Below are 72,089 nucleotides of genomic sequence, written 5' to 3'. Positions count from 1 at the left end.
GATGTCCATGCAGCTTCTATGATGATTTTCACAGCACTTATGTATTTTTTAGTATACAGATTTTATCTGTCATTCAGTCTAAAATGGGGTTTACTTGTTTTTATCCCCTGTATGTCTTGTAGTTTTTGCAAGACATCTTTGAGAAAAATTGCAAGACACATCAGGTGGCCAATCAATGTGAGCTCTCATGCCAATGTTTATCTCTCTCTCCCTCTCACCCTTCTTCTCTCTCTAAATACATATGTGTGTGTGTGTGTGTGTGTGTGTGTGTGTGTGTGTGTGTATTTTTAGAGAGAGCAGAAGGGAGAGAGAAAGGAAGAGAGAAACACCAATGCAAGAGAGACACATTGGGCGGCTGCCACCCACACAACCCCAACCGGGGCCGGGGACAAAGTGCAACCAATGTTCACGCCTTTAGCAGGAACTGAACCCGGGATTCTCTGGTCCGCAGGTCGACGCTCCAACCACTGAACCAAACCAGCCAGGGCAATAAAAATATTTTTTATTTTTTTTAATTTTATTTATTTTTTATTTTGGTACGTGCCCCTAGCAGGAACTGACCTAGGACTCTCTAGTCTGCAGGGTGATGCTCCAACCGCTGAGCCAAACTGACCAGGGTTAATAAAAATATTTTTTAAAAAAAGAAGAGAAGCCCTGGCCGGTTTGGCTCAGCAGTTAGAGTGTCAGCCTGCGGGCTAGAGAGACCCGGGTTGGGTTCCCGCTAAGGGCACATATCTCGGTTGCAGTTTGTCCCCAGCCCTGCTTGGGTTGTGCAGGTGGCAGCCACTCGATGTGTCCCTTTCACATCGATGTTTCTCTTTCTCTCCTTCCCTCCCACTATATCTGAACAAAAAATGGAAAAATGTCCTCAGGTGAGGATAAAAAAAAAAAGAAGAGGAAAAATTGCTTTTAGTAATTCCTTCTTACCATAAGCCTTGACTTTCTATTAACCTACATATTATATGTTTTCATTCTTATTATTTTATAAAATGTTTGTTCACATTTACTTACATGCTTACAATTGTTTTTTAGCCCACTGTTCTTTCTTGCATCTCAGACCCTCTTACTGGGATCATTTTTCCTCTACCTGAATTATACCCTTTAGAAATTCCTTCAGAGAAGGCTAGTTGTTTTTTGTTTATCTGAAAATATCTTTAATTCATAATTTTCCTTGAAAGATAATTTTCTGGCATATAATCTTAGGCTGATAGCTATTTCCTCTCTCACTTTGGGCATTATTCCAATAGTCTAGAATATGTTGTTGCTATTGAGAAGTCTGCCATTACAGTGATACCTCGGTTCTCGAACGCCTCGGTTTTCGACCAAATCGGTATTCGACCAGGAGATTCGAGAAACTTTTGTCTCGGAATCCGAACAAATATTTGGAACTCGAACTTCCGAGATGAGCCGAGTTGAGCCGAATGACGTTCATTCGGCCCAGCGCGCCTTGTTTGCGTCATCAGTGTGAGTGCAGAGAGAGAGTCACGCTTTGTGGAGTCACGCTTTCCTATTGGTTTCATTGCTTCGGTTCTCGAACAATTCGGTTCTCGACCGTCCTCCTGGAACGAATTATGTTCGAGAACCGAGGTATCACTGTAGTTAGTTTGTTGTTCCTATGTATGTGATCTGCCTTTTTTTTTTTTTAGCTGCTTTTAAAGCCTTCTCTTTGTCTTTGATGTTCTAAGCTGCACTATATTGTGTTTAGATGTGGTTCTTTTTAAATTTGCCTTGCTTGCTGGCTGGTGTGGCTTAGTGGATTGAGCATCATTCCATGGACTGAGAGGTCACACTTTGATTCTTGGTCAAAACACATGCCTGGGTTGCAGGCTCAATCCCCAGTAGTGGGCATGCAGGAGACAGCCAATCGATGTTTCTCTCTCTCTTTGATGTTTCTTATTTCTCTTTCCCTCTCCCTTCCTCTCTCTCTAAAAAAAAATCAATTAAAAAAAAATTGCCTGGCCAGTGTGGCTCAGCAATTAGAGTGTTGGCCTGTGGTCCAGAGAGACCCGGGATCGGTTCCTGCCAAGAGCACGTACCTTGGTTGCGGTTTGTCCCCGGCCCTGGTTGAGTCGTGAAGGAGGCAGCCACTCGATGTGTCCCTTTCACGTCGATGTTTCTCTCTCTCTCTCTCTCTCTCTTTCTCTCTCTCTCTTCCTCTCTTTCCCTCCCACTCTATCTGAACAAAATATGGAAAAATGTCCTCGGGTGAGGATAAAAAAAAAAATATTGCCTGCCCGGTGTGGCTCAGTGGTTGAGCATCAACCCATGCACCAAGAGGTTGCTGGATATAAGAAATGCCCAGTTGATGGATTCCAAAATGGTGGCGGAGTGAATGGAAGCTAAACAGACCATCTTCCAGGACCAAACTGGAATTACAACTAAAATAAAAACAAATCGTCAGGAAAAAGCAACAGAAAAGCAGCTTGCAAGGACCATATAACCAGGGACACTGACTTGTCCTGGTAGGATTGCAGAGGCGCGAGAGAGGGGCTGGGAGCCCACGGACAGCAGTGGTCTTAGCTGTGAGCAGCTCCCTCGGGGTTAAAGTCCCAAGTGGCTCCACAGCCCGGAGCCTGGACAGACACTAAAATAGCCACAGCCACTCACCTTGGGCTCCAGCAGTGGGAGGGCCGACTGGATTGGAACAGTGTGGAAACACTTGGGATTTGGAGGGTGCTCAGAGCTTTTGCTGAGTTGCAGCCACACAGGACTCTGAGGAGAGGCTGCAACCCCTCCCTCAGAGATTCAACCCCACCCGGTGGGCCATTTAAATGCAAATTGAGGCTCTTTAACAACCAGCATCTGCCCCACCCTCGGGAAATCCATTTATGATGAGCACCTGAGGGAGTTTTTCATTTAACTGAGCACCCAAAGCTCTTCAAGTAACCTCCACTAAGAGACCCCAGGCAAAAAGCTAGAGGATAACTGAACCATTCCTGGGCTTGCAACTCTGCCCAGGAAAGTAAGACTTGAGAGTGGTGTTTAACGTGGGTCCTCCCATGCTCATCCAGACCCAGGAGAGGGAGCCACAAATAGCACAGGGATAATTTGGCTGGCACCAAAGCCCACAGTGATAGCCAAAATGGTGAAACAAAGAAAGAAATGCCAAATGAAAGAATAAGAGACCTCAATTGAAGATGAGATAAATGAGGAGCAGTTAAGCAAGTTAACAGAGCTAGAATTCTGAGCCATGACCTTGAGGAAGCTCAACATCAGGAATAAGGACATCAGCACCGTGAGTAAGGACATAGAAATGTTGAAAATCAACCAATTGGAAATTAAAAATCACCAAGAAAAAATGAAGAAGAATGACATGTTAGAAATAAAGAACACATTGGAAGGTCTAAGCAGCAGAGTAACCTCATGGTGACCCAGGTAGAAGAGGCAGCGTGGGGAAGAGGTGGCAGTGCTGAGGAGGTGATTGAGGCCGGACAGGGCGAATGGTGATGCAGCCAGCGGCAGAAGTTGTCCCTTGGTACCGAGGGGGCTTCATTCCAGGACCTGTAGATACCAAATCCTGCGGATGCTCAAGTTCCCTATATAAAATGGCGAAGATCAATGCATACAGTCAGTCGGCCCTCTGCATCCACAGACTCCCAACCCGGGAGGGAAAACAGTACAGGTAAGAACTGCGAAGCCTCACTGTTTCCGGCACTGTACTAGACACTTAAAAAGTGCTTGCAACCCGGCCGGTGTGGCTCAGTGGTTGAGCGTTGACCCATGCACCAAGAGGTTGCCGATTCGATTCCCAGTCAGGGCACATGCCCAGGTTGTGGGCCCAATCCTCAGTGGGGGACATGCTGGAAGCGGTCAATCGATATTCTCTCTCTTTGATTTTTCAATCTCTCTCTCCTTCTCCCTTCCTCCTCTCAAAATCGATAAAGAAAAATTTATTTTTAAATTTATAAATAAATAAACAGCAGAGTAGAGGAAGCTGAGGACCGGATCAGTGAATTAGAAGACAGGGTAGAAAAAAATCAACCAATCAGAAAAACAAAAGAAAAAAAAAACCACACAATTAAAAAACAGGAAGACAGCTTAAGAGGACTGTGGGACAACGGAAATGTAATAATATTCGCATCATAGGAGTTCCTGAAGAAGAAGAAAATGAGCAAGGGATAGAGGATATATTTAAAGAAATAGTGACAGAAAACTTCCCTAATTTGGTGAAGGAAGAAGGCATTCAAGTTCAAGAAGCACAGAGAGCCCCAAGTAAGAAGAACCCAAACAGGCCCACACCAAGACACATAGTAATCAAAATGCCAAAAATTAAAGACAAAGAATCCTAAAAGCAGCAAGAAATAAGCAACAGGTTACCTACAAAGGAACCCCCATAAGGCTCTCAGCTGACTTCTCACAAGAAACACTACAGGCCAGAAGGGAGAGGCATGAAGTAATCAAGATCATGAAAAACAAGGATCTGAATCCAAGACTACTCTACCCAGCAAGGCTATCATTCAAAATAGAAGGTCAAATAGATTTCCAGACCAAAAAAAAAAAAAAAAGGCTAAGGAAATATATTAACACTAAACCAGCACTGCAAGATATGCTAGAAGGACTGCTGTAATTAGTAGAAGAAATAAGAAGAAAAATAGAATCACACTAAACAAAAATTGCAATAAAAAAAGTACATATCAATAATCACCTTAAATGTAAGTGGATTGAAAGCTCCACAAAAAGGCACAGAGTAGCTGATTGGGTAAGAAAGCATGACTCATCTATATGTTGTGAGACCCATCTCACAACAAAAGACTCACATAGGTTGAAAGTGAAGAGATGGAAAAAAATCTTCCAAGCAGAAGGGAAGGAAAAAAATCTGGGGTAGCAATACTCATATCTGATAAAATAGATTTCATAATGAAGGCCATAACTAGAGACAAAAAAAGCCACTACATAATACTGAAAGGATCTATCCAACAGGAAGATATAACCTTGATAAACATATATGCACACAATATAGGAGCACCAAAATATATTAAAAATCTTCTGGAGAACTTCAAAGGAGAAATCGACAGCAATACAATCATAGCAGGGGACTTCCACACCCCGTTGACATCACTGGATAGATCCTCTAGACAAAAAATTAGCAAGGAAACAGAGACTCTAAATGAAACACTAGATCAAATGGATTTAATAGATATCTACAGACAATTACACCGCAAAACTACAAAATTCACATTCTTTTCAAGTGCACATGGGACATTCTCAAAGATAGACCACATGTTAGGACACAAATTAATCTCTACAAGTTCAAGAACATTGAAATCATATCAAGCATCTTCTCAGATCACAATAACATGAAACTAGTAATCAATTGCAACAAGAACATGCAAAGACATTTCAACACATGGAGGCTAAATAACATGTTATTAATCAATAAATTGGTTACCGAGGAGATCAAGGAAGAAATTAAAAACTTCCTGGAAACCAATGAAAATGAACACATAACAACACAAAATATATGGAATGAAGTGAAAACAGTTCTGAGAGGAAAGTTCATAGCACTATAGGCCTACCTCAAGAAACAAGAAAAATTTCTAATTGACTGTCTAACCTCACAACTTAAAGAACTAGAACGCAAACAAAAAGAAAACCCCAGAGCAAGTAGGAGAAATGAAATAGTAAAGATCAGAGCAGAAATAAATGACATAGAGACCAAAAAAAAAAAAAAAAAAACAATTCAAAGGATCAATGAAACAAAGAGCTGGTTTTTCGAAAAGATAAGCAAGATTGATGAACCCTTAGCTAGACTCACCAAGAAACAAAGAGAGAGAACCCAAATACACAAAATCGGAAACAAAAGAGGAGAAGTGAAAACTGACACCACAGAAATACAAAAGATCGTTAACAGCTACTATGGCAACAAATTTGAGAATCTAAGCAAAATGGACAAATTTCTAGAAACACAAAGTTTCCTGAAAATGGACCGGGAAGAGAGAGAAAACTTGAACAGACCAATAACAACTAAGGAAATTGAAGAGGTAAGACTCTCCCAGGAAACAAAAGCCCAGGTTTAGATGGCTTCACGGGGTAGATTTACCGAACATTCAAAAAAGAACTAACATCCATTCTCCTCAAACTATTTCAAAAAATTCAAGAAGAAGGAAGACTTGCCCTGGCTGGTTTTGCTCAGCGGTTAGAGCATCAGCCTGTAGTCCAGAGAGACCTGGGTTCGGTTCCCGCTATGGGCACATACCTTGGTTGCAGTTTGTTCCCGGCCCTGGTTGGGTCGTGTGGGTGGCAACCAGTCGATGTGTCCCTTTCACATCGATGTTTCTCTCTCTCTCTCTCTCTCTCTCTCTCTCTCTCTCTTTCTCTCTCTCTCCCTCTCCCACTCTATCTCAACAAAATAAAAAATAAAAAAATGTCCTCGGGTGAGGATAAAAAAAAAAGGAGGAAGAATTCCAAACTCGTTTTATGAGGCCAGCATAATTCTAATTTCAAAACCAGATAATGACACTACAAAGAAAGAAAACTACAGGCCAATATCCTTGATGAACATAGACGCCAAAATCCTGAACAAAATACGTGCAAATCAGATCCAGCAATACATCAAAAAAATTATTCACCATGACCAAGTGGGATTCATTCCAGGGATGCAAGGCTGGTATAATATTCACAAGTCAATAAATGTGATACACCACATAAGCAAAATGAAGAATAAAAACCACATGAGCATATCAATAGATGCTGAAAAAGCATTTGACAAAATCCAGCATTCATTTCTGATAAAAACGCTCAGCAATGTGGGAATAGAGGGATCATATCTCGACATAATAAAGGCCATATATGAAAGACCTACAGCCAACATCATACTCAGTGGGCAGAAACTAAAAGCATTTCCCTTAAGAACAGGAACAAGACAAGGATGCCCACTTTCGTCACTCTTATTTAACATAGTACTGGAAGTCTTAGCCACAGCAATCAAACATGAAGAAAAAATGAAAGGGATCCAAATTGAAAAGGAGGAAGTGAAACTGTCATTATTTGCAGATGATATGATATTATATGTAGAAAACCCTAAAGACTCCATCAAAAATCTACTAGACTTAATAAATGAATTTGGCAAAGTAGCAGGATACAAAATTAATATCAAGAAATTGACGGCATTCTTATATACCAATGATGAACTCACAGAAAAAGAAACTGAAAAAACAATCCCATTTACCATCACGGCAAAAAAATTAAGATATCTAGGAATAAACTTAACCAAAGGAGTAAAGGACCTATTTGCAGAAAACTACAGGTCATTGAAAAAGAAAATTGAGGAAGATATAAAAAAGTGGAAGCACATACCTTGTTTATGGATTGGAAGAATTATCATCATTAAAATGTCCATATTACCCAAAGCAATCTAGATTCACTGCAATCCCAATCAAAATACTAACGACATAGTTCACAGAACTAGAACAAATACTTCAAAAGTTCATATGGAACCAAAAAAGACCCCAAATAGCCACAGCAATCTTGAAAAAGAAGGACAAAGTAGGTGGGATCACAACACCAGATATCAGGTTATACTACAAAGCGACTGTAATCAAAACAGCCTGGTACTGGCACAAGAACAGGCATATAGACCAGTGGAACAGAACAGAGAACCCAGAAATGGACCCAAGACATTATGCTCAATTAATATTTGACAAAGGTGGCAAGAGCATACAGTGGAGTAAAGACAGCCTTTTTAATAAATGGTGTTGGGAAAATTGGACAGCTACATGCAAAAAAATGAAACTAGACCATCCTTACACCGTACACAAGAATGAACTCAAAATGGATTAAAGACTTAAATGTGACCTGTGAATCCATAAAAATCCTAGAAGAAAATGTAGGCAACAAAATTTTAGATATCAGCCCTGGCCGGTTTGGCTCAGCGGTTAGAGCGTCGGCCTGCGGTCCGGAGAGACCCGGGTTCGGTTCCCGCTAAGGGCATGTACTTCGGTTGCAGTTTGTCCCCGGCCCTGGTTGGTCGTGCGGGTGGCAGCCACTCGATATGTCCCTTCATGTCGATGTTTCTGTCTCTCTTTCCCTTCCTCTCTCTCCCTCCCACTCTATCTGTACAAAAAAATGGAAAAATATCCTCGGGTGAGGATAAAAAAATAAAATCAAATCAAATCAATAAAGGGAAAAAGAATTTTTAAAAAAACTTTGGACATCATATGCAGCAGAATTTTCATTGATACATCACCTAAGGCTACAGAAACAGAGGAAAAAATGAACACATGGGACTACATCAAACTAAAAAGCTTCTGCACAGCAAAAGAAACAACCATCAAAATGGAAAGACAACCCACTGTATGGGAGATACATCAGATAAGGGATTAATTTCCAAAATATATAGAGTACTCATACAACCCAACAAAAGGAAGACAAAGAACCCAATTAAAAAATGGACAGAGGAGCTGAATAGACACCTCTCCAAACAGGACATACAAATGGCTAAGAGACATATGAAGAAATGCTTAACATCACTAATCATCAGAGAGATGCAAATTAAAACAACAATGATGTATCACCTCTCACCTGTCAGAATGGCCGCCATCAACAAATCATCAAACAAGTGTTGGCGAGGGTGTGGAGAAAAGGGGACTCTAGTACACTGCTGGTGGGAATGCAGACTGGTGCAGCCACAATGGAAAACAATATGGTGTTACTTCAAAAAATTAAGAATTGAATTGCCATTTGACCCAGTGATCCCACTTCTGGGAATATACCCTAAGAAGCCTGAAACACCAATCAGAAAGAATATAGGTACCCCCATGTTCATAGCAGCACTATTTGCAATAGCTAAGATCTGGAAATAGCCCAAGTGTCCATCAGTAGACGAATGGATAAAAAAGCAGTGGTACATATACACAATGGAATACTATGCAGCTGTAAGAAAGAAAGATCTCTTATCCTTTGAGATGACATGGAGGGACCTGGAAAGTATTATCGCAAGTGAAACAAGCCAAGCAGAAAAAGACAAATACCACATGATATCACTTATTTGTGGAATATAATAAACATAACAGTCTGAGGTATAGGGTAGACCCAGAGACGTGGAAGTAGGGTGCAGACTGACACCCCTCAGAAGAGGGGATGGTGGGGGGAGGAAAGAGATCAACCACATAACTTATATGCATGTACGCATAACCGATGGACATGAACAACGAAGCCGGGGATGTGGTGGTGGGGGGATAAGGAGGAGGGTATCAATGGGATAAAAAAGGAGAAACATCTGTAACAAAAATAAAATAAAAGAGGTTGCTGGTTCAATTCCCAGTCAAGGTATATGCCCAAGTTGTGTGCCAAATTCCCAGTGGGGTGCATGCAGGAGGTGGCCAATGTATGTTCTCTCTCACTGATGTTTCTCTCTCTCTCCCCCTCTTCCTTCCTCTCTCTCTAAAATCAATAAAGAAAGAAACATTTTTTTAAACATTTTAAAAAAGAATAAATTTGTCTTGCTTTGTATACATTCTGTCTCCTGGATCTGAGGATTCATGTCTTTCATCTGGTCTAGAAAATTCTTGGTAATTGCTTTTTCAAACATTGCTTCTATCCAGTCTCTTTACTCCCTTCTTTTATGACTGATTAGATCACATTAGACCTTTGCATTCTATCCCCCTTAATCTCTCTTTCAGAGTTTTTCAACTTCTTATTTCTCTGTGCTCCTTTTCGAGTCTCTGTTCACTCATAGTGTCATTACATTTTTATTTTTTAAAGCATTTCATACATTAAAAAATATTCTATGCCAAGTGAAAAATGACAGACACAAGGGATACATAATGCACAAGTCCATATATATGACATTCTGTAAAAGGCAAAAGTATAGGGTCAAAATTCAGACCAATGGCTGCTAAGGACTGGGAATTAAGGAGAAAATTGACTTCAAAGGGATATCAGGGAATTTTGGAGGCACAGGAAGTATTTGATACCTTGATTATAGAAGTGGTTATATAGCTGTATGCTATACACCTAGAAAGGTTACATTTTACTATACTAAAGTATACCTCAATAAACCTGATATTTTAAAAACTGTATGGTTAACAACTATTCACATGCCAAGTATAGTAGTGGAAGAGGGAAAGAGGAAGAAAAAAATTCATTAGAATGTATAAATATATACACAATAAAAATATGTGGGTAGAGGTGAGAGTCTTTATTCTCTAATTGCTTGTGATGATGTAGCTGGTATATATGACTTTCCCCTCTGTGATCTGTGGCATGTTCCCCTTGTCTTTGCACAGATACTCAGTGAGTTGGGGTTTCTTACCAAACTTACCATCACAGGAATATGGGCCTTTGATAATACTGTCCTGATAGGAGTATGGAAGTCTTCCATTAACATTTTCCATTGGATGTGGTTGTATAAGACCTGCTCCAGAACAACAGCTCTGTGAAGATTCCCCATGCCTACTTTGAAGCTGCAACATTTTCCCCCTTGATAGTCAAGACTACTAGGATTAGTCACCCCAGTTAACAACATGACCCCCTTTTTGCCTAATCATTTGTGGTATAAGAACCCAAAATTACCAGCTTTGGAAACATTGTTTTTCCCCCTTTTGGAAGCCATTATCTCTAATTTCCCCAAATCCCAAGTCAGCAGAAAGGCATAATCATGAAAGGCAGTACCCACTTTCACCTCATAGTTCCCATGTCTACATATTCTAATTAGAGGAGAAGCAACACATACAGATACTTTGTTTCATGATTCCAAACATGTAATACAGCCTGTAGGCCAGCATCCCAACCTCATGAGGTATTTGTCCCAGTTGGAGGATCAACTGGATCTTCAATAGGTCACTCTGCTGCTGGTCTAGGTATAGAGGGAGTATGAATAACACACTTATACAACTTATTATATCTTTAGAAATGTTTGGAAGCTAATCCTGTATGTTATACCTCTTCCAGCTAGTGATAAAGTGTTGCTTGGAATGCCCTACTTCATAGTTGGGTGGCTTAGATAACTCATAGAGGGCAGCTTCAATATGTACACTGGCATTTGGGCTCCCCAAGGATCCAGGAGCAAGGCTAGAGCAGTTTCTCTAAATGAAAGTAATCACTTGCCTGAGAGGCCACAATTTGTTTGATAACTCTAGAAGGCTTCTGCTCAGATTCCTACTGAGGCCTGCCACAGACTACACATGGCATTCTCATCTGCCATCCATTCATGGAACACCGCTGGATCCACTGGGTCATAAAGGCAAAGTGAAAGAATTCCCTGCTTCTTCACCAATTATAAACATCAACTAGGTCTTCAGTAGATTGCTCTCCTTCCATCCCAGGGACTTATCAGGATGCTTTTGACTACAAGAAAAACCCTAACTCAAATGATCTTAAATGATAAGAAAAACTACCATCGTGCATAAATTGGAAGTCTTGGGGTAGGGTGAGTTTGGTTCATTAAGGGTTGTAATTCAGAAGGGCTCATTATGATCAGCACTGTCATTACAGAGGTTCTTTCTGTTGCTCTACTTTCTATCCCTCTGGGTGGTGGCCTTGCTCAGGCTGGCTTCCCTCAGAATCACAAAGTAGCTACAGTAATTCTGTGTGTCACATCCAGACATAAAGTCCAAAGGCAGAAGGAAGGTTCCGTGCCTGCCCCTTCCTGTGTGGGTGTGGGTGTCTTGTTTTAGAATTGATGAGACATTTTCTAGAAGCCTTCAGGAGTGTTTCCTTCATATCTCTTTGGTCAGAATTGAAGACATGTCTAGTCCTAAACCAATGACTGGCAAAGAGACTAAGAATACCACAATTGACTTAGAGTCTAATCATTTGGGATGGAGAGGATGTTTTCCAACACTGATAGACTCAAACCAAACTAAGCTCTCTACTGCCTATTGTGGTAACCACACCCACTCTGCTTCTGGTGCCACTGTATGAGCTAGCTCTGCCACCCTGGCTCGACCCCATCAAACTTAGGCATTTCATCTCGTTTCCATGTTCCAGCAGCGTCAGTGGCTTCCAAAGAAGAAGCATTAAAGTGTTTTTTTAAATGCTGGCACCCCTTTACTAATGATGTCTCAAGCCTTTGGTGAAGGGAATATCTTCTGGGCTCACCAAAGGCCCATAACGGGTGGTGGTGGTGGTGGTGGTGTTTACACCTGTCTTCCTAAGTCTTGAAGTTTCTTTTTCCATATTATTTCAAAAAATTTCTGTCACCTCAAGTGGTTGTGGTCCATTGATAAGTGAAGACCAGAGGGGATCTGGGTTTAGTTAACCAAATAAGCAAACTGTTAGAACGACTTTCAGCTGTCAGCACCCTGAGTCCAAAATCTTGAGCAAGGACACCCACATCAATCAATTTAATTCCAATGTAAAATTACACGCCTCCTAACTTGGTGGGTAGATACAGAATCCAGTCCTGCTATAAACTGGCAAGATCCCTATAATTATTTTTGTGTGTAAGTCTTCTACTCCAAGATTTGGCTTGAACTTTTCCCTCCCAGAACATGCCCAGATCTGACTCTAGTTATAGAGCATTTCTCTTTCAAGGGAAGAGGTAGGTGTATTTTCAAGCAAGGGAGAAACAGCTTTATCAGTTAAGGGAGGGGAGATTATTTTAATGGGCAATAAAAGTAGAAGTACATACTGAAGTTAAAAACAGGAGGGTGATTGTCAACCCCTTCCACCGAAGTCCTAGCACAGAACACAGAATAATGACCTGAAGAGAAGGAACAGAGTCCAGCAGGATCTAGGACAGCTAAGTCTGGGCACCCCAAGTAAGGCCCTCCCATTCTGGAATTTGACAACTTCACTGTGAAGCAGGATCCCTGCACCTTACCCAAAGCAATACAAGCCTCCTGCGCACATGGCCCTGGCTGAGATGTCCTCTTTTCTGTTTCCATAATATGAACAGAAAAATCAAAGATCACTGACATTGAGAAAGGACTATTGCATGAAAGTGGAAAACTGAGATTAAAAAAGTAGAAAAATATCTTACAACAGAGACAATAGACATAATAGAATAGAAATAAAAACAACAAATAATACACTCAAATATATAGCTTTTTTTTTTTTTTTTTACAAAAAAGCAAGTCATAATACTATGAAGAAAGGAACAAAGAACAGGAATCTTGAACATTATAAATATGATTGATGATTTGAGGAATATAATGATTGAATAGTTTTTAAAATTAAAGCTTTATTGTGGTATAATTGAAATAAAATAAAGCACACATGTGTAAAGTATAAATCTATACATTTTTAAAATATTTTTTTTCTTTATTGATTTTAGAGAGAGAGGAAGGGAGAGAGATAGAAACATTGATGAGAGAGAACATCAAATGGCTGCCTCCTGCATACCCCACACTGGGGATTTGGCCCACAACCTGGGAATTTGCCCTGACCAGGAATCAAACTTGCGTCCTCCTGGTTCATGGGTCGATGTTCAACCACTGAGCCACACCAGCCGGGCTAAATCTATAAGTTTTGACCTATGTATATATCCATGAAACCATCCATCACCTACAATCAAGATAACAAACACATCCATCACCTCCAAAAGTTAGGTCAGGCCTCTTTGTAATTCCTTTCTCTTATTCTCCTGCCTCTCCTCCCAGGCAACTGTGATATATAAATGGAATAATATAGTCTATACATCTATTTGTCTGGCTTTTTTCATTTAGCATAATTATTTTGAGATTTATCCATGTTATGGCATGTATCAATAATTCATTCCTTTTGATGACTAAGTAGTATGGTTATACCACAGTTTACCATTCACTTGTGGATGAATATTTAGATTATTTTCATTTTTTTTACCATTACAAATAAAGCTGCTATGAACATTCATGAACACGTTTCTGTGGGCCTATAGTTCCTTTCTCCCAGGTAAGTTCCTAGGAGTAGGATGGCTGGATCATATGGCAGGTTTATGTTTAATTTGTTAAGAAACTGTCAAATTGTTTTCCAAAGTGGCTATACCACTTTACATTCTCGCCGGCAGTGTATTAGAGTTCCAGTGATTCCACATCTTCACCAATAGTTGCTATAGTCAATCTTTAAACATTTTAAAACAGCTTTATTGAGATATAAATTACATACTATAAAATTTGCCCATTTAAAGTACACAATTCAATGACTTTTAGGATATTCACAGAATTGTGAAACCATCACCTCTATCTAATATTAGAATATTTTCATTACCCCGCCCCCCCCCAAGAGCCTCATATCCATTGTCTGTCACTTCCTGGAATTTGAGGACTTCACTATAAAGCAAGATCCCTGTACCACTCCTCTCCATTCTAGGCAATTACTAATCCACTTTCTGTCTCTAGGTCCAGCTATTCTAGACATTTTGTTCAAATTGAATCATACAATATGTGGTGTTTTGTGACTGGCTTCTTTTTACTCACTTTGTTTTTAAAGTTTATCCATGTTGTAGCATATATCAATACTTCATTTCTCTTTAAAATTTTTTTCAATTCTGAAATAATTATAGAGTTAGAGAAAGCTGTATAGGCAGTATAGAGAGAAAGATGCTGTGTACTCTTCACCCAGTTTCTCCCAATGGTTACATCTTACCTAACTATAGTACAATATCAAAAGTGAGAATTTGACATTGGTACACCATGTATACATCACTTTATTACATATGTAGATTCATATGACTGCCACTACACTCAATATACAGAACTATTCCATCACCACGAAGGTCTCTCTAGTCCCTCCTTCCATCATTCCTAACCAATGGCAACCACTCCATTTCCATCTCTATAATTTTGTCATTTCAAGAATGTTATATAAATGGAATCACAAAACAAATAAAAATTAAAAATAAACGGAATCACACATTATGTGACTGCTTGAGAGTATCATAATGAATTTACCCTAATGTTTAAAAATAAAAAGTATAACTAGATATATAGTGAAAACCAAAATCTCATGGATGATACTTATAACAAAACTAGGTGACAAACCAAAATAACAGGAAGTAGAAATAAAACAGCAGCCCCACACCTGCGCAGTATCAGCGTATGTGTGAGAGGAAGCAGAGAAAAGAATGATGTCTGGAGGAACTGAGAAAAGGAGAACCCCAAAATTATTGCTGGAAAGTCAAGTAGGGAATTCTGAGAACAGCAGCGGAGACCAGGAGGGACTTTGCTCACTCTAGTAGGCAGTCAGTGCAAGGCCATCCCCAGGAAGGTCAAGCACTATTCATTCATGAGATTGATATGCTGGGACCTCCACACTGAGAAGAAACTGGGGAGTGGAATCAAAATTGGGCAAAGCAGGGACAATATAAGTAGCAAAGAAACATAAAGGCAAAATAAAATTGGGAGGTGGGTGTCCGAGAGCCTGGGAACTGGCACCAGGCAAACTGCTCAGCCGTTACCTCGCTTACCCAACCTAAACTCCCACCCTGTTTCAGGAACTGTTTGCCCCGAACTCATAGATCAACTCCTGTCCCATTCTCCTGTCCTAGTCCAGGAACTGTTTGCCCCGGGACAATAGACTCACATTCCAGGGGCCCCCATGCGTAGCCCCTCAGGACCTAACCCTAACAACAAGTTCCCGCTGCCACAGGCGCAGATATAAAAATCACAAACCCCAGCATCGGGCGCGGCTTCTCGGACTCGACCCCCCGAGTCTGTGAACCCGCCCGGAGTGTACCCAATAAAGCCCAATTTCTGCTTATTCGGCTGTTTGGCTCTTCGGTTTCTTCCCACCTCCCACCGGCGGCACCTGGCTACCTTACAGTGGGAGACAGAGTAAAAAAAAAAAATCCCAGAAAGCAAAATGGCAATTACACAAAAACAGAAAAGAGAACTCCATGAAGTTAGAAAAGCTCTTCTGGCCACACTTCCTCTAAAGGTTCAGGGAAACTAGTTTCGTGTAAAAAAATTAGCAACAGAAGGAACAAAGCAAGGATGTGCACTCTCAATACTTTTATTCAACACAGTATTAAAAGTCCTAGCCAAAGCAATTAAGCAAGAAAAGGAAATAAAAGGTATCCAAATAGGAAAGGAAGAAAAGCACTTCTGTTTATAGATGTGATCTAATATGTAGAAAGTCCTAAAGATTCCACAAAAAAAACCTGCTAGAACTAATAAACAAATTCAGCAAACTAATGAGATACAAAGTCAACACACAAAAATCAGTTGCTTTTCTATATATTAACAATAAAAAATCTGAAAAGCAAATTATAAAAACAATTCCATGGGAGCATTTGATATCTCACTCCTTGGTATATGTCATCAATTTGGCTCAAATAAATTCTTTTTTTTTTTTTCTTTATTGATTTTAGAGAGAGAGGAAGAGAGAGGGACACAGAGATAGAAACATTGATGAGAAAGAACATTGAATAGCCGATTTCTGCATGTCCCCCAATGTGAATTAAGCCCACAACCTGGGCATGTTCCCTCACCAGGAATCAAACCAGTGACCTCTTGGTGCATGGGTTGACACTCAATCACTGAGCCATACTGGCCGGGCTCAAATAAATTTAATGCTTGGGGTAGGGGGAGAGTGGAAGGAGGAGGGTGTCTGGGATGGAAAAGGAGAAACATCTGTAACAAAAATAATTAATTAAAAATGTTTTAAAAATAATTTCATTTAAAATAGCATCAAAAAGAATAAAATGCTTAGGAATTAACCAAAGAAGGTGAAAGACAATTAAAACTACAATATATTGCTGAAAGAAATTTAAGAAGACATAAGTAAATAGAAATATATCTTTTTTTTTTAAATCCTCACCCAAGGATATTTTTCCATCTATCTTCAGATAGAGTGGGAAGTGGGGGGAGAGAGAGAGAGAGAGAGAGAGAGAGAGAGAGAGAGAGAGATCCATGTGAGAGAGACATCAATTGGTATCCTCCCGCATGCCCCCAACCACGGCCAGGACCGAACTGCAACCTAGGTATGTGCCCTTGACTGAAATCAAACCCATGATTCTTTGGTCTGCATACCGAGGCTCTAACCGCTGAGCCAAACCAGCCAGGGTGAAATATATCTTACGTTCAAGGATTGGAAAACTTAATAGTGTTAAAATGTTAGTATTACCCAAACTAATCTAGATTCATTACATCCCTATCAAAATCCCGAGATTCCAAAATGGCGGCGGACTGAACGGAAGCTACACAGACGGTCTCCCAGAACCAAACTGGAATTACAACTATAACACAGACAAATCGATGGGAAAAACCAACAGAAAAGCAGCTTGCGAGGACCATATAGCCAGGGACACTGACTCGATCCTGGTAGGCTTGCGAAGGCGCGAGACGGGGGCTGGGAGCCCACGGTCAGCAGCTCGGCAGCAGCCTCAGCTGTGAGCAGCGCCCTCAGGTTAAAGTCCCAAGCGGCTCCACAGCGCAGAGCCGGGACAGAGGCTAAAACAGCCACAGCCACTCACCTTGGGCTCCGGTAGAGGGAGGGCAGACTGGACTGTAACTGTGTTGGGACACTTGGGGTTTGGAGGGCGCTCAGAGCTTTTGCTGAGTGGCAGCCACGCAGGACGGTGGCTATATTGCTCCTTCCCAGGGCTCTGGGGAGAGGCAGCGGCCCCTCCCTCGGAGATCCAACCCCACCCTGTGGGCCATTGAAATGCTAATTGAAGCTCATTAACAACCAGCATCTGCCCCACCCTCGTGAAATCCCCTTATGCTGATCACCTGAGGGAGTTTTTCAATAAACTGACAACCCAAAACTCATCAAGTAACCTCGACTGCTAGCTTCCAGGCAAAAAGCTAGAGGATAACAGTACCTTTCCTGGGCTAGCAACTTTAACCAGGAAAGTAAGACTTGACAGTGGTGTTTAATGTGGGTCCTCCCTCGCTCATCTAAAGCCAGGAGAGGGAGCCACAAACAGCAGAACACCAACACCCACAGGGAAAACTTGACAGGCTCCAAAACCCACGGTGATAGCCAAAATGGTGAAACACAGAAACAGAAGCCAAATGAAAGAGGAAGAGAGCTCCACCGAGGATGAGATTAATGTGGAGCAATTAGGCATGTTAACAGAGCTAGAATTCAGAGCCATGATCTTGAGAAAGCTCAACAGCATGAGCAAGGACATAGAGATGCTGAAAATAAGCCAATTGGAAATTAAAAACCATCAAGGAGAGATAAAAAATGACATATCAGAAATGAGAAACACATTGGAAGGTTTAAAAAGCAGAGTAGAGGAAGCTGAGGACCGGATCAATGAATTAGAAGACAGGGTAGAAAAAAATCAACCAATCAGAAAAACAAAAGGAAAAAACTATTAAAAAACAGGAAGACAGCTTAAGAGAACTGTGGGACAACTGGAAACGTAATAATATACGCATCATTGGAGTCCCCGAAGAAGAAGAAAATGAGCAAGGGATAGAGGATATATTCAAAAAAATAGTGACAGAAAACTTCCCTAATTTGGTGAAGGAAGAAGGCATTCAAGTTCAAGAAGCACAGAGAACCCAAACAGGCCCACACCAAGACACATAGTAATCAAAATGCCAAAAATTAAAGACAAAGAGAGAATCCTAAAAGCAGCAAGAGATAACCAACAGGTTACCTACAAAGGAACCCCCATAAGGCTCTCAGCTGACTTCTCACAAGAAACACTACAGGCCAGAAGGGAATGGCATGAAGTAATCAAGGTCATGAAAAACAAGAATCTGAATCCATGACTACTCTACCCAGCAAGGCTATCATTCAAGATAGAAGGTCAAATAAAGAGCTTCCCAGACGAAAAAAGGCTAAGGGAATACATTAGCACCAAACCAGCACTGCAAGAAAGGTTAAAAGAACTGCTGTAATTAGCAGTAGAAATGGGAAGAAAAATAGAACCACACTAAACAAACATGGCAATAAATAATTACACATCAATAATCACCTTAAATGTAAATGGATTGAATGCTCCCATAAAAAGACACATAGTAGCTGATTGGATAAGAAAGCATGACTCATCTATATGTTGTTTACAAGAGACCCACCTCACAACAAAAGACTTAGACAGGTTGAAAGTGAAGGGATTGAAAAAAATTTTCCAAGTAAATGGAAAGCCAAAAAAAGCTGGGGTAGCAATACTCATATCTGATAAAATAGATTTCCAAATGAAGGCTATAACTAGAGACAAAGACGGCCACTACATAATATTGAAAGGATCTATCCAACAGGAAGATATAACCTTGATAAACATATATGCACCCAATATAGGAGCACCAAAATATATTAAAAATCGTCTGGAGAACTTCAAAGGAGAAATCGACAGCAATACAATCATAGCAGGGGACTTCAACACCCCATTGACAGCACTGGATAGATCCTCTAGACAAAAAATTAGCAAGGAAACAGAGACTCTAAATGAAGCACTAGACCAAATGGATTTAATAGATATCTACAGACAATTACACCCCAAAACTACAGAATTCACATTCTTCTCAAGTGCACATGGGACATTCTCAAAGATAGACCACATGATAGGACACAAACTAAATCTCTACAAGTTCAAGAAGATTGAAATCATATCAAGCATCTTCTCAGATCACAATGGCATGAAACTAGAAATCAATTGCAACAAGAACATGCAAAGACATTTCAACACATGGAGGCTAAATAACATGTTATTAAACAATGAATGGGCTACTGAGGAGATCAAGGAAGAAATTAAAAACTTCCTGGAAACCAATGAAAATGAACACAAAACAACACAAAATCTGTGGGATGCAGTGAAAGCAGTTCTGAGAGGGAAGTTCATAGCACTACAGGCCTACCTCAAGAAACAAGAAAAATTTCTAATTGGATGTCTAACCTCACAATTTAAAGAATTAGAAAGCAAACAAAAAGAAAACCCCAGAGCAAGTAGGAGGAAGGAAATAGTAAAGATCAGAGCAGAAATAAATGACATAGAGACCAAAAAAAACAATTCAAAGGATCAATGAAACAAAGAGCTCATTTTTCGAAAAGATAAACAAGATCGATAGACCCTTAGCTAGACTCACCAAGAAACAAAGAGAGAGAACCCAAATACACAAAATCAGAAATGAAAGAGGAGAAGTAACAACCAACACCACAGAAATACAAAAGATCGTTAACAGCTACTATGAACAACTATATGGCAACAAATTCGACAATCTAAGCGAAATGGACAAATTTCTAGAAACATGAAGTCTCCCAAAATTGGACAGGGAATAGATAGAAAACTTGAACAGACCAATAACAACTAAGGAAATTGAAGAGGTAATCAAGACTCTCCAGCCCTGGCTGGTTTGGCTCAGTGCGAGCGTCGGCCTGCGGTCCAGAGAAACCCGGGTTCGGTTCCCGCTAAGGGCGCGTACCTTGGTTGCAGTTTGTCCCCGGCCCTGGTTGGTCGTGCGGGTGGCAGCCCTTCGATGTGTCCCTTTCACGTCGATGTTTCTCTCTCTCTCTCTCTCTCTCTCTCTCTCTCTCTTCCTCTCCCTCCCTCCCTCCCACTCTATCTGAACAAAAAATGGAAAAATGTCCTCTGGTGAGGATTAAAAAAAATAAAAGACTCTCCAAGCAAACAAAAGCCAAGGCCCAGATGGCTTCACGGGGGATTTTTACCGAACATTCAAAAAAGAATTAACACCCATTCTCCTCAAACTATTTCAAAAAATTCAAGAAGAAGGAAGACTTCCAAAAACATTCTATGAGGCCAGCATAATTCTAATTCCAAAACCAGAAAGAGACACTACAAAGAAAGAAAACTACGGGCCAATATCCCTGATGAACATAGACGCCAAAATCCTGAACAAAATATTAGCAAATTGAATCCAGAAATACATCAAAAAAATTATTCACCATGACCAAGTGGGATTCATTCCAGGGATGCAAGGCTGGTACAATATTCACAAATCAATAAATGTGGTACACCACATAAACAAAATGAAGAATAAAAACCACATGATCATATCAATAGATGCTGAAAAGCCTTTGACAAAATCCAGCATCCATTTCTGATAAAAACGCTCAGCAATGTGGGAATAGAGGGATCATATCTCGACATAATAAAGGCCATATATGAAAGACCTACAGCCATCATCATACCCAATGGACAGAAACTAAAAACATTACCATTAAGAACAGGAACAAGACAGGGATGTCCACTTTTGCCACTCTTATTTAACATAGTATTGGAAGTCTTAGCCACAGCAATCAGACATGAGGAAAAAATAAAAGGGATCCAAATTGAAAAGGAGGAAGTGAAACTGTCGTTATTTGCAGACATGATATTATACATAGAAAACCCTAAAGACTCCATTAAAAATCTACTAGACTTAATAAATTAATTTGGCAAAGTAGCAGGATACAAAATTAATGTCAAGAAATTGACGGCATTCTTGTACACCAATGATGAACTCACAGAAAGAGAAACTAAAAAACAATCCCATTTACCATCGTGCCAAAATAATTAAGATACCTAGGAATAAACTTAACCAAAGAAGTAAAGGACCTATTTGCAAAAAACTACAGGACATTGAAAAAAGAAATAGAGGAAGATATAAAAAAGTGGAAGCACATAGCCTGTTCATGGATTGGAAGAATTAACATCATTAAAATGTCCATACTACCCAAAGCAATCTATAGATTCAATGCAATCCCCATCAAAATACCAACGACATATTTCACCGAACTAGAACAAATACTTCAAAAGTTCATATGGGACCCAAAAAGTCCCCGAATAGCCACAGCAATTTTGAAAAAAAAAGGACAAAGTAGGTGGGATCACAATACCAGATATCAGGTTATACTACAAAGCGACTGTAATCAAAACAGCCTGGTACTGGCACAAGAACAGGCATATAGACCAGTGGAACAGAACTGAAAACCCAGAAATGGATCCAAGGCAATATGCTCAATTAATATTTGACAAAGGTGGCAAGAGCATACAGTGGAGTAAAGACAGCCTCTTTAATAAATGGTGTTGGGAAAATTGGACAGCTACATGCCAAAAAAATGAAACTAGACCATCAACTTACACCATACAGAAAAATAAACTCAAAATGGATTAAAGACTTAAATGTGACCCGTGAATCCATAAAAATTCTAGAAGAAAATATAGGCAACAAAATTTCAGACATCATACGGAGCAGAATTTTCACTGATACATCACCTAAGGCAACAGAAACAAAGGAAAAAATGAACACATGGGACTACATCAAACCCAAAAGCTTCTGCACAGCAAAAGAAACAATCATCAAAACGGAAAGGAAACCCACTGTATGGGAGAACATCATTGCCAATGATATATCAGATAAGGGGTTAATTTCCAATATATATAGAGTGCTCATACAACTCAACAAAAGCAAGACAAAGAACCCAATTTAAAAATGGGCAGAGGAGCTGAATAGACACCTCTCCAAACAGGACAAACAAATGGCCAAGAGATATATGAAGAAATGCTCAACATCACTAATCATCAGAGAGATGCAAATTAAAACAACACTGTGGTATCACCTCACCCCTGTCAGAATGGCCGCCATCAACAAATCATCAAACAACAAGTGTTGGCGAGGTGTGGAGAAAAGGGGACTCTAATACACTGCTGGTGGGAATGCAGACTGGTGCAGCCACTATGGAAAACACTATGGTGTTACCTCAAAAAATTAAAAATTGAACTTCCATTTGACCCAGTGATCCCGCTTCTAGGAATATACCCTAAGAAGCCTGAAACACCAATCAGAAAGAATATATGTACCCTCATGTTCATAGCAGCACTATTTACAATAGCTAAGATCTGGAAATAGCCCAAGTGTCCATCAGTAGACAAATGGATAAAAAAGCAGTGGTACATATACACAATGGAGTACTATGCAGCTGTAAGAAAGAAAGATCTCTTATCCTTTGAGACGACATGGAGAGACCTGGAAAGTATTATCCTAAGTGAAATAAGCCAAGCAGAAAAAGACAAATACTACATGATCTCACTTATATACGGAATATAATGAACATAACAGTCTGAGGTATAGGGTAGACCCAGAAACATGGAAGTAGGGCACAGACTGACATCCCTCAGAAGAGGGTGTGAGGGTGGGTGGGAAGAGAGAAACCACAGAACTTATATGCATGTATGCATGACCAATGGACATGGACAACTAAGCCGTGGATGGGGCGGGGTGGGATGGGGAGGGGGTGCCAATGGGGTAAAAAAGGAGAAACATCTGTAACAAAAAAATAAATAAATAAATCTAGGAAAAAAAGAATCAGACAAACCTGGTTACAAATGCTAAAAAAAAAAAAAAAAAAAAATCCCAATGACATTTTCTGCAGAAATAGAAAATTTTTCCTAAAATGCAAATGGAATATCAAAGGACCCCACTTAGCCAAAACAACTTAAAAAAATAACAAAACTAGAGAACTCACATTTCGAAACTTACTACAAACCTGCAGTAATCAAAACAGTGTAGTACAGGCCTAAAGGTAGACATATAGACCAATAGAATAGAATGGAGAGTCCAGAAATAAACCCTCACAAATATGGTCAAGTGGTTTTTGACAAGGGTGTTTTCAGTGGGGGATAGGACAGTTTTTTCAACAAACAGTGCTTGGGAAAACTAGACGTCCACATGCAAAAGAATAAAGTTTGACCCTTACCATTACAAAGTTAATTCAGTATGGGTAAAGGTTCTAAACAATAAAATTCTTAGAAAAAAAATATAGAACAGTCCAGCCAGTGTGGGTCAGTGGTTGAGCGTCGATCCATGCACTAAGAGGTTGCCGATTTGATTACCGGTCGGGACACATGCCCAGGTTGTGGGCCCGATCCCCAGTGGGGGGCATGCAGGAGGGGCCAGTCAATGTTCTCTCTCATGGATGTTTCTTTCTCTCTCTCCCTCTCACTTCCTTTCTCTATAAAATCAATAAAGGAGCCCTGGCCGGTTTGGCTCAGCGGTTGGAGCGTCGACCTGCGGTACAGAGAGACCCGGGTTCGGTTCCCGCTAAGGGCATGTACCTCGGTTGCAGTTTGTCCCCAGCCCTGGTTGGTCGTGCGGGTGGCAGCCACTCGATGTGTCCCTTCACATTGATGTTTCTCTCTCTCTCTCTTCCTCTCTCTCCCTCCCGCTCTATCTGAACAAAAAATGGAAAAATGTCCTCGGGCGAGGATAAAAAAAAAATCAATAAAGGAAAAAACTTAAAAAAAAATATATAGAACATAAGCTTCACAACTTTAGATTTGGCAATAATTTCTTGGATTTGACACTGAAGTCACAGGTAATAAAAGAAAAATAGACAAATTGGACTTCATAAAAATGAAAAACTTGTGCATTGAAAGACACAATCAACAGAGTAAAATGGCAATCCACAGAATGGGAGAAAATTATTTGCAAATTATATATCTGATAGGAGATTAATATCCAGAATGTAGAGGGAACTCCTTACACTCAACAACAAAAACACCCCAATTAAAAGAATAGACAAAGGACTTGAATAAACATTTCTCCAAAGAAGATATACAAATGGCTAATACATACATGAAAAGATGCTCAACATCATTAACCATTAGGGAAATGCAAATAAAAAAAACAATAAAATACCACTTCACACTCATGAAGTTAACTACTATCAAAAAAGAAAGAAAGAAAACAAGTGTTGGTGAGGACGTGGAGAAGTTTGAATTCTTGTGCACTGTTGGTAGGAATGTAAAATGGTACAGCCATTGTGGAAATATTATGATGGTTTCCAAAACAATTAATAAGAGAACTAGCATATGATTCAGCAGTTCCATTCCTGGTTATCTACCCAAATCATTTGAAAGCAGAGTCTCAATGGATTGTTTGTGCGCCCATGTTTACAGCAGCACTATTCACAATAGCTAAAACATGGAAGCAACTCAAGTATCTTTCAATAGATGAATGGATAAGAAAAACGTAGTATATATGTATTATTCAGTCTTAAACTGTAAGAAAATTCTGCAATATGCTAAAACACAGATGAGCCTTGAGGACATTATGCTGAGTGAAATAAGCCAGTCACCAAAAGACACATGTGATTCTACTTTCATGAGACTCTTAGAGTAGTCAAAACCATAGAGGCAGAACGTTTCTAGGGGCTGGGCAGGGAGGAATGGGGAATTACTGGTTAATGAGTACAGAGTTTGCTTTACAAGATGAAAAGAATTCTGGAGATAAGACGACAGTTATAGTTGCACAACATTATGAATGTATTTAATACCACTGAACTACTCATCTAAAAATCATTAAGATGGTAAGAATTATTTGTATTTTACCACAATTTTAGAAAAGAGCAACAGAAAAATATCAATTGTAATCCCATACAAAATCATTATAACAAAAAAGAATAATATGCAGAATAACATCCTTGTGGCTATTGAACTCATGCCAGGACAAGCTCAAATAGTAGGTCAAAGCTGCAACCTATTATTTTGAAACAAGCTAAAAGACATTAAAATAAAATAATATATGGCATGTCCGTGGCTGGTTAGCTAAGTGGTTAGAGCATTGGCCTGTAGACCAAAGGGTCTCGGGTTCAATTTCCCATCAAGGCACATACCTGGGTTGCAGGTTCTATCCTTAGCCCCCATCGGGGTTGTGTGGGAGGCAGCCAATCAATGTGTCTTTCTCACGTCGATGTTTCTCTCTCTCTCCCCCTCACTCCCTTCCACACTATCTAAGAACTAATGAAAAAATATCTTCAGGCCTTGGCCGATTTGGCTCAGTGGTTAGAGCGTTGGCCTGCGGTCCAGAGACACCCGGGTTCGGTTCCCGCTAGGGGCACGTACTTCGGTTGCAGTTTGTCCCCGGCCCTGGTTGGGTCGTGCGGGTGGCAGCCACTCGATGTGTCCCTTTCACATCGATGTTTCTCTCTCTCTCTCTCTCCCTCTCACTCTATCTGAACAAAATATGGGAGAATGTCCTCAGGTGAGGATTAAAAAATAATAATAATAATAATAATAAATATCTTCAGGTGAGGGTTAACAACAATGGTAATAAAAATATATGTATATGTGTGTGTGTGTGTGTGTGTGTGTGTATAAATGAACTCTAAATTAGAAATAGAAAAAAAACAGAATGAAGTGATAGAATTCAGAAATTAGAAATAAAAGCTCATTACACAAATGGGGACTAATTAAAAGAAACACTGAAAAAACACAATAGATGATGTCTTAAGAGATATATAAGGTAAAAAGAAAGAAAATTTTATGACAATTTGTTAATTATAATTTTTATTATTTTTTAAGCCAAGTTCTGGCCAGTTTTAATAAAGAAAAATTTTGCATGATTTACTTTTCACCAGTCTGTTCTGGCTTCTAATGATATCACAATCGCCTGGACCAGTGAGAGCCAGTGAGCCTCCTCTCAGTATTTCCACACACTGTGCCCAATTCAATATCATTGCCACTGTAGTGATGGGCACCAGTCTTGGCCAACAAGGCATGGAACTCTATTTCAGACTTCCTCTGGCGAGGATGACGGGTTTTGCTTGGACTTGTCTGATGATCTTCACAGTCTGCTGTACCCTAGCACATATTTTCCACTTTGCATAATAAGTTGGAGCCTAGAGCTGATCAACTGTCGATTTTTTCATCTTCTTTGCAGCCACCATCATCCTGCCTTCGGTGCAAGATGACCTCCAACCAAGAGAAGCACAAGACGAATTTAAAAAAAAAAAAAAAAAAAGGATTTGAGAGAAAACAGCAAGTAAGCAAGTATTGAGGATAGGCAAAGAACATCATACATGTAATAGGAGTCCCAGGACTTTTTCCCCTTAATTATGAAGTAGAACAAATACTGAAAACTTTAATTCAACAAAGCTTCCCTAATAGTTAAAAAAAATATATTTTAAAAGGCTCCGGCCAGGTAGCTCAGTTGGTTAGAGCTTCATCCCTATATCCCAAGGTTGTGGGTTTGATCCCTGGTTGGGGTCATGTGGGAGGCAACCGACTGATGGACATACAAGAATCACTAATGGCTTGGCTGGTGTGGCTCAGTGGTTGAGCGTCAACCCATGCACCAAGAGGTCGCAGGTTCGATTCCTGGTCAGGGCACATGCCCAGGTCGTGGGCCTGATCCCCAGTGGCGGGGCATGCAGGAAGTGGCCAATCGATGTTCTTTTTCATCCATGTTTCTCTCTCTCTCTCCCTCTCTCTTCCTCTCCAAAAATCAATAAAGAAAAAAACTTTTTAAAAAAAATTCTCCCCACTTAAAAAAAAATCAACTAATGACTATATTAATAAGTGGAACAACATATTGATGTTTCTCTATCTCTCTCTCATCAATCAATAAAAATAAATTAAAAATAAACAGATTTAAAACTACATATTGAAAGAGCCAACGTCTCCGCCCTCCCCTTGCACCTCTCCTAACCCGTACGCTGCGTTGCAGCTCACTGAAGGTTCTGCGTTCCCAGAACACGCTCTGTGCCATCGCTCCGGCCAGTCCTATACCTAAACGTCCTTCCTTGTTCCGTCACGTGGCACACTACAGCGTGCCCTCCACGACTCCATTCCAGTGTCACTTTCTCCCTAACGTATTACCTGAATCTCCTTTTCCTTCCCAGGCCCTGTCCTCCGTTTCTTGCCCTCTGTTGTGCTTTTACAACACCCTGTAAATATGTGTCCAGAGCTATGTCTGCCATATTTTCACACACACACAGAGCCTCTAATCACGTGTCCGTTCCCTGCTCTCTGACTGTAATTATTCCAGGACACAACCTGTCATTTTTTTTTTTTTTTTATCCTCACCTGAGGACAGTTTTTCCATTTTTTGTTCAGATAGAGTGGGAGGGAGAGAGAGAGAGAGAGAGAGAAACATCGACGTGAAAGGGACACATTGACTGGTTGCCACACACATGACCAACCAGGGCCGGGGACAAACTGCAACCGAGGTACGTGCCCTTAGCAGGAACCGAACCCGGGTCTCTCTGAACCGCAGGCCGACGCTCTAACCACTGAGCCAAACCGGCCAGGGCGCAACATGTCATTTTTTTTAGATTCTTTTTACCTGGCACAGTACTTGGCAGTCTGTCACTTAAATGAACAACAGAGAATGCATTTTGTATGTTATCATTTAGAGAGATGAAAAAGCCCAACTATCCCATTTGTTAGTTTAATGAGGTGTGAGAGAAGAAAAAAGTACCATCCTATTATATTTACATGGTCAGTATCATTATACCAGAAACATTTTGCTCTAATCTAGCAAACAGTAATATTATGACAAAATTTTGTCAGAAAAAAAGTCTTAAATAAAAAGACAAAATTGTGTTACCCTGACTGGTTTGGCTCAGCGGTTAGAGTGTCAGCCCACAGACCAAAGAGTTGAGGGTTCGATTCTGGTCAAGGGCATGAACCTCGGTGGCAGTTCATCCCTGGCCCTGGTCAGGGTCATGCAAGAGGCAGCCGGTCGATGCGTCTCTCTCGAGTTAATGTTTTTTTCTCTCTCTCTCTCTCTCTTTCACCTACTCTATCTGAAAACAAATGGGGAAAAAAAGGTATCCTTGGGTGAGGATTAAAAAAAAAAAAGAAAACAAAATTGTATAATACATATGATATTCCAATGATAGTGAAGGGGAAAGTATGCATAAGCCAAAAAACAGACATTTAAAAAACTATTTGGCATTGATGTTTCATCAAAGGCCTCCACCCTCTGCACTGGGCCTCTACCTTCTGACGTTTACAAAGAGGCTGGCCAGGTAAGCCAGAGAGATCATGGATCACCCTCTTCCTCTTAGTCTGTGACAGTCCGTGTTTTAAATGGCTGAAAGACTCTCATGTCTCATGTCCTTTTATCTTGAGTGCCTTTGTCATATTCCCTTTGACAAAGAGGGAGCTGGTTATTGACATTTGTAGTCATGTAAGTTGTAACTAGGTGACAGCAGACAAATCCATTGTCTGTGGAGTTCCCGTAAGGAACGCCGCATTGAAGCACACAAGAGTCTCGGGAGCCTAGAGAGACTTATTTATAATGCAGACTGATGCACTTACATTTATTCGGTAAGAATTTGTGTTTATTGCCTCTGTAAAAAAACAAACAAACAAACAAACAAACAAAAAACAATGACTGATGCTCAGCAAGGTTGAAATCAGTTAAAAGAAAGTTATATTTCTTCGTACAGCTGAGTCATGACTATGACTATAAATTTCAATTGTGCTACAATAGGATGATGTTTACTTTTGTCCGGTACGCTTCCTGGTCGTGCACAATAATTCACATCTCACTGAGTGCTTTCTTAAGAGAAAAATCATTATGACTGAGAGCTGTTTCCCCATTATTAGCAATACCTTAGAGTTCATAATCCTCACATTTTATTTCCCATTATATTTGCTCATGTTGTAGTTCATTTGCTAATGGTCTGACCAATGATATGGCTTCATGACACCTTCCTGTACTTGGTCCTGTCCTACTTGGCATTTCATCTAACGTTCTCTCTAAACTCACTTAACTTTGCATTCATTTTCCAAGATTAACAAAAAAGAACAAATCTGATTATACCTGCATTAATTCCTAGGAAACCATATTGAAACTTCTCTATCTAAAGGAGCATCCAGCCTGGCCGGTTTGGCTCAGCGATTGGAGCTTCGGCCTGCGGTCCAGAGACACTGGGGTTTGGTTCCCGCTAAGGGCACGTACCTCAGCTGCAGTTTGTCCCTGGCCCTGGTTGGGTCGTGTGGGTGGCAACCACTTGATGTGTCCCTTTCACGTCGATGTTTCTTTCTTTCTCTCTCTCTCTCTCTCTCTCTCTCTCTGCCTCCCTCCCTCCCACTCTATCTGAACAAAAAATGGAAAAGTGTCCTCGGGTGAGGTTAAAAAAATAAATAAATAAAAAATAAAGGAGCATCCATTAGGAGGGGTGGGGAGATATATATATGGAAGGGAGCCTAATATATAGTGATGGGAGATGATTTGACTTTGGGTGGTGGGCACACAATGCAATCAATACACAGATCATGTATCATAGAAATATACACTTGAAATGTATATGATCCTATTAACCAATTGTCACCTCAATACATTTAATTTAAAATAGAATAAAAGTAGCCTTTAATGACACCTTAAAAGTACAATTTGATATATGGAAACTTTACTATAACTTTTCTTCTGGGGGGAGAAACCCTCTATGTTAAAACTCTAGAATGCTATGGAAGCCAAATTTTGATTTTTAAATTCCTTTTCATATCATATATTAGATCAAAGAAGTATATTTCATGTAAAACTGAAATAGTAATAAATAGTTACTAAAATACATTTAATTAACTATGACACATAGGTGTTATTAACTATAGAATCAATTTCTCTAGATTGTATCTCATTTCTCCACGAAAAATCCTAAAATAAATTCTATGAGAAATGAACACAAAGGGCTAAAATTTTTTTTAAATACCTCCCCAGTTGTTGTTTTTTTTTTTAAAGGGAACATTCATTCGCCCCTGTTCATTATCTTCTCTCCTGCAACCTACATTTTTTCTCCCATAATTTGAGTCAAAATACCTTTAAAATTTAACTCTTACAGTTTGGCATTTCCTCATAAAGTTAAAATTAGAATTACCATGTGATCCAGCAATTCTACATTAAGCTATATACCCAAAAGAACTGAAAACAAGGACTCAAATCCTTTTTTCTTTATCCTCACCCGAGGACATTTTTGCATTTATCTTCAGATATAGCGGGAGGGACAGAGGGAGGAAGAGAGAGAGAGAAACATCGATGTGAGAGAGACACATCAACCGGCTGCCACCCACACCACCCCAACCGGGATGGGGACAAACTGCAACCGAGGTACGTGCCCCTAGCAGGAACTGAACCCGGGCCTCTCAGGTCCGCGGGCTGACACTCTAACCGCTGAGCCAAACTGGCCAGGCTGGGACTTGAATCTTTGTACATCAATGTTCATAGCAGCACACTATTCACAATAATCAAAAGGTGGAAATGATCCAAATGCCCATCAACAAATAAATAAATTATGATATATGCATATAATGAAATAGTATTTAGTCATAAAAAGAAATGAGGCACTGATACATGCTACAACATGAATGAACCTTAAAATCATTGTATGAAGTAAATGAAGCCAGACACCAAAGGGCACGTATTGTATAATTCCATTTATGTATGTGAAATATACGTAATAGGTAAATCCATAGAAAGCCCAGGATTGCCAGGGGCTGGAGGGAGGAGGGGGTAGGAAGTACCTGTTCATGGCTGGGGGTGATTTTTGGGTGATGAAATGTTTGGGATCTAGGTAGAGGTGGAGGTTGCACATCCCTGCATGTACTAAATGCCACTGAATTGTTCACTTTAAAACGGTTAATTTCACATTATGTAAATGTTCCCTTAAAAATTCTCTCTGCGCCCGGCCAGTGTGGCCCAGTGGTTGAGCATCGACCCATGCACTGAGAGGTCGCTGGTTGGATTCTGGTCAGGGCACACGCCCAGATTGTGGGCCTGATCCCCAGTGGGGGGCATGCAGGAGGCGGCCAAGCAACGTTCTGTCTCATTGATGTTTCATCTCTCTCTCCCTCTTTCTCTGTCTCTCTAATATATCAATAAAGAAAAATAATTTTTTTAAATCTCTCTGCAGAGCTTAACTGTGTCTCAAAAATGTTCTTTATAACTCTAACAAAAGATATTTATTTTCGAAGTAATCATGAGGGACAGTCCCAAACAGAAAGGCTATTCAATATTGACTGAGTAATGACCAAGACCTTCATGAGAACATGGATTACATTTCTAACTGGGTAGTTCTCCTACTGTATCTGTTAAATTACAACACAAGGGAGAACTAAGGAGTAAAAAATAATTGGAAAGGAGAAGGAAAAATGATCGTTTTTAAATGATATAATTGTTCAACTAGAGAACCTTAGGGAAACAATTTAAAAACTACTATATATAACAAGAGTCTTGAATCAGGTGACTGAAAACAAAATTATTGTTTAGGAATAAGTAGATTAATGAAAGAAGAGTTTTATTTAAAATAGTAACTAAAAAGATATTTCTAGGAATAAATTTTTTTTTTGGGGGGGGGGTATATGCCCCTAGTGGGAACCAAACCTGGGACTCTCTGGTCCGCAGGCCGACGCTCTAACTGCTGAGCCAAACCAGCCAGGGCGCTAGAAATAAATTTAACAAGAAATATTTAACAAGCAATTTGCTGAGTGAGACCAAAAAAAGACAAACAAATGGAAGGGCATACCTATCATGTCTTCTGGATTTCATTTTTTCCCCAAAAATAATAATATTCAATATTTAGATGAGGATTTGAAGGAAAGTCACTTGGCAAAGCATATTAAAATGTGATTTGATATACCTTTTCCTAAATTCGGATTATCAGTGTATGTCTGTGGGTAAACTATCCATTTTGTGTAACAAAGGGAAGAACAGAATATATAATACTTTTTTCTCTTTTTGCATTAGGAAACTTAGAAAATATTCATAATATACTAGGTAAAAAATAGACAAAAAATCCTATTAGAACTGATAAATAAATTTGAAAAATCTGTCAATTCAAGAGCAGTTTTGTTGATGCTGTAATTTCTCACTATCATTTGACATTTAAAACCACCCACTATCACCTCCAACAATGTAAGAACTGAGACACCACAAGACCAGCAGGTTTCGGCTTCAGTTCGTCAGTCCCGCTCAGCAGGCACAACATGCTCACACAGCCAAGGTTCCCGGCTTTGCCGGGTACAGAGCAGAAAAAGCAGCACCGTAACAGTGATGGCTTCACAGACACCCACCCAAAGGCGATGCTGATGGTCCAACTGCGTGTGTCTTAGTGGAGGGATGACAAGAGCTGGTATGCTGGGAGCCATGGTGCTAGGGTCCCCCAGCCTACACCCCTTGTGGCCCCTGGCCCCTGGAGAGGTGCACGCAGCCTCCATTCTGTAGTGCAGTGCAGCTGCCCTCCTCAAACAGCAGTGGGATGAGATGGAAAGCTGCCCCTACAAGCAGGGGCAGCGTGCCTGGGGCACTCTCGGATAGTAGTCGGTACCTGGCAATTTATGCCCACACAATACTCTGCACAGATTTATAGCAGCTTTATTCGTAATTGCCCCCAAACAGGAAGCAACCAAGAGGTCCTTCAATGGGCGAATGGGTCAACGAACTGTTGCATGCATCCAGACAATGGAGTATTATTCAGTGTGAAAAAGAAAGGCACTATCAAGCCACAAAAAGACACAGAGGAACTTTAAATGCATATCGCTAAATGGAAAACCCAGTGTGAAAAGGTTACCTATTGTATGAGCTCAACTCTGGAAAAGGCAGCCTATAGAGACAGAGAAAGGATCAGTGGTGGCCAGGTGCGGCAGGAGGAAGGGGGGGGGGGCTGTGAGTGGGTGGAGCACAGAGGGTGGGAGACTATTCTGTAAGATCCGCTAATGTGGATACATGACATTATGCACTTATCAAAATGCATGGAAATGTCCAACACAAAGAGTGAACCCTAACGTAAACTAGGAACTTCTCTATAATAAGAGTATATCAATATCGGTTCAATAATTGTAATAAAGGTACCACAAGATGTTCATAATAGGGAAACTCTGTGGGGAGGAAGAGAGGGTGTATGGAAACCCTATGCTGAGTATCTACTCAATTTTTTTGTGAACTTCAAATGGCTCTAAAAAAATAAAGTCTATTTAAAAAAAAAATCCCTTGCATCCGTATCATATTCTTTGACACATGGGATTGAATTAGAAATAAATAACAAAAAGATAAATTTAAAATCTCATGTTTGGAATGTAAAAATGATTATAAATACAGTTAATATTTGGACAACATGAGCTTGAATTGCATGGGTCACTTAGACACAGATTTTTTCAAGAAATATATTGGAAAAATCTTGGAGATTTGCAACAATTTGAAAAAAATTTACAAACTGCATAGCCTAGAAAGATCAAAAAAAGAGAAAAAGTTAGATATGTCATGAATACGTAAAATATAGGTAGATACTAGTCTATTTTATCATTTACTACCAGAAAAACACAGATCTATTATTTAAAAAGTTAAAATTTATCAAAACTTCTGTACACAAACACAGACATGGCGCCATTTGCAGTCAAGATAAATGTGAACAATGTAACGATGCAGTGTTAAATCACAGCCGCATAAAATACCCACAGTGCACACCGTTTACTGTAATAATTCTGTAGCCCCCTCCTGTTGCCACTGCACTGAGCTCAGGTGTTGAGAGTATCCCCACTCAGAACACCGTGTGACGCTGATCATCTCTCCTGTAAATTGCATATGGCAGAAAAAAGTGGCCTCTTGCATTTACCACACTTAGTGCAATACCATAAACCTGGAATAACACCGTGGGAGCCACACAAAGTGCCACTAGTGATGCTGGAAGTGCTCCCAAGGAGCAGAGAAACGTCATGACATTATAAGAAAAAGTTGAATTGCTTGACATGTACCGTAGCTTGAGGACAGCAGCTGTGGTTGGCCACCATTTCAAGATCAATAATCCAGCATCAGGGCCACTGCAAAAACAAAACAAAAGGAAATTCATGAAGCTGTCACTGCAGCTATGACAGTAGGTATGAAAAACTTGTACTTTCTTTGTTTTTTAATCCTCACCCAAAGATATTTTTCCATTTATCATCAGATATAGTGAGAGGGAGGGAGAGGGAGAGAGAGAAACATCTATGTGAGACATCAATGGGTTGCCTCCCACCCAACCTGACCAGGGACAAACCACAACCAAGGTACATGCCCTTGACTGGAATCGAACCTGTGACTAATTGGTCCACAGGCCAAGGCTCTAACCGCTGAGCCAAACCGTCCAGGGCAAAGCACTGTACTTTTTGATACACAATTTTATCTCATATTGAACATGCAGTTTTTAATTTTTTTCTTTATTGATATTAGAGAGAGAGAGGAAAAGGAGAGAAAAACATCAGTGAGAGAGAACATCGATTGGCCGCCTCCTGCTTGCCCCCACTGGGGATCGGGTCCACAACCTGGGCACATGCCCTGACCAGGAAGCAAGCCAGCGACCTCTTAGTACATGGGTTGACGCTCAACCACTGAGCCACACTGGCTGGGCAAAAACCCTGTACTTTTTGATAAATAACTTTATCTCATATTGAAAGTGCAGTTTTTTGCCCTGGCCGGTTTGGCTCAGCGGTTAGAGCGTCGGCCTGCGGTCCCGAGAGACCCGGGTTCGGTTCCCGCTAAGGGCACGTACCTCGGTTGCAGTTTGTCCCCGGCTCTGGTCAGTCGTGCGGGTGGCAGCCACTCGATGTGTCCCTTCACATCGATGTTTCTCTCTCTCTCTGTTCCTCTCTCCCCCTCCTACTCTACCTGAACAAAAAAAAAAAAGAAAGAAAGTGCAGTTTTTCATTTTTTTATTTTATCCTCACCCAAGGACATTTTTTCCCATTTTTTTTCAGATAGAGTGGGAGGGAGAGAGAGAGAGAAAAAAAACCATCACAGTGAAAGAAACATATCAAGTGATTGCCACCTGTGCGACCCAACCAGGGCCAAACTGCAACCGAGGTATGCACCCTTAGCGGGAACCGAACCTGGTCTCTCTGGACCGCAAGCCAATGCTCTACCGCTGAGCCAAACTGGCCAGGATGAAAGTGCAGTTTTTATAAGGCATACCTATAGACTCTAACATGATTCAAGAAAAAGAAAAAGGAAGGTGAAGGAGCTAAAGCTGGAGAATTTAATGTCAGCAAAGGATGATTTGATAATTTTAGAAAGAGGTTTGGCTTTTAAAAAAAATGCCAAGACAACAGAAGCAGCTTCTGCCAGCCAAGAGGTAGCAGATGAGTTCCCAGATGCCTTCAAGACAGCCTGGGTGGTTCCATCCATGCTCCGTCCCTGACGTCAGGAAGTACCTCGCCAGCAAGGGACTGCCGTTTAAAGTCCCTGGCCACCCAGAACCCCACGAGTTCAACACTGAAAATGTCCAAGTGGCCTACTTGCCCCCAAACACAACGTCTCTAATTCAGCCTCTAGATCAGGGGGTCATAAGAACCCTTAGAGTTCATTACACACAGTACTCTATGGGAAGGGTTGTCAACACTATGGAAGGAGAACCCCAATAAGGAGAGTATCATGAAAGCCTGGAACAATCACACCACCGGAGATGCCATCGTTGTTATAGAAATAGCCTTCTAGCCATCAAGCCCAAACCAATAAATTTGCTGGAGAATACCGAGTCCAGATGTCGTGCGTGAATTGACGGAACCAATGGAGGGAGCCATGAAGGAGACTGTGGATGTGGCCAAAACAAAGGGTGTGTATGTGGGGTGAGAGTAGGGGGCTGAAGGGTTCCAATGTATGGGTCTTGGAGAAATTCAGGAGCTAATGAACAGCACACCCGAGGAATCGACAGAAGATGGCTTGATGGAGAAGAGGGCTTCCGATCCCGCGCCAGACCCCGAGGAAGACGCGGGGCCAGAGAACAAGCTGGCATTAGACGACCTGGCAGAGAATCCAGCTATCCAAGACAGCTTTTGACTTCTTTTACAACATGGACCCTTCTACGATAGCGACACGGAAACCAAAGCAAATGGTGGAAGGATTAGTACTGCTTAGAAACATTTTTAGAGAAATGAAAAATTAAAAAAAAAAAGAAGTCAAACACTACGATGTATTTCCATAAAGTTACACCAAGCGAGCCTGCCTCTCCTGCCTCCTCTCCACCTCCTCTCCTCTGCCTCTGCAGCCCCGAGACAGCATGTCCAGCCCCCCTCTTCCTCCCCCTCAGCTACTCTAAGAAGACGATGAGGACGAAGACCTTTCTAATGATCCACTTCCATTTAATGAATAGTAAACAATCATCATGCTGTACATGTCTCAGTGTGGAAATCTAATAACTGTACAGCAGGAACTGCACGAGACGCTTGTGTCATCATCATCGCTGCTGAAGGATTCATCGTGTAGAACATCATGTGCAGGACTTGCATGGGAGTGCATGGCCCATTTTTTTTTTTTTTTTTAATCCTCACCCGAGGACAGTTTTGCATTTATCTTCAGATAGAGCAGGAGGGAGAGAGGGAGGAAGAGAGAGAGAGAAACATCGATGTGAGAGAGACACATTGACTGGCTGCCACCCACACAACCCCAACCAGGGCTGGGGACAAACTGCAACCAAGGTACGTGCCCTTAGCGGGAACCAAACCCGGGACTCTCTGGTCCGCAGGCTGATGCTCTAACCACTGAGCCAAACCAGCCAGGACTGCATGGCCCATTCTTATGTAGGCATGAGATGAATGATACTTTATATAAAATTAACGTGTTCATTTTCTAACTGTTTTATAATTTTGCTTTCAAAGAGTTACATTACCATATGCCTCTCTCATAATTGGAGGAACTGCGGATCAGCCTATCATCACAGGAAATAGTTTTTTAAAAAGTGTAATAATGTTTCCAATCCTGTGTTATGAATATGACTGTAATACTGTCTGCCATAAACATTGTACAACGATGCACTCACGAATGTACGGGCGACTGAAGCGACGGGATGGATTAAACTAGGCGGCCCCAAAGCAGTCATGTTGCTGCTGCTCCATTATCAGTGCATGAGTTGATATCAACACATGCAAATATCAGTTTCTTTTTCACATCTTTTCTCTTGTGATGTCTAGTGTTAATAATACATATAACATCCACAGTGTTTTATATCACATAAGACAACACTGACGTAGGTACTGACAGAGGATTTATCTTGTAAGCAGATGATGTAAACTTATGGGATCAATAAGTTCTGTAAAAGTATTTTATTTTTCTTATGATTTTCTTAATAACATTTTTCTCTAGCTTTATTATAAGAATACAGTATATAAAACATAACATACAAAATATGTGTTAATTGACTGTTTATGTTATCAGTAAGGCTTCTAGTCAACAGCAGGCTATTAATAGTTAAGTTTTGGGGGAGTCAAAAGTAATACACAATTTTCATCTGTGCAGGGGTCGATGTTTCTAAACCCCATTTTACATTTTTCAAGGGTCAACTGTAATTTATTGGCCCCCAAATAAATATAATGAATATTTGGAAAGAAACATGTTTAATAATAATAATTTAGTATCACATATCTTATGGAATCTGTCTCAGAATGAATTTATGACCATAAATGTATATATTGGAAAAGGAGAAAAACTAAAAATCAAGACGTTAAGCATCTAATTTAAGAAGTTCGAAAAGGAACAGCAAAATAAACCTAAAAAAGAACTAAAGCTAAGAGCAGAAACTAATTTAAAAGTATATGTGCAGTAGATCAACAAAGCCAAAAGTTGATTTTATAAAAAGAAAGATTTAAAAAGTGGAAAAAATTTGGAAGAATTGAGAAAGAGAGAATTCCCAAGATTATTTTATAACCTCCTTAACATTAAATAAAACTAGTAGGTACCCGGCTGGTGTGGCTCAGTGGTTGAGCATTGACCTATGCAACAAGAGACCACTGGTTCGATTCCCAATTGGCACATGCCCAGGTTGTGGACCAAATCTTTAGTGGGGGGCGTGCAGGAAGCAGCCAATTGGTGTTCTCTCTCATTGATGTTTATATCTCTCTCTCCCTCTTCCTTCCTTTCTCTCTAAAACCAATAAAGGAAAACAAAAACAAAAAACCAGTAGGTAAAAGGAAAATAGCACACTAATAAACATAGTATCTATGTTGTGTGTGTGTGTGTGTGTGCGTGTGTGTGTGTGTCTGTATTAAGACCAAGAAGGATTTCCCATGGAATCTATTAACACATGTAAAGGAAAAAGAAACCACATGATAATTTTTACAGAAAAGGCATTCAATAAAATTTAATACACTCGTATAATTTTTTTAAAAACTAGCAAATAAGGAAAAAAGTCAACTTCCTTAACCTGATTAAGTGTATCTACCAAAGACCAGTAAATATTCATACTTAATTACAACATTATTATTTTTTTATAACTATTTTTTTTTTTAATCCTCACATGAAGATATTTTGCCATTTATTTTCAGATAGAGTGGGAGGGAGGGAAGGAGAGAGAGAGAGGGAGAGAGAGAAACATCGATGTGAGAGAAACACCTTGACTGGTTGCCTCCCACATGACCCCCACCAGGGCTGAGGACCAAACCAAAATTGAGGTATGTGCCTTTGGTCCATAGGCCAACACTCTAACCACTGGGCAAAGTTTTGCAGCCAGGGCTGCAACATTACGTAAGAAGCACTTCCTTTGAAACAAGGCAATGTTGCCCATTATCTCCACTCAGCTTAGCATTGCATTGAGCTGTTTGAATTGATGTGTAGGGAAGAACAGGCCAGGGCAATCCGCAGGATGGCAGTACAGATGAATGGAGAACAAAGTAAGACCTTACACATGCAGTCTACAAGAGACTCACTTCAGATCAAAAGGCACACACAGCAGAAAGTAAAGGGATAGAAAAAGATATGAAAATGGAAATGAAAAGAAAAGAAAAGCTGGGGTAGCAATACTTAGTCCAGACAAAGTAGACTTTAAAACCAAGGCTATAATAAGAGACAAAGAAGAACCCAGCAGTTCCACTGTTGAGTATTTAAAGAAACCCCAAACCCTAAATTGAAATGACATATTCATCCCTATGTTTACTGAAGCATTATTTACAATAGCCAATAAATGGAAGTAACCTAAGTGCCCATCAGTAGATGAATGGATAAAGAAGTGCGCATATATACAATGGAATATGACTCAGCCATAAAAAAGAATAAAATCTTGCCATCTGAAGAAACAATATGGATGAACCTAAAGTCTATTGTGTCAAGTGAAATAAATCAGACAGAGAAAGACAAACGACAGATTATTTCACTTATAAGTGGAATCTGAAAATACAAAATAGACCTGGCCCAGTGGCTCAGTCGGTTGGAGCATTGTCACATTCACCAAAAGGTTTCAGGTCTAATCCCCAGTCCGGGTGTGTATGAGAGGCAACTGATGGTCTTTCTCTCTCAGATGGATGTTTTTCTCTTTCTCTCTCTCTCTCTTTTCCTCTCTAAAAATCAATAAACGGCCCTGGCCGGTTTTGCTCAGCAGTTAGAGCATCAGCCTGCGGTCCAGAGAGACCCTGGTTCGGTTCCCGCTAAGGGCGTGTACCTCAGTTGCAGTTTGTCCCTGGCCCTGGTTGGTCGAGCGGGTGGCAGCCACTTGATGTGTCCCTTTCACGTCGATGTTTCTCTCTTTCTCTTCCTCTCTCTCCCTCCCACTCTGTCTGAACAAAAAATGTCCTCGGGTGAGGATAAAAAAATTAATAAAAAATAAAACAAAATAAATAAAATAAAAAATAAAAATCAACGTATCCTCTGGTGTGGATTCAATAAATAAACAAACAAGCAGAACAGAAACAGACTCAAAGATACAGAAAACATTTTGACAGTTGCCAGATGAGAGGGGGTTGGGTAGATGGGTGAAAAAGGTGAAGGGATTGAGAAGTACAAATCGGTAGTTACGTAATAGTTATGGGGATGTAAAGTACAGTATAGAGAATATAGTCAATACTATTCTAATAACTATGCCTGGAATCAGATGAGTACTAGATTTATCAGGGTGATCACTTTGTGAGTTATATAATATCTAATCACTGAGTTATATACTGAAACTATAATATTGTATGTCAACTGTAATTAAAAATAAAAACTATTTTTAAAAGTTAAGTAAAATATATATATATAAGTATGTATACATTTTCAAGTTTACCCACATGTCACCATTTCCAGTGCTCTTAATTCCTTCCCAGAGATCCAAATGTCCATTGGTTGTCATTTCCCTCAAGAGTTGGCTTTAACATTTCTTGCAGTGCACATCTGCTAGCAATAAATGTTCTAGATTTTTTTTTTCTTTATCTGAAAGTATCTTCGTTCATCTTCATTTTTGAAGACTATTTTTTGCTAGATATACAATTCTGGGCTGACAGGTTTTACTTTAACATGGTGAATAAGATATTTCTCTTTATTTTGCCTCCATTATTTCTGATGAGGAGTGAGCTGAATTTTCTACCACTGCTTCCTGTATGTACTATGATGGTTTTCTTTGTCTCTTTCCAAATTTTCTCTTTATTTTATTATTTTATTTTTTTCTCAAATTTTCTACCTTTACCAAATGTCACAGAACAAATAAGACCATAACTTACAGTGCACAACTTAACATTTTACATTGATGACTGTATTTGCCCTTGACAATTCTATCATGTTCTTGATTGTTACAGATTTTTCCTCCAGGGAGTTTGAATCTTCACCTCCCTCCCATTCACCCCACACCCTCCTTTGATTTTTTAAAAATTTTTTAAACTTATCTTTATGGTTGAATGTATTATAGATATTCCTCCTTTTCCCCCTATTGCCACCTCCTCCCTGATCCGGCCCCCCTGCTGCCTTTCCCCACACAGTTGTCTGTTCCATTGGCCATGCATACATGCATATAAGTTCTTTGGTTTATTTCTTCCCATCCGCCCCCTTCCCTTTAATGTTCATCAGTCCAACAACCAATTTGTACTTCTTAATCCCTTCACCTTTTTCACCCATTGCCCCAATCCCCCTCACATCTGGCAACCAACAAAATGTTTTCTATATCTATGAGAATGTTTCTGTTCTGCTTGTTCATTTTGTTTGTATATTCAATTATTGATAGATATGTATTTATTGCCATTTTGTTTGTTCATGTTTTTGATCTTCTTTTTCTTCAAAAAGACCCTTCAACATTTCCTACAATTCTGGTTTGGTGGTGATGAACTCCTTTAGCTTTTTCTTATCTGGGAAACTCTTCATATGCCCATCAATTCTAAATGATAGCTTTACAGGATAATCTTGGTTGTAAGTTCTTGCTTTTCATCACTCTGAATATTTTTTTTGCCACTCCCTTCTGGCCTGCAAAGTTTCTTTTGAGAACTCAGCTGATGGTCTTATAGGAACTCCCTTGTAGGTAACTAACTGTTTTTCTCTTGATGCTTTTAAGATTCTCACTTTGTCTTGAACCTTTTGCATTTTGATGATGATGTGTCTTGGTGTGGGCCTCTTGGAGTTCATCTTGTTTGGGACCCTCTGTGCTTCCTGGACTTGTATGTCTGTTTCCTTCACCAAGTTAGGAAAGTTTTCTGCCATTATTGTTTCAAATAGGTTTTCAATTTCTTGTTCTCTCTCTTCTCCTTCTGGCACCCCCAAGATGCGAATGTTGGCACGCTTGAAGTTGTCCCAGAGGCTCCTTACACTAGCCTCATTTTTTAAGATTCTTTTTCCTTTTTGCTGTTCTGATTGGGTGTTTTTTGCTTCCTTATATTCCAAATCGATGGTTTGCTTCTTGGCTTTACCTACTCTACTACTGAATCTCTGTAAATTGTTCTTTATTTCAGTTAGTGCCCCCTTCATTTCTGACTCATCCTTTTTTATGCTCTTGGGGCCCTCACTAAATTCATTGAAGTTCTCACTAAGTTCATTGAGCGTCCTTATAAGCAGTGTTTTGAACTCTGCATCTGTTAGATTGTTTATCTCCATTTCATTTAGTTCTTTTCCTGGAGTTTTGTTCTGTTCTTTCATTTGGGACCTGTTTCTTTGTCTCCTATTTTGGCTGCCTCTCTGTGTTTGTTTCTATGTATTAGGTAGAGTTGCTATGTCTCTTGGGTTTCCTAGGGTGGCCTATTGTAGTAGGTGTCTTGTAGAGTCCAGTGGCACAGCCTCGCTGGTTTTCTAGCTGGGCCCTCGAGGTGCACCCCTCATGTGGACTTTATATCTTTCTGTTGTAATTGAGTCTTGATTGCTGTTGTCACATAAATGAGAGGGTTTTACTCAGGTTGATCAGCTGCAAGGACTGGCTGTGCCTACTATCCACCAAACTCTGACTACCTTGGATGATCAGTTGTGTAGGGGCCCACCACACAGAGCAAGACTTACTTCAGCAAGGCTCTGGTACCCACTGAGTCCATTCCTTGAGTGTGTCACTTGTGGAAGTGGTTGGGTGGTGATGTTTCGATGTGGTCTGAAGCTGTCCACTGGGTGTACTGGCTCTGAGGCAAGGTCAGCCACTGCCTATGTTCTGTCCGGGGCCACCAGGCATAACCTACAAAGTGGTCTGCAGATGGCTGCTTCTTGTGCTGAAATTGGAAGGTGCTCAGGCAAGCCAAGCTGTGAACCAAGGCTGACTGCTTCTAGTGCCAGAGCTGGGGCCACTTAACGAGAGGTATGGGGCTCACTGAGACCAGGTGCTACTTGCTTGAGAGAATTTAGGAAAATCTGAAGCAGGATCCAAGACAGGCCATTTCTATGGTAAAGCCACTGGAAACAGCTTGGGTGGGCCTGAAAGTTGGGTGGGGTGGGACCTCAGGGAATCACCAGGGCGGGGCAACCAGTGTGAGCCAGGTTGCAGGAGTCCCAGATATGGCGGCTGTCTGCCGCCCCAGGGAAGGGCTCACCAAAGGAACAAAGGCCTCTGACAGCACATCTGTCCAGGAGAAAGTCCCCTCTCCAGCCCTCCCTCCAATGCCTAACAACTCAGTTCTTCCCCATATATTTTTGGTGCCTTTCAAGCTGCCTCCCTCACGCTGGAGCCTGGAGGGAGCAAGTTCCGGTAAGTCCGTGCACAGGCCCTTTAAGAGGAGCTGCCTGGGACTCCTGCAGCCTCAGCCTCCCTCAGCCTCAGTTCGTGCTGATTTTTCCAGCCAGAAGTTATGGGGATTCTCTTCCTGGCACTGGAACCCTGAGCTGGGGGCCTGGTGTGGCACAAAGACCCCTCACTCCTTAGGGAGGACCTTCCCGGCCCAGGTATCCTCCTGATTTTTATCCGCCACACGTGGGTGTGGGACCAGCCCGTCCCCTCCGCCCCTCCTACCAGTCTGGATGTGGCTGCTGCTTTAATTCCGTAGTTGTAGGACTGCCATTCAGCTCGATGTTAGGTGGTTCTGAATGATGGCTGTTCTATAGTTTAGTTGTAACTTTGATGTGGTTGTGGGAGGAAGTGATATGTTTAACTACGCTGCCATCTTGACTGGAAGTTCCCTCCTTTCCAAATTTTCTCTTTACATTTTTATTTTGTAGTTTCTGATGTGTTTCAGGGGTGGTTTTCTTTGTATTTATAGAGCTTTGGGTTTGCTAAGTTTTTTGGATCTGTTAGTTTATATTTATTATCAAATTTGGCCAATTTTTAGCCATTATTTCTTCAAATAATTTTTCAATCTGGTTGCCTATCTCCTCTCCTTCTAGAAATCGAATAACATGGATGTTAGATGACTTGATATTGTCCTACAAGTCAATGAAGCTTTGTTTATTTTTTCAAACTTTTTTTCTCTCTGTTCTTCAGATTGGTGTATATTTTTAAAATTCATGTTCACTTTTCTTCCATCTCCAATATTCTGTTCAGACTATCTAGTAAATTTTTCACTTAAGATATTGGGCTTTTTAATTCTTGAATTGCCATTTGCTTCTTTTTTATAGTGTCTAGGTCTCTGTAGAATTTGCCCAACTGTTTATTCACTGTGAGTCTATTTTTTTTTAAGTCCTCGAACATATAGGCCTTTAGAAATCTTTATCTACTAATTAAATTATTTCAGAATTGGTTTCTATTGACTGCCTTTCCTTTAGCTATGGGTCACATTTCCCCATCTAGTGCAGATTTATTTATTTATTTATTTATTTATTTATTTATTTATTTATTCATTCATTCATTCATTCATTCATTCATTTATTCATATGGGCATTGTAGATGATAAATTGTAGAAAATCTAGATTCTTTTACCTTCCTCCAAAGCATATTTCTTTTAAAGCAGACAGGCAGAAAATTCTAAATTTTGTGTCCCCTCAGACTGGCAGCAGCTAAAATTTCTGCTCAGTTCTTTCAGCCTCCAGTTGCTTTTCTGGTTGTTTCTGCTGGGGTTTAGAGTATCCTCTGCATGTGTGAAGCTCAGGTGGCAGCCCAGGACTTGGTAAAATTTTATATGCACTTTAAAATAACCATTGTGGCTTTTCTTGGATTTCCTTGCAAAACCCCATTCTCTGACTTGTTAAACCAGTAAGACTAGCAAGTTGATGCTTGAATTCTGGCCATCCCAAGCTGCATGTGCCTTCAGGCAAAAGCATCAGCATCGCAGATCTTAACCACTGCCCTTCCCTCTGTCAGTGACCGGCTCCCGTCCTGCTTCTGCCTGCCTTTGTTCTCTCCAGTTCCTTCAAATAATTGTATTTTAAATTTTTTTCCCCAGAGTCCATAATTATCCTATAATACACGCTACTCCAGCACTGCTGGAGGAAGAACCTCTAATTTTGTTTTAAAACACTCAAGTGAAGATGTAAGAGTCTGGAATGTAGAGGAGATCCACAGTAGAGATCTTTGGTATTCCTTGGCGTATGGATGATATTTAAAACCACCAGACTAGAAGAGATCATTAGAAGTGAGCATAAGTAGAAAAGAGGACCAAGAATAGAGAGTTTAAAAAAATACATTAATTTGATCCTTATTAAATTAGCAGTAATAACAGATGAACTCTGTGTGGAAGACTCTTTGCACATCTCATCGAATTCACCTAACAGCGTTGCCAGACAAGAAACAGACTCGGAGAGCAAGGTTCCGCCTGTGGTCAGTAGGAGGTAGACAGGAAGAGGAACTAGTGAAGGGCACTGCTGAGAGGGAGCAAACTGCACCTTGGGGAAATCTTTTAAATTCTCAGAGATCCAGTTTCTATATATGGAAAATGGAAATAGTAATTATCTTGTAATTAGAGTGAAGCTTAGAAATAATATATTTAAAGTACCCAAAACAGTGCACTTAGAAAATATGCAACAAAAGGATAGCTATAATTCCTGGGAATGTTATTTATTGTATTTAGATTTACTATTTCTTGCAAATAAAATGAAAGTCTCCCAAATTCCTTACCGGAGGGTGGGGGTGGACATGGGGGTGGAAAAGACAGAGGGTCAGCAAGGAAGAAGACAGACAAAGAGGGAAGGACCTTCAGGATGCCCATCCAAAGGGGACTTGGAGATCAACCAGCATCCAAACGGGAGAAGTGGAAAGTATTTCTCACTAACCCCGAGGGCCCCGTGTGTTTTTGTGACTGATGAGGGGACTCTCCTTCTGGCTGTGGGCAGTATCTCCAGGTCCTTTCAGGGACACGGGCTCAATCCACACAGAAGGAAGAAAACCCACATATCAGATCAAAAAGTAAAGCTTTTATTATTTGTTAATTTTACTTTATTATATAGTTTATTAAATTATAACCCCAAATATGAAAGAAATATCCCTGAGTCCATTCTGATATAAGTAAATTGCTGAATAGATCTCCTGTGCAGAAGGGCTCCAAATCATTTTGGGGGGGTGTTTTTTGGTACGTGCCCCTAGCGGAAACTGAACCCGGGACTCTCTGGTCCGCAGGACGATGCTCCAACCGCTGAGCCAAACCAGCCAGGGCGTCCAAATCATTTTTGTAGGTGCGTCCTCCTCAAGGAAGTGTAGCGGCCCCTCTTCAGTGTGGGCTGTGCCTAGGGACCTGCTTCCAGAGTATAGTGTGAAGAGGGATGGAGAATTAACTGCAGAGTGGAGAGACCTGGCGAAGACAACGTCACCTAGGTGATAAATCATACTGATATTATATACTCTTTGTTGTTATTGTTAATCCTCACCTGAGGATATTTTCCATTGTTTTGTTTGTTTAAAAGAGAGTGGAAGGGAGGGCGAGAGAGGGAGGGAGAGAGGGACAAACATCCATATGAGAGAGACTCATCCATTGGTTGCCCCAACTGGGACTGGGGATTGAACTTGTAACCCAGGTATGTGCCCTTGACCAGAAATCAGATCCATGACCCTTCGGTGCATAGGCCAATGCTCTAACCACTGAGCACACCAGCCAGGGTGATAGTATATACTTTTGACATAATGGGAGGAGAACGACATTTCACCCCTGTGACCTTCAGCCTCACACACATTATCCCAGTCTAATCATGAGAAAAACATCAGACAAACCCCAATTGAGAGACATTTTACAAAATACCTGACCAGTACTCTGAAAACTGTTCAAGTCACCAAAAATAAGGGAAGTCGAAGAAACTGTCATAGCCTAAGGAGACATGTAGGACCATGAAAGGGATCTGGGACAGCAAAGAACACTAGGGGAAAACTAAGGAAATCTGAATAAAGTGTGTATGTTAGTTAATAATAATGTATCAGCCCTGGCCGGTTTGGCTCAGCTGTTAGAGCATCGGCCTGTGGTCCGGAGAGACCCAGGTTCGGTTCCCGCTAAGGGCACGTACCTCGGTTGCAGTTTGTCCCCAGCCCTGGTTGAGTTGTGCGGGTGGCAACCACTCAATGTGTCCCTTTCACGTCAATGTTTCTCTCGCTCTCTCTCCCACCCACTCTATCTGAACAAAATATGGGAAAATGTCCTCAGGTGAGGATAAAATAATAATAATAATAATAATAATGTATCAATATTGGTTTATTACTTGTGACAAATGTAGCTTACAATGTAGAACATTAATAATAGGGGAACTGGGTGAGGGGTATATAGGAATTTTCTGTGCTCTCCTTAGCTTTTCTGTAAATCTAAAACTAGTCTAAAATTAAAAGTATATTTAAATATATATGTTTAGCCCTGGTTGGTTTGGCTCAGTGGTTGGAATATCAGCCCATGGACCAAAGAGTCGCGGGTTCGATACCTTGGTTGTGGTTTGATCCCTGGCCCTAGTTGGGGTCATACAGGGGGCGTCAATTGATGTGTCTCTCTCACATCAATATTTTTCTCTCTCTCCCTCCCTCCCACTCTGTCTGAAAATCAATGGAAAAATATCCTTGGGTGAGGATTAAGTGTGTGTGTGTGTGTGTGTGTGTGTGTGTGTGTGTGTGTAAAGGTACAGCTTGATACTGGATGCAGAGAGTTTTTTGGGATCATTTTATTCCTGATTCTGAAAGGGGTGGCTGAAATCATGGTTTCACTGAAAAAAAAAAGGAGGGGGGGGGCAGGAAACAGGAGGAACAGACAGCCAAGTAGACTCCTAGACCCTGGAGAAGGATGCCAATTAACTGGAACAAAGAAAAGGTGTCGGAGAGAGCCAGAGAGACGCATAGCTCATCCCACCTATTTTTTTTATTTTTAACTCATGCCTAGGGCAGTGCCCTCGGTGCCCCTGGCTTTGTCTCTTGCTTCAACCGTGTTCAGACAAACAGACCCAGGGTGCCCCCTCTTCCAGCCTCTAACCACCTTCCAACCTCTTTTCCAGTCACCACCTTCGGACCCGCCTCGGCCTCCGAGACCAGCCAACACCGTTGTGTGACCTTAACACTGCGGAACAACCACGAGCTCCCAGATTCGTCAGAACTATTCCACCGAGGTGGAGGCTGCGGGCAACCGCCTGGCCTCCCCGCACTGCGGGCCTCCTGCACCCACCTCCCTTGGGCTTCTGTTTCCACGTGGCGACGTGGCTCCGGAGGCCGCGGCCACTTCTTCCCCAGCTGGCGGAGAAGCAGCCAGGGCGCTGAGCATCTCCTAAAGCTGCAACCCCGGCGCGGTGGCCGCGTTCTCTTCCAGGACGGGCTGAAGCCTTCCGGGGATGTGCGGGCCCAAACTCAGGAGCCATGGAAGCCACCACCGCCTTGGAGAAGAACCCGAACCAAGCCCTTTTGGATCTGCATGCCCTGGGTTCTACCCGTGCAGACTCATCTCTGTGACTTCCTGGAGAACCACCTCCTGGAGGGGCAGGTGACAGTCAAGAAGATGGGCGACCACTGACTAACCTCGGCAGGCTGGCGACCCCCAGGCTGGGCTGGGCGAGGATCTCTTGGTGAGGCTCACCCTCAAGCACGACTAGGAGCCTTCGGAGCCCAGAGGCCTTTGAGGGGCCCCTTTGCATTCCCTGGTGCCTGGCTTTTGCCTGAGCCCCTCCCTGAAACCACTAGCCATTCCTTTAACCACCCTGGAGCCCTCTCCCATGCATTGGACCAAATGGAAACAATAAAGCTTTTTGCAGCAAAAATAAATACATACATAAATAAGAAAACCCATGGGACTTCCGGCCAAGAGGGCGGTAGGTAAACATGGTATCCTGTCCTCCCACAACCACATCAAAGTTACAACTAAACTACAGAACAGCCATCATTCAGAACCGCCTGACATCGAGCTGAATGGCAGTCCTACAACTACGGAATTAAAGCAGCAGCCACATCCAGACTGGTAGGAGGGGCGGAGGGGACAGGCTGGTCCCACACCCACGTGTGGCGGATAAAAATCAGGAGGACACCTCGGCTGGGAAGGTCCTTCCTGAGGACTGAGGGGTCCCCATCCCACACCAGGTGCCCTGCTCAGGGTTCCAGTGCCAGGAAGAGAATCCCCATAACTTCTGGCTGGAAAACCAGTGGGAACTGAGGCTCAGGGAGGCTGAGGCGGCTGGAGCCCCAGGCAGCTCCTTAAAGGGCCCGCGCACGGACTTATCGGACTCTCTCCCTCTAAGCTTGGAGGGGAGGCAGCCCGAGGGGCACCAGAGACACACAGGGAAGAACTGAGCTGTTTAGCATTAGAGTGAGGACTGGAGAGGAGGCTTTCTCTAGGACAAATGTGCTGTCAGAGGCCTTTGTTCCTTTGGTGAGCCCTTCCCTGGGGTGGCAGACAGCAGCCATATCTGGGACTCCAGAACCTGGCTCACACTGGTTGCCCCACCCTGGCGATTCCCTGAGGCCCCGCCCCACCCCACACAACTTTCAAGCTGTTGCCACTTGCTTAACCATAGGATTGGCCTGTCTTGGATCCTGCTTCAGGTTTTCCTAAATTCTTTCAAACAAGCAGCATCTGGTCTCAGCTAGCCTCATACCTCTCGTTATTAATACACAGAAACAAACATAGAGAGGCAGCCAAAATGAGGATACAAAGAAACAGGTCCCAAATGAAAGAACAGAACAAAACCCCAGGAAAAGAACTAAGCGAAATGGAGATAAGCAATCTAACAGATGCTGAGTTCAAAATACTGCTTATAAGGATGCTCAATGAACTTAGTGAGAACATCAGTGAACTTAGTGAGGGCCTCAAGAGCATAAAAAAGGACCAGTCAGAAATGAAGGAGGCACAGTCAGAAATGAAGGAGGCACTAACTGAAATAAAGAACAATTTACAGAGATTCAGTAGTAGAGTAGGTAAAGCCAAGAAGCAAACCATCGATTTGGAATATAAGGAAGCAAAAAACAAACAAACAAACAAACAAAAAACCCAATCAGAACAGCAAAAAGGAAAAAGAATCTTAAAAAATGAGGCTAGTGTAAGGAGCCTCTGGGACAACTTCAAGCGTGCCAACATTCGCATCTTGGGGGTGCCAGAAGGAGAAGAGAGAGAACAAGAAATTGAAAACCTATTTGAAACAATAATGGCAGAAAACTTCCCTAACTTGGTGAAGGAAAGAGACATACAAGTCCAGGAAGCACAGAGGGTCCCAAACAACAAGATGAACTCCAAGAGGCCCACACCAAGACACATCATCATCAAAATGCAAAAGGTTCAAGACAAAGTGAGAATCTTAAAAGTATCAAGAGAAAAACAGTTAGTTACCTACAAGGGAGTTCCCATAAGACCATCAGCTGATTTCTCAAAAGCAACTTTGCAGGCCAGAAGGGAGTGGCAAGAAATATTCAGAGTGATGAAAAGCAAGAACCTACAACCACGATTACTCTATCCTGCAAAGCTGTCATTTAGAATCGATGGCCATATAAAGAGTTTCCCAGACAAGAAAAAGTTAAAGGAGTTCATCACCACCAAACCATTATTATATGAAATATTGAAGGGTCTTTTTGAAGAAAAAGATAAAATATATGAACAAACAAAATGGCAATGAATACATATCTATCGGCAACTGAATCTACAAACAAAATGAACAGGCAATAGAAACATTCTCATAGATACAGAGAACATTTTGTTGGTTGCCAGATGGGAGGGGGTTTGGGGGAATGAGTGAAAAAGGTGAAGGGATTAAGAAGTACAAATTCATTGCTAGACTGACAAACCTCAAAGGGAAGGGGATTGGGGCGGGGGGGGGGGGAATAAACCGAAGAACTTATATGCATAACCAATGGACCCAGACAACAGTGTGGGAAAAGGCAGGAGGCGGGCAGGAGTGGGGAGGAGGGGTCAATGGGGGAAAAATGAGGAACATCTGTAATACATTCAACAATAAAAGATAAAGATAAATAAATAAATAAAACCCATGCCTAGGCTGAAGACATTAGAAAAAATAGTCAAACAGTGGGCAACACCAGCTTAAAAAATGTAAGGGAGGGAGGCATGGAGAGAGGAAGATAAAGAGGGAAGGAGAAAGAGAAAGAAAGGATAAAAAGAGAATTTCCCTTTTAAAAGGCTATTATTATTTAAAATAACTGTCCAGAATGTTAGCAGTGTTTTGTACAATGCAGATACTTCAGTTTGGCAGCTTGATTGATTTCATGATTTCCAGGAAAACTGAGCTGTCATCTGGTTCCTACTTGGCTGTTTACCAACGTGAATATGCAGTTATATAAAATGTGAAAAGGCTGCTGACGAAGGGAAATTTTAATTCTTTCTGACGTATTGCTCCAAGCCCCACACTGTCTCAAAGATGGAGAAACCCAGTGGAGAAACTTTTCTCCCCTCCCAATAAGGAAAAGAGTGAAGAATTCCTGAAGATTCCTTTCTGTGGGGGTTCCACGTGAACTAGAGGCTCTGGGCCGGTCTGTGGGTGGGAGCCAGCTGTGGATGAGAAGAGCACACCTCCGTGGGCTTGTGTGATGCCTGCGCAACTCAACCAAAAGCATGAGTGCAGCAGCCGGGCTTGCGTTTCCTGGCATTCTCGAGGGCATTGTCATTGTCAGCATGTGTTTTTGAGCACCTCCTGGTACAACCATGACAATAGTACAGAAAGCTAACATTTATCATGCACTCTGTGCACTTACCCTTTATCATTCCTATGAGGTAGGCTTTTCTTTCTCTTTTAAAATATGTTTTTATATATTTTTAAAAGAGAGATAGAGACATTGATATGAGAGACACATCGATTGGCTGCCTCCTGCACGCCCCCTACTGGGGATCAAGCCTGAAACCCGGGCATGTGCCCTGAGGAGGAACTGAACTGGGATCTCTCAGCCCATGGGACGACGCTCAATCCACTGAGCCACACTGGCCAGGCTAGGCTTTTCTGTGATTCCACTGAGGAGGAAAAAATGTGCCTCAGAGGATTAAAATACTCTGCCTCCAAATGATTGAGAATTTTATGTGTCAAATTGGCTAGGCTATGTATCCAGTTGTTTGGTTAAACTCTAGTCTAGATGATGCTATGAAGAGTTTGTAGATGTGATTATCATTTACAATCAGTTGATTTTAAGTAAAGCAGATTACCCTCCATAATGTGGTGGGCCTCATCCAATCAGTTAAAGGCTTTAAGAGCAAAGGCTGAGATTTTCCAGAGAAGAAGGAACGCTGCCTCCAGATTGTAATATATAAATCCCACATAAATTTCCAGCTTGCCAGCATGCCCTACAAATGTCAGACTTGCCAATCCTTACCCCCTGGCCCCAGTCACATATGCCAATTCCTTAAATCCCTCTTTTTCTTTTCTTTTCTTTTTTTTTTTAAATCCTCACCCGAGGACATTTTTGCATTTTTTGTTCAGACAGAGTGGGAGGGAGAGAGAGGAAGAGAGAGAGAGAGAAACATCGATGTGAAGAGAACACATCGAGTGGCTGCCACCCGCACGACCAACCAGGGCCGGGGACAAACTGAAACCGAGGTACGTGCCCTTAGCGGGAACCGAAACTGGGTCTCTCTGTACCGCAGGCCGACGCTCTAACCGCTGAGCCAAACCGGCCAGGGCAATCCCTCTTTTTCTTAACCCCAGGTCTTTTTATATGCAAGTCCATGTTCTCAACTCCACAGTCTGCTGCCCCCCATACCCTGCATGAGAGGTTGCACTTACAAGAGTGGTAATAGAAGCCAAGAGTGACTGGAACCAGACCCCTCAAGGACCTCCTGAGGGAGGATTTAACACGAAGGAGACAAGGTGAGTCAAGAGAACTGCTTTTGAGAAGGAGGAAGTGGAGAAGTCAGGAAGATGTGGTAATCACAGAGGGGAGAGGGTGTGGCAGAGAAAAAAATAAATAGTTCACGCTTAGCAAGTGCGTCCTGTGTGCCAGGCACTGTTCGGAGGGCATTTTTTATATTAATTTCCTTAGTATTATTATCCTGATTTTATAGACGAGGAAACTGAGGCCGAAGATCAGACGTCTGGCTAATGGCAGAGCAGCCGCAGTGAGCCCCGGGAGCCCAGCACGTTCCCACTGAGCACAGCGCCCGGGGAAGGAGGACTCGATAGAGGAGCCACGCTCTGATGGAGGTGAGCAAGGACAGCCCGGACCCAGCTCAAGTTCCTAAGCCAAGGCCCGATCCTGCCGGGCAGAGGAAACCCAACTTCAGCCTTTCCTGGGTCTCCTCCTTGGAATTACACAAAAATTCTAGAATTTTATGGACCCTACAACATGAGAAAAGCCCCTCTGATCATCAGTCTGTACTTAAAACCATGAGATGCTGCATCAGTACGAACGTATGGGCTTCGTGTAGGAGAAACCCTGTGTCATGGTGGCTTCAGCGGCAGCGGTATTTCGTGGTTTCACATCAGCAGTCCCTGAAATGGCTTCGCAGCTTCCTGATGGCTCCAAGGATTCGGGACATTTTCATCCCTACATTCTAGTGTTGATGGGAGCTGGGCACAGTCCCCAAACTACATGGGCACTAACAGCCTCTGCTTCTGTCCAGCAGGGAGAAGCCCCCTGGCTAAGCCATGCGGCTTCTCAGGTGTACTTCCCTCCATCACTGCCAACCTTTTCCCCTCTGACAGTCTTGGCAAAATCTTCCCAGGGTGAGATGTTTGGGAAAACAGGGAGAAACAAGTGTTTTTCTGGTAGTTTCTTCTCTTGGCCAGTCAACACAAATCTGTCTCTAGGCCTGGCTCTCTTTATGCCTGAGGTGGCTGTGGGGACATAGACAGTAATGCAGGGAGAGAAAACCACACGTTAATCTCAGTAGGTCATCATGCCACTGCGGGGAAAGAACAGTGCAGTGGTAACTGGAAGGGGACCCGGGCCCCAGTCTACTCTGGGCCCAAATGCCTCCATCAGTAAAATTGTTTACAGGGAACGCTCTGGGTGGGGATGTGAGAATCCCAACCAGTTTGCAAGGTAGTTACAGAGACCTAGCAAATTCCCTACGAAATGCCCAGTCAGACCCATTCCAACCTGGATCGTGAGGCTGGGAGACACGGGGCCTGGGGGTAACCTGCGTTGTAGGCACCCAGGTGCATCCTGGCTGCATGAGCAAACGAGGCGGGGGTGGGTCAGGTAAGAAATCGCAGGACACCTAAAGTCACATTTTAGTATCTAGAACAAGACTTCTTAACAGTCTACAAACCACAGACTGTACACTATTCAGAGGCCCATGCACTTGGATTGGGAAATATTCCAACTTTGCTCCCACCCACCTGCATTTGAATCCAGGCCTGAACCACAGCTGTGTTGGTGCTGCCGGCACACAGCAGGAGCTCTCCGGCCCCCTCCTGCTGCAGCAGATCCCCGAAATGGTGTCGCAGTCATTCCACTTCACATCTACAGTCGTTTATGAGGCTCACCCCTGGCTCTTGTATGTAATGTGCTAATAAAAAAAACCCATGCGTCATGCCCAGCTGGTAGTCATGCCCAGCTGGTGTGGCTCAGTGGCTCAAGCAGTGTCCCATGAACTGAGCGGTCCCAGTTCAATTCCTGGTCAGGGCCCATGCCCGGGTTGTGGGCTCGATCCCCAGTAGGGGGCGTGCAGGAGCCAGCCTATGGATGTATCTCTCTCACATCGATGTTTCTCTCTCCCCTTCTGTCCTCTCTCTCTCTCTCTCAAACAAAACAAAACCAAAAAAACCATGTCTTGCAACATCGCACATTTAAACAAATCTTTTCATTACTACATTTCAACATACCTAGCTTGCTCTGCAACCCTGTGTATTTTATTATATGCATATGAAAATAGTATTTTGACAAGGGATCCATGGCCCAGAAAAGGTCAGGAGCTCCCAGCCCCGGGGGCTTTGCTGACTGTCTGGTCCAGAGTGAGCGCAATGCTCAGCGCAGCAGAGGCTCTGCAGTGGGGCCAGGTGGGAATTCCATCTGCTCTCCAGGAAATGTTGGGGGGGGGGTAAGGCATCGACGGGGACAGCTCACTAAGATCTGCAGTCCAGTTGGTGCCCTTGGGACTGGCTGTCCATTGTGAAAAGGAGCCTCTTAGCTTAGATCACAGCGGGGTTTAGGGAGAATGAGGGTGGAGCCTGAGCTCACTGCAGAAATAAAGGGAGGGAAGCACCCAGCACTGGTTCTTAGAGCTTTGTTTCAACAGAATTTAAAGGCACAAAAGCCAAGAGTGGGGAGAGGCAGGATTTCTGCCTCCCAGCTGTGGCCGTAGCACTGCCGGGGGGGAATGAAGAGTTGCCCACACAGCTCCACGTGCCAGGTGAAAACTGAGGCACCCGCACCCCGGGCTCCATGCGAGGGCAGATCTCTGCCTCTGCATGCGCTGCTCCTCTCTGGGAGCAGTGCCACCCAGCACCCCCAAGCAAGCCCTGCCCTGGGTGCCCCAGATGGCAGGCCCGGCTGCCTTGGGAGAGGAGCTGAGCCATGGCACAAGGACACCTTCATTTCACTAAGGTGGGAGTCGAAGCCACAACTGCTGTGACTGAACTGTCCCCATATATTTACAGATACTTGCTCCCAGCAGGAGCTCCCAGTGGGCACTGGGAGAGGAAACAGAACACACACTGTTGATGCCCAAGGAGGACGTTGGAAAATGACTTCCTGGAGGGAGGCCTGAGCTAAGTCCCGAAGAATATGGAGGATTTTTCTGAGGGAGAAGAGGGATGAAGGGCCTTCTGTGCAGAGGGGTCCTGGGACCTGTGGGCTGGCTGTGCTGGGCTGTGGGTGATGGCTGTCAGGAGAAAGCGGAGTCCTTCGGGTGAGTACATTCAGGAAGCCTGGTTTAAACAGTGTTGAACACTCACTGCAGGCCTTATTGAAGCCTTGAGCCAGTTCCCGTGCAGGGTGAGTCCTGGTGTGTTCCGGGACTCCAGGACTCCCTTCCACTGGCTACGGCATAGGTAATGGGAGGAGGAGATTGGTGAGCTCAGAGAGAAAGCAACGGGCTTTGAATACTAGAACCGAAGGCTGAGATTTTCCCTGGGGCCAGTGAGGAGTCTCAGAAGGCAATCAATTGAGGGATTTACACACAGGAGACCTGGGGCAGTTTAGTAACCAGCAAGGTCAGGGCTACCGCAGGACATAGCCAGCCCCTCCCACCAACTACTCCTCCCTTGTTGACAGCAGGGCCACTGTGGGAGACAAAACAAAATCCATGGACACAGGCAGCTGTGAGGAGCTCAAGAGACAGGCTAGGAGGGCAGGCTGGGCAATCCTGGGGTCCAAGTGTCCGTCAGGAGCCTGTGGCTCAGTGGTCACAGCTGCTGCAGTGCAGTCTTGAGCCCACCCCCTCCTGGCTGTGGGTCCCGGGCTGAGTCTCTCAGGGAGGGGCAGTGTGGCCTCATTCTTTTGTTGTTGTTGTTGTTGTTTTTGTTTTGTTAATAGACATTATTTGGGGCTTTAAAAAAATAGAAATTATATTTTAGAACAGTTTTAGGTTTAGGGAAAGATTGTGCCCAAAGTACAGAAGGTTCCGTATACTCCCCCCCCCCCCCCATCCCCACCATTTCCCTATTCTTAACACTTCACACGAGTGTGGTACATTTGCTACAACTGATGAACGAGCATCGGTACATTGCTATGAACTGAAGTCCGTAGTTTACATTATGGCTCCCTGTGCTGTACATTCTGTGGATCGGGATGAGTGCGTACTCTCAGGAATCCATCACAGTGTCATACAGGATGGTTTCACCGCCCTAAACATGCCCTGAGCCTCAGGGGTTTTTTTGGTGTTTGTTTTTTTTAATCCTCACCCGAGGATATTTTTCTATTTATCTTCAGATAGAGTGGGAGGGAGAGAAAGGGAGAGAGAGAAACATTGATGTGAGAGGGACACATTGTCTGGTTGCCTCCTGCACGACCCCAACCAGGGCCGGGGACAAATCGCAACCAAGGTAGGTACCCTTGACTGGAATCGAACCCATGACTCATTGGTCCATGGGCTGACACTCTACCACTGAGCCACCCAAGCCAGGGCTGAGCCTCAGCTTTAACATCTGTAAAATGTATGAAGCTCTCCAAACCCCTCAGTCTCCCACTGTAGGTTCCTAATTTAGGCCTCTTGACAAATTGATACCGAAATAAGCTAAACTTTCTCTAAATATGGCCTGATGTCAGAATCACTAGGCTTGGGTTGAGGGGAGAGGGTCCTCATTCGAACATTCTAGGGTCTCAGCCCCAGGCCTACTATATCAGAACCCCTGGGGAGGGGCTCAGGAAGGTGCGTTTTAACCAGGTCCCTGGTGCACAGGGAAGTTTGCGACCCACTGGGCCCAGGGCAAGAACTACAGGGCCAAGCTCCTGATGTGCATGGGAGTTTGTCCCGCCAGTTCTCCAAGCCTAAACAGAAGGGTCCTGGCCATTATCAGGTTAAAGCTTGGCAAAGACAGATCATTCCCAACCAGGGAGGCGCAGAGCAGCCTTCCGTAAAGCCTGGGACTAGCCCCTTTCTGCCTTCTGTAGCTCCCGGCCAACCGGCCTGCTGTTGTTTCATATCTTGATTGCTTATCACCCACCCAAAATAACCTGCATGCTGTGTCTCACCAGCTGCAGCTCCCTCTACAACCTTCTTAATTTAGCAGCCGAACACGTTTGGCTCCACGACAGAGCACCCGGCCCAGGAAAGAGCCCTCCCTTGTGGCCATTTTGAGTGGGTTGAATAGTGTTCCCCAAAAAGTCTCGTCTACCCAGAACCTCAGGAAGTAACCTTATTTAGAAATAGGGTCTTTGCAGGTGTAATGAGTAAGGACTGAGATGTGATCATACTGGATTAGGGGGGACCCTACATTTAATAGCTGGTGTTCTTAGAACAGGGCAAGACAGACAGACACACGCATGGGAGAAGGCCCTGTGAAGACAGAGGCAGGGAGTGGACTGAGTCAGCTACAAGCCAAGGACACCAAAGGTCCCAGGAGCCACCAGAAGCTGCGAAGAGGCAGGAAGGATTCTTCTCTAGACCCTTCAGAGAGAGCACGGCCTTATCAACACCTTGATGCCTGACCTCTGGCCTTCAGAATCACGAGAGCATACATTTCTGTTGTTTTAAGCCCTCCAGTTTGTGGTCATTTGCTATGGCAGCCCTATCAAACAAATACACCGTCACTGACGCAGACCCCTACGCCCGCTCAGCCCACCCCTCTTAGCCCCACTGCAGCCGAGAAGGAAAGGAGCCCACACACAAGTGATTCTCCGGACAGGCATTTAATGTGGCCGGAGATGATCAGAGCTATTTCCTCCCAACCAACATCTTTGAATTCTCCATCTACTAGGCCTGTTTCCTACATAAGGACAAAGGCCTTCTGTCCTCTGTTTGGAAGGCTATAATCCAAGAAGGGTTCAGTAGTGACAAATAATATTGGTCCTGGGGGCAGTGTCTGGCAGGGGCTGCCCCGTGGTGGTCCCTGGGCTCAGCCAGGGGTCGGCCGGATGAGTCACTGCAGCTTCATGCCACTCCGGCGTCGCGAGTCCTTCCGGGCAATGGGGCTGAAGTTCACGATCTCCTTGTAGATGTGCTCTGAGGAAGGCAGGGCGGCTCAGGTGGGCAGGGGGTGCAGAGGGCAAGAAAGAGCCCGCCCCCGTCCCCAGAGATACAGCGTGGAGTAGCAAGTCAGCCCCGGAGGAAGGAGTGCACCGGGAGACGTCGCCCAGAGAGGAGGCCGCAGTCTCCGGAGGGCGGAGGGGCTGGCTAGGCCAGGCAGGAGACCAAGGCGACAGAGGAGAGAGGCAGCAGGCAGAGGAGAGCCTGAGCCCCAGCTCTTACGCTTCCACTCATCCACTGTGAGCTTCTCATGTTCTAAGGAGTCATCAAACTTCTGGGCCTCTGTCTCCTCCTCGGGGTCCCGGAAAGGTTCGAAGAAGGGGTGGGCGAGGGCCTGCGAGGCCGTCAGGCGCTTGTCCACGTCCAGCTCCAGCATCTTCTCCAGCAGGTCCGCGGCTGCAGCAAGAGCACAAGCCTCGCAAGCAGGCCTGGGAGAGCCGGGCCCCCCGGGACAGAGCGGAGCCCGCCCTCACTCACCCTGGGGGCTGGCGCTCGGAAACAGCTGGGAGAAGTCCTTCTTGGGGCTCTGCGGCAGGGACTGGATATAGGACTTGGCCTGGAAGACAGAAAAGCATTGAGTAATTCCCAACAGTCAGCCCCTCGGGGCTCAGGCCTCGGGGTACAGGGCAGGGATTCCAGAAAAGCCCTGCAGGGCTGAAGGCTGCAGTCCGGGTCCAAAGTGGATGAAGACAAAAGCACCTGCCTCGGCAGAGGGAGGCACAAGTAAGCCCCCTCCCCAAAGGCCCGCAGCCCGCCCGCCCTGTCGGCCCAGGCCCATTGCCACTCACCGCTTTGTCGTTCATCTTCTGCACAAACTCTGCACCTGGCACCCCGGTCACTTTCAGGATCTGGGTCAGCTGGTCCAGGTCTTGGCAGCAGGTTAAGGCTCAGCCTCACTCTCTGCTGCTGGTGGGTCTGAAGCTGCCCTTCCTGCTGGCCCTCCCTCCTGCCCACCCCAGCCCTGTGGCGGCCACCCCCGCTCCAGACGCTAACCCCTCCCGCTTCCAGAGAGGGGGTCCTCCTTAGGGCTCGGGCCTCTGGAAGGCTTCCCCGGCCAGGCCAGGTTAAGGGTCCCTCCCACAATGCTCCTGGACAGGCTGCCTCTGGCTTGCATCCCACTCGGCCGCGTCATCGATTTCCGCGTCATCACTCCGAGTGTGGCGCGGCCGTCCCCACGGCACCCGCACGCACGCAGGCACCACGCACGCACGCAGTGTGCGCCAACTGTGGGGGTTTCCTCAGTGCGGTGGGGTGACAGTGGTTACTTTTCACCTCGTTGCTTTTCTGCACTTTAAAATTGTTCTACAGTGAGCATGGGTCACTTCCCCATTCAGAAAAAGAGAGACTTAAGTGAGAAAGAGTCTGTTGAAGGAATGAATCCCTGGACAGAGTCTGGCTGTCCCAGCAAAGGATACAGTCTTTCCCCCGGAACAGCGTTTTCCCCGTCAGCATCTCTGCCATGATGCAGCCCACAGACCAGATGTCCACTGCCAAGGGAGGGAGGGAGTGGCACCTGGACTGCTGACCACGACCCAGCAGGCAGCCAACCCAGAATACCCAAGGCGGCCATGGGGGAGCTGCCAGAGAGGACCCCAGCTCCAGCCTCAGCCCCAAGCCCTCCCCAGCAGCCGACCACTGACCGGTCTGGTTGTAGTGCATCCAGCTGAGGATCACCTCAGGGGCCCGGTACCAGCGGGTTACCACGTAGCCAGTCATCTCGGCATCTGCGTGCCGCGCCAGCCCGAAATCCAAGATCTATGACTCAGGGGACAGAGGGAAGGATCTCGCTGAGGAGAGGAGGTTCTTGGAGCAGCTTTGGGGGGTTTCTGTAGGAGAGGAGCCCACCCACCCCAGCTGACCCTCCCGGGCCCCTCACCTTCAGCTCACAGTCCTCGTTCACAGCGAGGTTGCCCGGCTTCAGGTCCTAGACGAGAGATCGAGCACCAGGATGAGGGGCAGAGATGGGGGCTTGTCCCAGCTCAGCCACCACCAGCATGTGACCTTGCCAAGCCCCTCCCCCTCGCTGGGCTCAGTCCCCTCGTGTGTAAAATGAGGGTTGGACTAGGTGTCCTGTCGGCGCACCAGCTCCGAAGCGCCTGGAACACCAGCTCAGGGCTTGCTTTCTTTGCAGCATTTCCCCCAGAGCTCCCCAGAACACAGCAACTCCTTTGAGCAGGCCTTCCGAGGCCAAGGCTGGATCTGAAAAATCCACACCCCATGTCCCCGAGGAGTGGTGGGACCACAGCGAAGGAAGCACTCACCCTGTGGATGACCCCAGCGGAGTGGATGTACTGTGTGGGGGAGAGAGAGAAGGGTGGGTCCCGTGCTCAGCTTCCACCAGAAGCCTCCTCCACCCTGTCACAGTGTGCTGTCCCAGCCAGAGGCCTGGCCTCCCCCGACCTCCAGGTCCCCACCCACCTTAAGACCCTTGAGCATCTGATACACCAGGTACTGGATCTTGTCCTCACTGAACTCCATGCCCATGATCTTCTGCAGGTCCGTCTGCATGAAAGGCATCACCAGGTAGCTGCAAGGCACGAGGGCTTCGTGTACAGTCCCAAGTCCCACCCAGCCCGGCCTGGGCTCAAAGGAAGGGCAAGGGGCTGGGGCAAAACAGGGGCTTTAGAGATGACCTCTGAGTGTGAGCAGAACCAGCCAGAACCCCACATGTGCCTCCTGGCTCCTGGCTCCCAGCCTGACCACAGTGGCTGCTGAGTTGGCAGAGCTCAGGGTGAGCATTTCAGCTGGAATGTGCTCAGGAAAACCAAGTGGAGCTGTGCGCCCTCCCTTCAGAGGTGCCCCCTACTTGCCCTCCTCTACACCCCACAGAGAGCCAGACCTGGGGTTAGAAACATCTCAATATTTCCTTCTGCTTCTCTCCAAATTTTCTCTCCCACAGTGTCATGCCTGGCTGAGATGACTCCAGGAACAACCAAAACTGTCTGCCCTTCCAAGAAGGAAACCATTTCCAGAGGGTGGAAGAAGGAAGAAGGAGGTGACTAAGCCACTGCACCCTTTTAAGGAACTACAAAACAGATCAAGGTCAGCAAAATGTAACTGTTACTCAAGGTAGTAACAGCAAAGTCCAGAACAGAAAACGATAAAGACTGAAAAGGGAACACTAAAGGGGGGCAGGGAGCCACAGGATGCGGTGGAGGCTATCTCCACAAGTCTGTGACTTTTTGAGGCCTTCTTCTGCCTGACCACACTCTCCCTCCTGCCGGACCCTGCTCCATGCACAGTCCCCTCCCCGCGTTTGTCTTTCACTTCAACGTGTACCCTGGTTCTTTCCTCTTGGCCCACAAACTCGCTGAAGTCTCACTGTGCTAGAAATACCCTCCGTTGACTTTGTTTCTTAAGTAACTGCCCTTCTCCCTCCTTTTCTCCCCGCCAAACTTCTAGAAAGAGTGGTCCACACCTCCTGACACAACTGCCTGAAATGCCAGGCCTCCAACAACCTGGTGTCTGCTCTCACTCCACCACCAAAACTGCTCTGATCAAGGTCACCAATAATGGCCCAACACCCCCCTGGCTCCCTCTCCTCCTATTTGACCTTTTGCAAAGTCTGACACTTCCTCAAGATTCTCTGCCGATCTGCCCTGCCCCTAATTAGGTGTGCTCAGCTCTTCACCTGCTCATCCTCTTGGACCTTCTCTTTAATGCTGATATCATCATCAACAGTATCGTGTCATGCTCTGCACTAGCCTGTTCCTGGGCTTTGGCTATCATCCATGGGTGGTCATTCCAATCCAAATCACATTCCTAGCCCAGACCTTCTTCTTATGAGCTCCAGATTTATTTGCAACTTTTGAATAAATACTTGAATGTTCAGAGGCTCGTCAAAAGTGAAGGGCCCAAATGGAGTCCAGTATCTTTCTCCCAAGATCTGCTCTTCCACCTTGTATTCCAAGCAGGAACATGGCACCCCCTGACCTACGCCACCTCTCCCTGCCACTGCATCCCAAGGGTCTCAGGTCTGCTCTCAGCATCCCATCACTTCTACTCTATTTAAATCAAGACCTGGGTCTTGAACACTACCCTCTGGGTTCCCACCTCCAAGCTCCTTTCTTGTTGCCACCAGAGTACATCCCCAAATCTGATCTGACCATATCACCTCCCTGCTCAAAACCTCCATGGACTTGAAGATGCCTGTGAAATCAAGTCCAGGCTCTTTGCTTGACCAAACCAGCCACACTAATCTTCTCAATATTGCCCAAACAGTCCAGCCACTTCCATGCACCATGGCCTCTACCCTCACAGTTCCTGCTCCCTTCGACCCAGGGCAAACTCATCCTTTAAGACTGAGTTCAAACACTGCCTCCTCTGTGAAACCCCCTGAAGCAGCTTGCAGTCCTCGGCTCTTTACCCAGCCTAGAGCACCGACCACACTACTATTAGCATTCATTTAGAAACTGCACCCAGACCCCCACTCTGCCAGAGGGGCTAGTCACATTAAATTCCAAATGCTAAGCCCAGCAACTGGCATACTAGGAAAAACTTCATTCAAAATATACCTCAACATAATGAAGGCCATATATGATAAACCCACAGCCAATATCATACTCAACAGTGAAAAGCTAAAAGTGCTTTCCTTAAGACCAGGAATAAGACAAGGATGTCCACTTTCACCACTTTTTTCTTTTTATCCTCACCCGAGGACATTTTTCCATTTTTTTTGTTCAGATAGAGCGGGAGGAAGAGAGAGGAAGAGAGAGAGAGAGAAACATCGATGTGAAGGGACACATCGAGTGGCTGCCACCCGCACGACCAACCAGGGCCGGGGACAAACTGCAACCGAGGTACGTGCCCTTAGCGGGAACCGAACCCGGGTCTCTCAGTACCGCAGGCCGACGCTCTAGCCGCTGAGCCACACTGGCCAGGGCCACTTTCACCACTTTTATTCAACATGGTGTTAGAAGTCCTAGCCACAGCAATCAGACAAGAAAAGGAAAGAAAAAGCATCCAAATTGGACAGGAAAAAAGTAAAACTGTCTTTATTTGCAGATGGCATGATATAATATAGAGAGAATCCTAAAGACTCCACCAAAGAACTATTAGAACTGATAAATGAATTCAGTAATGTAGCAAGATAAACGATTAATATCCAGAAATCAGTTGCATTTTTATATACAAATTATCAGAAATAGAAATTAAAAAAACAATCACACTTGCAACTGCATAAATAAATAAATAAATAAACACCTAGGAATAAATTTAACCAAGAAGGTAAAAGACCTGTACTCAAAAAATTATAAGGCAATGGAGAGAGAAACTGAAGAAGGTATAAATAAATGGAGGCATATTGTGCTCATGGATAGGAAGAATTAACATCGTTAACATGTCCATACTACCCAAAGCAATCTATAGATTCAATGCTATGGCATTTTCCACAGAACTGAAACAAGTAATCCTAAATTTTTTATTTACTCTTATCCAAGGACATTTTTCCATTTTGTTCAGATAGAGTAGGAGGGAGAGAGAGAGAGAGAAACATCGACAGGAAAGAGACACATTGAATGGCTGCCTCCTGCACAACCCCAATCAGAGCCGAGGACAAACTTAACCAAGGTAAGTGCCCTTAGCGGGAACCGAACCGAAGTCTCTCTGGACTGCGGGCCGACGCTCTAACTGCTGAGCCAAACCGGCCAGGGCAGTAATCTTTTTTTTTTTTTTTTTTTTTTTTTTTATCCTCACCCGAGGACACTTTCATTCTCTGTTCAGATAGAGCAGGAGGCAGAGAGAGAGAGAGAGAGAAACATCGATGTGAAAGGGACACATCGAGTGGCTGCCACCCGCACGACCAACCAGGGCCGGGGACAAACTGCAACCGAGGTACATGCCCTTAGCGGGAACCGAACCCGGGCCTCTCCGGACCGCAGGCCAATGCTCTAACCGCTGAGCCAAACCGGCCAGGGCGTGTAATCTTAAAGTTCATATGAAACCATAAAAGACCCTGACTAGCCACAGCAGTCTTGAGAAAGAAGAATAAAGTTGGAGATATCATCCTACCTCATATCAAACTATACTATAAGGTTACTATAATCAAAATAGCATGGTACTGGCATAAAAGCAGACAGATAGATCAACGGAACAGATTAGAAAGCCCAGAAATAAACCTATGCCTATACAGTCAATTAATCTATAGCAAAGGAGGCAAGATATACAATGGGGTAAAGATAGTCTAGTCAATAAATGATGTTGGAAAAACTAGACAGATACATACAAAAGAAAGAAAGAAACTGGATCACATTCTTACACCATATACAAGAGTAAACTCACAATGAATAAAAATTTAAATGTAATACCTGAAACCATAAAACTCTTAGAAGAAAACACAGGCAGTAAATTCTCTGATATTGCTTTTAGTAATATTTATATGTATCCTTGGGAAGGGAAACAAAAGAAAAAATAAACAAATAGGACTACATCAAACTAAAAAGTTTTTGCACAGCAAAGGAAATCATCAACAAAACCAAAAGACAACCTACTGAATTGGAAAAGATATTCATTAATAATATAGGCGATAAGGGATTAATATCCAAAATATACAAAGAACTCATACAACTTTACACCATAAAAACAAACAATCCAATTTAATAATGGGCAGAGAACCTGAATAGATTTTCTGCAAAGACATACAGATGGTCAATAGACATATGAAAAGATGCTCAACACCATTAATCATCAGAGAAATGCAAATTAAAACCACAATGAAATATTACCTCACACCTGTCAGAATGGATCATCAATAAATCAATAAACAAGTACTGGAGGGGATGTGGGGAAAAAGGAATTCTCATGAATTGTTGGGGGTGTGTGTTGCAAATTAGTGCAGCCACTATGGAAAACAGTGTGGAGATGCCTCAGAAAATTAGAACTATCTCATGACCCAGCAATTTCACTTCAGGGTTTTTATCCAAAGGAAGCCAAAACACTAATTCAAAAAGACATATGCACCCCTATGTTCACTGCAGCAGGTTTCTAAATATTAGACCAACTACTACACTTGCCAAACCATGCATTCAGCAAAGAAATTTTTTGGTTCTGTATAACTCTGTCAAACAGCCCATTAGCCAGAGTCAGCCAAGGCTTCCTGATCCTTGCTTCATGCCAGGGCAGGAAGACCCCTACCCAGAAGAGAGCATCTGAAACCCACCCCCAATTTGCTCCCCAGTGTCGAGTAAGGACTGCAATACCCTGGAACCCAGTGCAGCCAGACTCACAAGTCATGGAAGCTGCGCAGGGAGGTGGCTGAGGTGAAGACATCCAGGAGCCCGATGACCTGGGGAGAAGGTTTCCAGTGAGTCTGGGCAGCCATTGAGCCCTCTTGACGCCTCCCCAGCGGCCATGCCATGCACAGGACCACCCAACCTTTCCTAATACACCATCTCCAGCAGGAGGCAGGTTCCCAGCCTTCTTGAAAGCAGTTAAGGGGCAGAGAGAGGCAGAAGAGGAATCCCCCTAATTGGGAGGGAGCACGGTGATGGAGACTCAGGCTGGAGAGAAGAGGAGGTGGACATTCCCTATGTTCACTGCCCCCAAGTCTGGTGTTCAGGGCAAACAGCACAAAACCACTCCCAACTCAAGCAGGGACCCACGAGTGGCGAAAGGAATCAAGGAAGGAACAGGGAAGAGGCCTTCCAGCCACATCGAGTCTTGCCTGCCAAAGGGCTGGTTCAGAGCCAGGGACAAGATCGCCCCTGGGGAGTCCATGGGGAGGTTGCTGAAGAGGAATGGGGCTTAAAATGTGCACAAAAATTGAAATCATTATTTTAAATGTTTGCCTTTCAATCTAGGTATCCTAGAGCAACGCCTGGTTGCCAGACCCAACGCTGGGTCAGTGGTTTTCTAGCTCTTTCTATCAGATAGGACAGTCTAATTGTTATGCACTGGGGCCTGGAGCCAGGCTGCCTAAATGCAAACCCCAGCTCCGGACACTGACCAACCATATAATCGGTGCCTCAGTTTCCCCATCTGTACATGGGAGTTAACAGTACTTATCTTGGATTAAACAAGTTGCTTTATGCAAAGCTCTTAGAACAGTGCCGGGCACATAAGTGCTCAATACCGTCTGTATCTATTAGTATTGTTGTTGTTATTATCAGGGTCACATATACAAACAACATTAACCTGGATTCTGGGCACCAGCTCTTAGATCTAGAACACGTTTCCTCATAACAGTGAGATAGTTTGTACCTCACAAAGGTCATTCTGATCCACTGCCAAACACACCCTTTACACCCCTCCTGAGCAGTAAGCAAGACAGCTACTGTTCCCCATCTGAACAACGAGATGAGCAACTAGAATCAAAGGAGCAGGAAGGAGGTCCCCTTCTCCGGCCCTGTCCTGAGCTCTGGGCACCCTCTGCACCCTCTTCCAGAAGCGGGGACAGCCCCGCCCTCGGCCTTCCCCCGCGGCCCAGGCCCCGCCTCCGGCCTTCCCCCGCGGCCCAGGCCCAGCCTACGTTCTCGTGCTGCATGTGCTTCAGCAGCAGCAGCTCTCGATAGGCCCGCTTGGCAAAAATCTCAGACTGGAAGGGCCGGCTCAGCTTCTTGATGGCCACCTTCTCCCCTGACCGCTTGTCGATGGCGGAGCTGTAGGGGCACAGGCAGGTCAGTAGGCAGCACTTTTCCTCCCTGGGCAGTGCCACTCCTGGGTGGTATCTCCCAGGCCATCCTCACTCCAGTCCCTCCTGGCCCGCAGGCTAGGCTGGGAGAAACTGATGCCCAGGGCCTGGAAAGTGAGGGAGTGGAAGAAGCAAAGGGGGCTGGGGGCGGGAGGAGGGAGCAGGCAAACACTGAGACAGGTCAGTGCCCCGGGGTCAGACACAGCACCAACGGGATCCAGGGCCAGGGAGTCTCACTCAATGCAACTGGGCAAGTCTCTTCTCCCTCTTTGGGTCTCAGTGTACCTATTTGTAACAATGGGGATTCGCCCGGAAGAACTCTGGAGTCCCTTGTAAGTTCAAGTCCTGGGGAGCCAGATCCAACCCTAATTCAACCCACTGAGACCCCACAAAGCCAGTGAGAAGAGGGGGATGGCGCCTGGAGTGGCTCCAGGCTAGCCTGTGCCACAGCCTGAGGCTTCTCGTCACACTCCGCCTCCCAGCTCCCCCGTTTCGGCCCAAGAAAACCCGCCTGGAGGGACTTCCAAGCCCGCGGGGCGCTGGGCCTTGGAGACCTCGGAGGAGGTGGTGGGCGCGCGGCCTGGGGAGCCCAGTAGGAGAGGGGACACCAAGGCGGGACGGAACAGAAGAGGTGCATTGGCCTGGCCCGCCCCGTCCTTCCCGAGGCTCCACCTGAGTCCTGGAGCCCGGGCGCCCGTCGTCTGTCCGCCCGGACGCCCGGGGCGCCCCCCGCGTCCCCCAGCGGGCGCGCAGGCCCAGGGGTCTCACCACACCGCGCCATAAGCCCCGCTGCCGACGTGCGTTGGGGACAAGTAGGTCTTGGGCAGCTCCCAGGCGATCTTGTTGACGTCCTGCTTGTAGAAGCCCTTTTTCCGGGTGAGGCTCATTCCGCGCACTCAGTCTCTGTGGCCCCAGCGCGCCGGCTGCGTTCGCGGCCCGCGGGGCTCCCAGCACCCGGCCCCGGGCCGCGGTCCTGGCCGCACCCACACCGCGCCTCCCGCTCCTCCCCCGCGCGGGGGCGGGGCCAGCCCGCGGGGCGTCCCACCTGCCGGCTGCCCAGGTGCGCCGCCCCGCCCCGCCGGGACCTGCCGCGACAGCCCGGGTCCCCGCCGGGACCGCGGCCGAGCCGAGCCGGAGCGCAGGTGCGCCGCCCTGCAGGAAGGGGAGCTTCCCGGCCGGGTGCTGGCGCGGCGGGGCGATACACCCGGGTCCCCGGAGGGCCGCGGGTGGAAAACACGGCCCCTCAGCTCTCTGCAGCCGTGGACTTTGCAGGAACATGTCCCGGGGATACTGAAGACAGTTTTGGAAAAACAAAACAAACCCCCACAATCTTTTGATTATGGAAAGTTTCAAACATATACAAAAATAGACAAAATAGCCCACAGCTTCTCACACTTGACTGTGAACACGAATCCCCTGGGAATTTTATTGCATTAAAATACAGCTTCTGATTCAGTCAGTCGGGGGTAGAGCCAAGATTCTGCATTTCCAACCAGCTCCCAGGCTCGGAGGGTCTCTGGCCCACGCTTCGATGGGGAGGGTCTAGTGAACCTCCATGACCCAATCCCTCAGCTTCAACAATTACATCAACTCTTTGTCACTTTTATTCCACTTTTATCCCTCCTCCCCCATTATTTTGAAGCAAAACGAGGTAACATATTTCATCCAAAAATATTTTTTATCTCTAAAATATAAAGATTATTTCAAAAACACACCACAAGATTATTTTTACACCTAAAATTAATAACAGTACTTCTGCAATAACCAACTATCCAGTCCAGATTGCAATTTTCCGTTTTGAACAGTTTTTGCTACTTCCTAATGGCCTAGAGAGCCATGACGGGCCCGGCCTCTGCTGCCTGTGTCTGGCGGCTTGTGCAACATGAAGAAAATTCTGCTCAAATGGAATCACAGAGGCCTCCCAGGAGCAAAGTAGTGGGCAGAGAAGGGCCACAAGAGGTTCGGCTGCCCAGGTTGATGGTCCAACCCCTCGCTGGCCTGGAAATTGGGCTGTGGAAGGAGTGGGGGCCACTTGGGCTGTGGAAGGAGTGGGGGCCACTTGCTTCACTTTGTCAAATAGAGAGAAGGTGGCCTGAACAAGGAAAGGAAGTTACCTGTGGCCTCCACCAAGCTGGGGTCCCCCCTAGGGTCTGCAGGCCTCAGACCTGGTGCCACAGCCCCTCCCTGCAAGCCCCCAGCTCAGAGGCAGTCCTGAAGACCCTTTGTGGGGGAGGGGCACGAGGCTCCCACAGAAATCCCCGACAAGCATTGTAGGCAGGGAATCAGCCTTATTCATACCTGGCACACGGTAGAATATCAACAACGTATGGAGAATGCATGGAAGAGTCAGCCCATTGGAAGTGAAAAATATTTATTTAATGAACACCACTGTTAGCCATTTGCCAGTCATTATTCTGAGTGTTTGACATACATGACTCCCTCCATCCTGGTGAGAGGCCTGAGTCAGTACTATCATTATTCTCATTTTAGAGATGAGGAACCTGAAGTACAGAGAGGTTAAGTAACTTGCTGAAGGTCATGTAGCTGGCAAAGGGCAGAGCTGGGTTGAAGAGGCTAGTACGTCCCAGCTTTAGAGTCCAGGCTCTGAGCCCCGAGGCTGTGCAGTGTCTGGGTTCAGAGGCATTACTCCTTGAAGGAAATGGCCTGTGTTTGAAATCATCTGCCTTGCCCACATCATGAGGACATGTCTGCTGCTCGAACCATGCGAGTCTCCCTCAGTAAGTCCTGTCTGGGGTATCTGACATATTCCCCACACTCCTCTCTGCCCTACCCCTGACTCTGGCCCTGAGACCCTGTGGGAGGAAAAGGAGAGGGGCCGGGTACCTGGGAGAACTATGGGAGTTTCAGACCTTTGGGGTGGAAGGAACCCTAATTCTGAAGTTGGAACAGAATTCTAGAGGCCAGAGTTCAGGACTGGGCACAGACAAGACAGAGCTGTCCAGGAGAGTTGGGTTTCCTTCTGAGTTAAGGATCCAGTTCTCCAGGGTAGGGGTGGGGCTTGAGCCTCTCTGTTGTGTCTTGAAAACCTGAGTGTGGCAGAGGTGAGCCCAGAAAGGTGAGGAATAGCAGGGAAGTGCTCCTTGCCCAAGTGGATGCAATCCTGCCAGGGCACAAGCCGACCACTCAGACTGTGGCTCTGGTCGGTCGCCTCTTGGGTAATGGTCAGGAAGTGACTCAGGCCTCAGGCTCTGCTGACACTGACCCCACCTCAGCCTCTGCTGGGTCTGTGTTTACTCAGCAGCCAGGCAGCCTTGGAGAGAAGGATCCAGTGAGGGAAGTCACGAATGGGCGAGGAAGAGGGTCACTGAGATGTCCTGGGTGTGGGCGCTCCCCTCCCGCAGTCCCCGGGCTCTTTCCTGTTTGAGCCCAGGCCCCTCTGCTCTGCCCCTCCCAGGCACCGGACCGATTTGTAGTGTGGTTTCTGCCCTATTAACAAAGAGGTAGGGGATTAGGAAACCGCCTTTGGAACGAGACCTGAATTTCCATCCCGGCTCTGTACTACCAGCTGTGTGACTCAAGCAAAGTTCCTCCCCCTCTCGGGGGTTCAGTGCCCCCCTTGTAAAATGGAATGATATTGAAGCTTGACAAGTATATTTAAAGAGTCTTGGCCCTGGCCAGTTTGGCTCAGCGGTTAGAGCGTCAGTCTGCGGTCCGGAGAGACCCGGGTTCGGTTCCCGCTAAGGGCACGTACTTTGGTTGCAGTTTGTCCCCGGCCTTGGTTAGTCGTGCGGGTGGCAGCCACTCGATGTGTCCCTTCACGTCGATGTTTCTCTCTCTCTCTCCCTTCCTCTCCCTCCCTCCCACTCTATCTGTACAAAAAAAATGGAAAAAATATCCTCGGGTGAGGATTAAAAAAAAAAAAAAAAGGAGTCTTGGGGATGTATCATTCCAGGTGCAATATGACAGCAATCCGGTGAGACACAGACTGTCCATGCCTCCAGCCAAAGGTCACCAGAAACACACCTGTGGGGTTTGTGACTCGTCATAGCAATGGAGACTGCACATGGGGCCCGTGGGCATCTGAGGCAGAGAAGGTGGGAAACGACTTGTCATGAGGTTTGGGCTGGTGTCAAGTGCCTAGGGGGGTTTGAGGAAGAAGGACTTGGTTCTGGATTTGATGCTGTTAGGAGGAGGAGGTGATTCTCTGATGGGTATTTCAATCAGCGTTACCTAGAAGGAGGGACAACTAGAATGAAGAGACAGCTGGAGCTGGTGAGGAGGCAGCCTTCACCAGATCAGGGATATTTGGTCATTTCTGTGGTTTAGACGACATTCATGTTTGTCTGTGTTCAGACATGCTTAAGAGTGGTCTTATTTCATCTTGGTCCATCGTGGTCACAGATGGCCTTGTCTGTGTTCCGCAAGAGCACACCCAGACGGAGCTGTGCCGGGCCAGCTCCGAGCCACACCAAAGCCTGGTGCGTACTTTGCCTGAAGTCACACATGACCAGGACAGTGGTGGACGTGGTCTTCACACCTGCTCCACAGGCTGCACATTTAGCCACTGAGATGGTCTGGCATCCTGCACTGTCTGGGGAATGGCTGTTCCAGTAGTGCTGTCCTAGTGAGGCCGTGAGCCTCCGGGGGAGGGACACTATTGGGGTCTGATGAATGGCTTCTTGGAACCTGAACCAAAAGCCCCATACGATCAGGAGGCTGGCTGCCCATGTCCGCATCCTGAGCACCCGGATCCATCTTGCCTCAACCACTACAGCCCTCTCGGTCCCAAACGGCAGGGCTGGCAACTCAAGTCCTCACCATGACTGGCCATGAGACCTGTACAAACAGAGAAATCATGCCATGCCCGGTCCCGTGGGAATGAAACCAAGGGAGCCCGAGCGCTGGCCCCAGCTCCGAGAT

At 44.4% G+C, this 72,089-nt stretch overlaps 1 protein-coding gene and 1 pseudogene across 1 annotated transcript; both read right to left on the bottom strand.

The window, feature by feature from the left end:
* Window positions 1–26,161: 26,161 nt before the first annotated feature.
* LOC118622006 lies at window positions 26,162–26,484 on the bottom strand (annotated as a pseudogene).
* A 31,752-nt stretch (window positions 26,485–58,236) lies between these two features.
* MAPK13 (mitogen-activated protein kinase 13) lies at window positions 58,237–68,176 on the bottom strand. Its single transcript, XM_036248179.1, has 12 exons — window positions 67,977–68,176; window positions 67,047–67,176; window positions 65,806–65,864; window positions 61,001–61,109; window positions 60,844–60,873; window positions 60,459–60,506; window positions 60,223–60,337; window positions 59,998–60,069; window positions 59,371–59,450; window positions 59,060–59,138; window positions 58,805–58,978; window positions 58,237–58,558 (listed from the first exon to the last, which is right to left on the bottom strand). Exons 1-12 carry the CDS (start codon window positions 68,093–68,095, stop codon window positions 58,476–58,478), a joined length of 1,098 nt encoding a protein of 365 aa, XP_036104072.1. The 5' UTR covers window positions 68,096–68,176; the 3' UTR covers window positions 58,237–58,475.
* Between the last annotated feature and the right edge of the window lie 3,913 nt (window positions 68,177–72,089).

This window comes from Molossus molossus, unplaced genomic scaffold (genome assembly GCF_014108415.1).
Source record: "Molossus molossus isolate mMolMol1 unplaced genomic scaffold, mMolMol1.p scaffold_m16_p_8, whole genome shotgun sequence".
NCBI lineage: Eukaryota > Metazoa > Chordata > Mammalia > Chiroptera > Molossidae > Molossus > Molossus molossus.
Note: the sequence above shows the minus strand (reverse complement) of the source record. Positions and strands in the feature narration are given on the sequence as shown.

What these genes read in the sequence shown, in the direction of transcription:
- MAPK13 (XM_036248179.1), bottom strand. Translation starts at nt 68,095, where the DNA reads ATGAGCCTCACCCGGAAAAAGGGCTTCTACAAGCAGGACGTCAACAAG. An exon ending in TCCGAGCGCCAGCCCCCAGG is followed by an intron (nt 58,979 to 59,059) that starts GTGAGTGAGGGC and finishes CTCTTGCTGCAG; the next exon opens with CCGCGGACCTGCTGGAGAAG. An exon ending in CACAGTGGATGAGTGGAAGC is followed by an intron (nt 58,559 to 58,804) that starts GTAAGAGCTGGG and finishes TGCCTTCCTCAG; the next exon opens with AGCACATCTACAAGGAGATC.